At 55.7% G+C, this 68,791-nt stretch overlaps 3 protein-coding genes and 1 long non-coding RNA gene across 4 annotated transcripts; 3 read left to right on the top strand and 1 right to left on the bottom strand.

The window, feature by feature from the left end:
* Nucleotides 1-15,650: 15,650 nt before the first annotated feature.
* Nucleotides 15,651-18,206, top strand: DUSP2 (dual specificity phosphatase 2). The gene is made up of 4 exons (XM_040267573.1): nt 15,651-16,151; nt 16,265-16,383; nt 16,961-17,180; nt 17,310-18,206. The coding sequence occupies exons 1-4, from the start codon at nt 15,764-15,766 to the stop codon at nt 17,522-17,524; spliced, it is 942 nt and encodes a 313-aa protein (XP_040123507.1). The 5' UTR covers nt 15,651-15,763; the 3' UTR covers nt 17,525-18,206.
* Nucleotides 17,732-37,211, top strand: ASTL (astacin like metalloendopeptidase; the record flags this gene model as incomplete). Its single annotated transcript, XM_040267574.1, has 10 exons — nt 17,732-17,870; nt 22,722-22,760; nt 23,723-23,848; nt 25,872-25,933; nt 27,167-27,257; nt 28,243-28,360; nt 29,092-29,273; nt 31,775-31,856; nt 31,943-32,097; nt 35,988-37,211. Coding segments are annotated over 10 exons (1,266 nt in total), but the record flags the coding sequence as incomplete, so codon positions are not given.
* A 1,251-nt stretch (nt 37,212-38,462) lies between these two features.
* Nucleotides 38,463-43,971, bottom strand: LOC120883536. The gene is made up of 3 exons (XR_005725805.1): nt 43,829-43,971; nt 43,313-43,451; nt 38,463-38,629 (listed from the first exon to the last, which is right to left on the bottom strand). It is a non-coding gene; the product is annotated as an uncharacterized LOC120883536 (long non-coding RNA).
* Nucleotides 43,972-44,658: 687 nt separating this feature from the next.
* ADRA2B (adrenoceptor alpha 2B) lies at nt 44,659-48,290 on the top strand. Its single transcript, XM_040267572.1, has 2 exons — nt 44,659-46,462; nt 46,509-48,290. Exon 1 carries the CDS (start codon nt 45,093-45,095, stop codon nt 46,434-46,436), a length of 1,344 nt encoding a protein of 447 aa, XP_040123506.1. The 5' UTR covers nt 44,659-45,092; the 3' UTR covers nt 46,437-46,462; nt 46,509-48,290.
* The last annotated feature ends 20,501 nt before the right edge of the window (nt 48,291-68,791 follow it).

Genomic DNA, 68,791 nt, shown 5'->3' with positions numbered 1-68,791 from the left:
TTTTCCTGCCAGGGATTGAACCCAGGCCCCCTGCATTGGAAGCTTGGAGTCTTAACCATGGGACCACCAGAGAAGTCCTCCCCTCTCTGTTTTTAATTTTTCAAACTTTCTTCACTATTTTTGTACGTTTTTCTTTCAGATGAATATGAAAACCAGCTTGTCAGGTCCCATGAAAACATCTTGTGATTTTGATTGTGTTGTGATCATTCACAGATCAAGTCAGGTAGGATCCAATATTTTTATGTCAGATATGCCTGTTACAGGGCAGGATATGATTATCTGTATAATTAGCTTTATCACTTCCTTCATCCAAATTTTATAGCTGTCTTCATATAGGTCTTACACATTCCTGTTAGACTCAGTTCCAGGTATCCTACAGTTTTTTGTTAATATTTTACACGGCCAAATTCTATTACAATTTCTCGTTGGTTTGTCTGGTGTGTATAAAAATGATCGTTGTATGCTGATCATGTATCTGGTTACCTTATTGATTTCCCTTTTTGGTCCCAGTATCTGTGAGATGATTCTCTTAGGGTTTTCTGACAAGCTGTCATATTTTCTGCAAATAATGATGATTTATTCTCTTCTCTGGGCTTCCCAGGCGGCTCAGTGGTAAATAATCTGCCTACCAGTGCAGGAGACACAGGACATGGAGGTTGGGTCTCTGGGTTGGGAAGATCCCCTGGAGGAGGAGGAAATAACAACCCATTCCAGTATTCCTGCCTGAAAAATCCCAGAGACAGAGGAGCCTGGCTGGCCACAGTCCATGGGGTCACAAAGAGTCGGGCACGACTGAGAGAGTGAGCAGGCACACATGCATTCTCTTCTATATCTCTTTCTTTTTTGCCTTTTTTTTTTTTTTTTTTTTGCTTCATAGCATGCACAATCTTAGTTCCCTGACCAGTGATCGAACCCATGCCCCTTGCACTGGAAGCACGGAGCCTTAACCACTGGACCACCAGGGAAGTCCCCTACATCTCTTTCTTGCTCCATGGAGACATGGGTGCCCCCAAAACACGGCACCGTGCCCATTCTTGTGGGCTGCCTTTTCCTGCTCCTCCTTCACGGAGATGATCCCAAGTTTCACTGTTCCCTGTGAGGTTTGCTGGAGTTAAGAAGGCTTCTGTTTTTCTATTTGTATTGTTCTAAGAATTTTCTGTTACTTAGGACGAATGTTAAATGGTATCAGTTGTAAACATTTAATTTATTTACGCGTTTGTGGCCATGCTGGGCCTTCGTGGCTGCGCAGCTTTTCTCTAGCGTGTCAAGCAGGGGCTGCTGTCTCGCGGTGCACGGTTTCTCACGCTGCTGGTCTCCGACTCTGGAGCACTGGCTCCAGGGCACAGGGCTTCAGTGGTTGCGCCCCCAGGCCCTGGAGCACAGGCTCAGCCTCTCTGTGCCACGCAAGGGCCTCCCAGACCAGGGGTCAAACCTGGGTCTCTTGCCTTGACAGGCAGACTCTATCACAGGGAAGCCCGGTTCAGGTTTTCGACAAGTCTGCCGGGTGTGGTGTAGACTGGGGTGTTAGCTGAGCCCATGTCTGCGCAGGATGCAGAGCCCTCCCGGCGGTCAGGTGTGTCCAGGGGGCCACCTCCGGCCACTGGGGTATAGGCAGAAGTGACTGCAACTTCCCCGAAGAGAAGGGAGCCTGAGCAGAGGGAGCCCACTCTCCCGCACTCGGGAGCCTGCTGTTCCTTCATTATTTACATTGTTACACAGCGACAGCCCTTCATAGTTTCCAAATTGCTTTCTCGGATGGTGGCTCATTCAGTTCCCACAACAGCCAGACGAGAGCCCTTCCCCAGGAGGCGGCTGAGACTGGGGTGACGTGACTCACGGCGTCTGCCCAGCAGCGCGCCTTCAAGGGGCTGCCCCGCCGTGCTCTTTGAGAAGGGGAAGATACCCGTCCCATTGTTGCTGTAAGAGCAGTTTCTGTTTCATCCGTTGACTGGGGCTGTGGGGCCTGTTCCTAACCCTAACCCGAACCCTGGCTTTCCAGGTGGCTCAGTGGTAAAGAAACTGCCTGTCAGTGCAGGAGATGTCAGTTCGATCTCTGAGTCGGGAAGATCCCATGGAGAAGGAAATGGCAACCACTCAGTATTCTTTCCTGGAGTAGCCTGTGGACAGAGGAGCCTGGTGGGCTACAGCTCATGGGGTTCAGTGTGGAAGCAGGCCGGACCCCGAGCCCTGGCTGGCCTCGCCCCAGGCCTCTGGGGCAGCTGGCCCCAGCCTCGCTCTGTGCCCCGTGGACCCATGTGGCCCCTGCTCTCGGTGCTCCAGGGCCTACCACCTCCGTGGCTGCTTCTCCAACCCCTGGAGCTCTGGAGGATGGGGCGGTGGGAGGTGGGATTTCACTGAAGATGAGCCTGGCAGCCCCGTGACCCGCCTCTTGCCCCGCAGGACCCCAGCTTGGTCAGGTGTGGGAGGCCCCTGTGGGAGGCCCATGGGGCTCTGGGGTTGACCCGGGGGGCAGGGTGGGAGCGAGTGCTGTTCTGGGTGGCCTGAACAAAGCCATCCCCTCTGCCAGCCCCTGGCTGTGCACTTGGCCTTGTAGGACTTACTTCCCCTCTCTGGGCCCCTGTTTCCTCATGTGGTGAAAATCCCTGGGCTGAGGCCTGGACGAGGGAACGCAGGGAGAGGCAGGCGTGACTGTACACTTGGTGAGTTCCCGCCAACTCAGCCGGGCGGGAGTCTTTCCCTTCCCAGTGATCACTACTGGGCAGCCCCTCTGTAAGGGCGGTCTGGTGAGTCAGGTCACCAGCCTTGACCCTGGTCCTATTCCTGGCAGGGGCTGAGCGAGCAGGTGGGCTAGCAGCAGTTGAGCGGGTGGAGACTCCACTGGGCAGCACCTGGGGGGCTCTGTGGGGCTTGGTGCTCCCAAGAGGGAGTCAGTGCTCCACTAAGGCTCGCAGGGAGGCTTCCTGGAGGCAGAGGTGAGGTGAGCTCCTCTCTGAGCCAAAGTGGAGGGGGCTCCCCTGGAAGAGGGAATCTGGCCCCCTATTTGTAACCACACGTGAGGGGAGTGGCTGCTGACTTCAACCAAGATCAGAAGCTGCCAGGGGCCATGGAGGCAGGCAGCCCAGCAGGCCTGCCGCGCATCCCTGGGGAGCCTCTCCTGCAGGCGGTGTGTGTGGGGGGTGGGTCCGGGCCCAGACACACCTTGGCTGTTGGACAGGCAGGACCAGTGCACAGATCACAGGCACCTCACGGGGAAAGAAAGGGCTGTCTTTCCAGCTCGACCTTGAGCAGGCTAGAGAAAATCTCTGAGCCTCAGTTTTTTTCATCTGCAAAACAGGAAGAATGAGTAATTCCTATCTCTTAAAGTGATGTAAAACCAATGAAGATGTGACGGGATATGTCTAGCCCATGGGAGGTCCCAAAAAGTGTGAGTTTGGAAATTCTGCCAAGTGTTTTTTCATTTGTTTTTTTGTTTTGGCTGTACCATGTAGCATGCGGGATCTTAGTTCCCCGACCAGGAATCTAACCCAGGCTTCCTGCTGTGGAAGCGTGAATCCTAACACAGGGAATTTTCCACCAAGAGGTTCTTGCTTTCAGCCAGAATGAGGCAACACCTAGATCCCTTGGGCTGCTGAAACAGAGCCAAGGAAGCCCTTAGGGTCTCAAGTGGGGCCACAGGAGGAAGGCCCTGGCCTTACCCAGCGCTGGCCAAGCTTCCTGGGGAGTGTGGGACACCTTCTGGGTGGTTCCTGACTGGGCCCATCAGCAAAGTGGCCATTCTGGTCTGGAGTCCGAGGCCTGGGCAGACATGCCTGATGAGTGAAGAAGGTGCTGTGTATGTTCAGCCGCTTCAGTCGTGTCCGACTCTTTGCGACCCCCTGGACTGTAGCCCTCCAGGCTCCTCTGTCCATGGGATTTCCCAGGCAAGAATACTGGAGTGGGTTGCCCGTGCCCTCTCCTCCAGGGGATGCTCCCGACCCCAGGATGGAGTCCCGTCTGCTGTGTCTCGTGGCGTCGCCCTCAGCCCTGCCGAGGTTCCTCCCATGGGCCCCAGGCAAAGGCAGCACACCCTGCCCTGCCCTCCCGTGTCCCCAGTGCCCCTCCCTTGCCCTCAGCAACCAGACCAGCCATGATGAGGCTCCAGCTCCCTGGGGCCCAGCCTAGTGCCTGTTGTCTTTGGGGCTGCAGCCTGGGGGCCGTGGCCTTGTTCTGGCCTCCTGCCTGCCCCCCACCCACTGCCGGGTGACCTTGCAGCTTCAGCCAGCCCTGGTTGTCCCTTGTCTTCTCGGGGGAAACTGGGCCAGGGCCATCACTGCCGGCGCCTGGCCCAGCCTCCAGGGGCCTTTCCTGTCTCAGACTAGACTGGCATCACTGATTCAATGGACATGAGTTTGAGCAAACTCCGGGAGATAGTGAAGGGCAGAGAAGCCTGGCGTGCTGCAGTCCACGGGGTCGCCAAGAGTCAGACCCGGCTGAGTGACTGAATAGCAGCAGGACTGGAGGCCTGCCCCTGTGGCAGGGGCAGCTGAGGCCAACACTGCTCGCCCTGGCCTGGCTGTGTGAGAGTCAGGCTGGCAACAGCTGCAGTCCACGAAGGAGCAGGGGCGGCAGGGAGAGCCTTTCCTGGTTGGGATGCTCGAGAAGGGCCTGGTGAGGATGTGGCCTGGCCCTTGGGACAGTTCTGGCCCAGCCGCCCTCTCCCTGGAGTAGGGGGTTCTTAACTTGGAGCAGTGGGTGGGCTCCAAGGGATTGCGTCGGTAGGAATGACAGCAGAGCCCAGCTCCCAGTGAAGCGTCCTGGGGGCACCTAGCGTGGTGCCTGACAGCCAGGAGGGCCCTTACCTCCATATGTGCAAAATCATCTTGTTGGGCCACCTTGTTTAACCTCAAAGTGTGTGCATGCTCAGTTGTCAGTCATGTCCGACTCTTGGCCACCCCATGGATTGTAGCCTACCAGGCTCCTCTGTCCCCGGAATTTTTCAGGTAAGAATGGGTTGTCATTTCCTACTCCTGGGGATCTTCCCAACCCAGGGCTCCAGCCTGTGTCTCCTGCATTGGCAGGTAGGTTCTTTACCACTGAGCCACCTGGGAGGCCCAACCTCAAGGTGACATCCCTCTAAAGAACAGTGCTGATGACGGGGACCACCTTGCACCTCGTGCGTGTGTGTGTATGTATCTGGCATGTATGTGTGTGTGGCATGTGTGTATGTATATATGTATGTAGGTGGCGTGTGTGTATGTATGTGTATGTATGGCTCCAGAGGGCAGCGGTCAGACCCCAAGGAATGGCTCCTCTCCAACACATCACCAGTTGGAGAGCCAACATATTTCTGTGGCAGCACAGACAGGGTTGGGTGGTGATGCAGGGAGAGGACTGTCAGATCTGAACTGCCCAAGTGAGAACTGACCCTGGGGACTTGTGTCTAGACTGGACAGCGTTCCGTTATACAGTGTTATACAGAGTGGGGTGCAGGTTGTGCAGAGGTGAGGCTGGGGATGCAGTCGGGTGAGACAGTGCGGAGGGCCCTGGAGCCAGGGCAGGGCTGCAGGTCTGTGGACTGGCCCCGGGGGCCACTGGAGTGGGGTGGCTCATGGAGAGTTTTCTGGGGGCTGTCCTGGGGCTGGGGAGGCCACATCCCCGGGGCATGTGTAAGTGTCTGTGGTGATGGGCAGGGGCTTGGCTTTGAGCATGTGTGATGGTGTGTGACACCATATGTGTGAGGAGAGGGTGTGAGTGTGTGTCTCTGTGCATGGGTGTGCACCTGTGGATATCCAGGGCAACTCTCTGAGTCTCGATGGCTTCAGCTTTTTCAGGAGCTACCATCTTCAGGGCCAGCATAATTTGACCGTGGACCTTAAATCTCCCTATCCCATCCCAGCCCTTCCTCTCTGGCTTCTGTCTCCAGCCATCTGTGCTGCTCCAACCCCAGCCTCCACCCTAGGCTACTCCCTGGCCCCCAGCTCCTGTCCAGCTGGGGTGCTGCCAGCAGCTTCGCTTCTCTGTCTCCAGCTTTCAGAATGTCACTCTTCCAGTTGTCACACCGAGTCCTGGGGTGGGGAGGGACAGGGGGCGTGCACACAGCAGCCAGCCTCCCTCACTGGCTCCTGAGTCGCATCCGAGGAGCAGGTGTCCAGGCAGGGTGGGGCCAGGAAGAAGGGACAGAAAGCTTTGGCCTCCTCCTCCTCATTCTCTTAGCCGTCACCTCCTGTTCAGCCTAAACCCGAGAAGCCTCCTCCTCTGCTCCGTCCACAGTTCCTGCCATTCTCCCCACTCCTGACCCTGCATCCCGCCTCCACCTTCCCTACCACCCTGGGTCCAGGGTCCATTCCCCGTGCCCTGACCTCCCTGTAGCTACAAGCCATTCTCCACCCACAGCTGGAGGGACTTTGTTCTGGTGCCAATCAGATAGGTTAGTCCCCTTAATCAAGACCCTCCAAGAATTCTAACTGTCCTTTTAATCAAATCAGACCCACACAGGCTGACCAGACCCAAAAGGCTGCTGGACTCTGTCTTTCCTGCCATCTGCCCACCACCGGGGAAAGTATGAAAGTGTTAGTCGTTCAGTTGTGTCCGACTCTTTGCAACGCCATGGTCTGTAGCCTGCCAGGCTCCTCTGTTCATTCCCCAGGCAAGAATACTGGAATGGGTTGTCATTTCCTTCTCCAAGGGATCTTCCCAGAGATTGAACTCAGGTTTCCCATGCAGGCAGATTCTCCACCACCAAGGAAAACCTGCCACTCTTTTCTTTTTCTTTAACTTTGCATCAGTATGAGATGATGGATAGTACCAACTTATTGTGGTCATCATTTCATGATATACGTAAGTCAAGTCATAATGCTGTACGTTGAAAACAACAGCAACTCTGGAGGCTGCTAGCTTGTTCCACCCTAGGACCACCGTCCCTTTCCTCTCTCCCTACTCCTACTCGCTGACTTGGACTGACCTTCCTTGCCCCCTGCTCTGGCCAGCCCCTTCTCATCCCTGAAGTTATAGCTGCGAGGGCACTCTTCCCAGAGGCCTGCCCCAGCTCTATCTCATTCCCCTCTGGGGTGTCATCCACATCTCCTACCCTCGTATGACATCATCTCATTTTTTTCTCCCAATGTTACAATAACGTAACTGACATGCAGGGCTGTATACATTTACTGTATTCAGCATCATGATTTAACTTATATTCTTCATGAAACGAGGATCACAACAAATTTAGTGACCATCCATCATCTCATATAGATACAAAGTTAAAGAAATAGAAAAAAGTGTTTTTCTTTGTGATAAGAGCTTGGGATGTACTCTCTTAGCAACTTTGCACATATAACACGCAACAGTGTTAATTATATTTATCATGTCAGACCTTGTAACCTTAGTACTTATTTATCTGTCTTATAACTGCAAGTTTGTACTTTAAAAAAAAAAATTTTTTTTTTTTAAAAGCCACATAGCATGTGGGATCTCAGTTCCTTACCAGGAATCAAACCATGCTCCCTGCAGTGGAAGCACAGAGTTTTAACCACTGGACCACCAGGGAAGTCCCAGGAAATTTATACTTTTTGACTGCCTTCATCCAATCCCCTTCCAACTCCCCACTGTTGGTTAACCCCCAATCTGCTCTCCTCTCTTAGTCTGTTTATGTGTTTGTTTTGGAAATATAATTGACCTCCAGCACTGTGTTGGTTCCTGTTACACAACGTGGCGCTTCCTTATTTCCAGGCGTTTCAAAATGATCACCACAGACAGTGTGGCTACGCCATGTCACCCGACAGAGGAGTTACATAAATACTGACCGTGTTCCACACACTGAACATCTCACCCCCATGACTCAGCTATTCTGCAACGGAAAATGTGTCTCTTCATCTCCCTCACCTGTATTTCTCTTCCCCATCCCCATCCCTGTTATCTCATTTTAAACTTTACTCATCCAGGTTTTGTTTCCCCGCTGAAAGTTCGGCCCTATGAAGGCAGGAAACTTATCTGTCCTGTCTGTGGTCTGGCCCCAGCATCCAGAACGCAGCCTGGCTCTAGGTCCCCAGGGAGTGTTTGGATGCTAGCACCTGAGGAAAGCCGGGGGCCTGCTGTGAGCCCAGGGCCTCCCAGCTGTGCTGGCAGAGCTCGCTTTTTTTAGTGAAGAATGTCTCTTATTTAATTATTTTTTACTGAAGTTTAGTTGATTTTGGTGGGGGGGGGGGCGTGCTTTTTGGTATTAGCTCCCCAACCAGGGATCGAACCCATGCCCCTCCAGTGGAAGTGTGGAGTCTTAACCTTGGACCACCAGGGAAATCCCTGAAGTAGAATGTCGTTTTAATTACTGCTATACTGCAAAGGGACTCCGTCATACATATATGTGTATGTTCTTGTTTATATTCTTTTCCAGCACGGTTTGTCACGGGATGTTGAATCTAGCCCCTGTGCTATATGCTAGGACCGTGTTGTTTATCCATCCTGCATATGCCAGGCTGCACCCTCTAGTCCCCAGCTCCAGTGCAGTCCTCTCTCGACCCGGCTTCCTTCTCATGTGACGGAGCTCACCCCTGAACCCAGGTCATCTAGCTCCCCTCACGGGTTGCAGGGGGTTGGCCACTCCCACGCTGGCGTCTTTACGTCTAGACCCATCATCCTCTGCTCTGGGGACCTCAGGTCACCTCTTCTGCCCTGGAGCAGGGCAAGGGGGCGGGCGAGGGGTGCCGCAGGGCTCCATGCCGACGCTGACCTTTGTCCAGTGACAAGGGCTTTCACCTTCCTCTGCAGTCAGCTTCCTGCTTGAGGGCTGGCTGGGGGTCACAGGGGCAAGTCACCGCATCTGTGGAGACGCATCACGGGGCTCCCAGCGTGAGTGGTGCCCTGTGCTTCCCCGGCCTGTGTGTCACGCGTCCCCAAGCAGCTGAGCTGAGGAGACAGCACCCCTGGTCCTAAAAACAGCAAGGCCTCGCGAGAGAGCAGCCTGGATGGCCCGAGCCCCGCACAGAGATAGGAGGGCTTTGGGTGAGGGTGGGAGGCGGATGGGAAGAGTCTGAGCAGGTTGGGAGGACGTGGAACCCAGAGGCAGGAGGGACACATCACCGCCAGTTCAGCCCCCGGCGCCACCACCTACTAACTGTGACGGTCTGGGTCAGCCAGTTACCTCTTGCTACGTTGGTGTCCCCACTTGTTGGGGGGGGCTGTCGATCATTCCCGTCCCTTGGAGTGTTTGCAGTTTAAGTGCAATAACTCCTGTCAAGGTATTCGTATAAGGCCAGGCACAGGGCAAGCCTGTGTTCATTGTGTGATTGTCATGATTTAGGGAGATGAGAGCTAGCAGGAGGTGTGCCCTGGTGGGAGGGTGGAGGCAGACACAAGAGGATCGGAGGCAGGGGGCAGACAACAGACCCTGGAGGCAGAGCGGTCTAGTGGTTGAAGCCCAGGTTCCGATCCCAGAGCTCCTGTTGATGGTTAGTGTGGCCTACGTTCAAGCCACATAACCCCTTTAGGCCTCAGTTTTCCTGTCTGCAAAGTGAGGGAAATGGTGCTGCCCCCAAGCCCTAAGCTTGAAAAGTGAAAGTGTTAGTCGCTCAGTCGTGTCTGACTCTTTGAGACCCCATGGACTGTAGCCCACCAGGCTGCTCTGTCCATGGAATTCTCCAGGCAAGAAGACTGGAGTGGATTACCATTTCCTTCTCCAGGGGACCTTCCCGACCCAGGGATCGAACCTGGGTCTCCCTCATTGCAGACAAATTCTTTACCATCTGTGCCACCAGTGAAGCGCAAGCTTTAAGCATAGACGCAGCGATGCCTAGAAGATGCCTAGCACGGTGCTGGGTGTCGCTGTTGTTTAAAGTAGGTGCAGTGAGGCTGAGTTACCTGCCCAAGGCCACACAGCAAGCAAGCAGCCCAGCTGTGCTGGCGCCAAGGCTCCCTGATAGGCACCCCTGCTGCCATTGCTCAGCCACTGTTCCTGGTATTGCTGGTCTTCAAGGGAGAGGCCCAGCCTGGTGTTCGGTGGCGGTTGAGGTATCAGGAGGAAAGGAGAAAGGAGTAATCTCTGGGTCCTCTGGGCCTCAAAGGCCCTTTGCCGCCCCTCAGCCCGCATCCACCCCTGGCTTCGGGGGAGCCCCGGGAGCTCTCTTGCCACAGATGCTGTGACCGCAGTGTGGCCACATTTCTCAGAATCCCTCACCACTTGCCCAATAGTTACTACTAGTGACAGAGCTCTTCCCTAGCAACCTCCCGTCCCCCCTTGGCGACCTGGGCCCAAGCCAAGGACATCTCTGGCCAATAGGTGGGAACGGGGCCCATTTAATCACTGGTGGCCATGGGTTGGGGGCCAAGGGTGTGTTGGGAGTGGGTGAGTGCCAGGGGAAGAGAGTCTCCTCTGACTCCAAGCCCAGGCACATCCTGGGGTGCAGCTAAACCCAGGTCCCCTTGATGAACACGCCCATGGAGCAAGAAGGGACCCTAAGCCGCGGGGCCAGCTCTGACCTTGGCAATGGGTTTGGGTTTTCCAGATTCTCTTCTTCAGGGCCTGGCCACCTCTTCCCTTTGTGCCTCAGGCTCTTCTCTGGATGGGAGACCCTGGCAGGGGGGAGAAGCAGCCCCCACAGAAGTGCACCATGCCAGATCTGGAAGCGGCCTCACAGATGCTTTCCTTGGCAAAGACTCTGGCATCTCCTCCCTGCATCACCCTTTCTAATATCCTTGGGTACCATCTGTGTGCTTCCCAGGTGGTGCTAGTGGTAAAGAAGCTGCCTGCCAATGCAGGAGACATAAGAGATATAATTTTGCTTCCTGGATTGGGAAGATCCCCAGGAGGAGGGCATGGCAACCCACTCTAGTATTCTTGCCTGGAGAATTCTATGGACAGAGGAGCCTGGCAGGCTACAGTTCATGGGGTCAAAAATGAGTTGGACACAGCTGAAGCAACTTAGCACGCATGGGTACCATCTGTACCATTCAACTCCATTTTTACAAACCTAAAATTTATTTTTAAAGGAAACCATATCATTACTCTGTCATCATTATTCATGGTGTATAACCATGAATACAACATAGTCACAAAAATTAATGTTATTCAAACAATGAGGTCAGCTCCCTGAAGGCAGTGGTTTGTGACTTATTGCTATATCCCTAGCACCCAAAACAGTACCTGACATGTAACAGGTACCCAATGTATATTTTCTAAGTGAGGGACTGGTAAATGAATAAATATGGAAAAGAATGCATGACCTGGATGTGGATGCTTAGAGAAGGTCTGGAGCCTTTGTTAAAATGAGAAAAGCAAATATTTGAGAGGCATAAAAGGCACACCAGCCCCAAATGGAACTTGCTTCTTTTCTGAAAAGTTTTATTTTATTGAAGTATAGTGGCTTCCCAGGTGACTCAGTGGTAAAGAATCTACTTGCTAAGGCAGGAGACTTGGGTTTAATCCCTGGGTTGGGAAGATCCCCTGGAGAAGAAAATGGCAATCCACTCCAGTACTCTTGCCTGGAGAATCCCGTGGAGAGAGGAACCTGGTGGACTGCAGTTCCTGCGGTTGCAAAGCGTCAGACATGACTGAATAGACTTAGCACTTAGCACGGGTCTTAGTCTCAGCATGCGGACTCTTTGAGAAGCATGTGGGACCTAGTTCCCTGACCAGGGATTGAACATGGTCCCCTGCACTGGGAGTGCAGCCTCTTATCCACTGGACCAGCAGGAAAGTCCCTCCATTACAGGTTATTACAAGATATCGAATATAGTTCCCTGTGCTGTACAGTTGATGCTTTTGAACTGTGGTGTTGGAGAAGACTTGAGAGTCCCTTGGACTGCAAGGAGATCCAATCAGTCCATCCTAAAGGAGACCAGTCTTGAATATTCATTGAAAGGACTGATGCTGAAGCTGAAACTCCAATACTTTGGCCACCTGATGTGAAAAACTGACACATTGGAAAAGACCCTGATGCTGGGAAAGATTGAAGGCAGGAAGAGAAGAGGCCAACAGAGGATGAGATGGTTGGATGGCATCACCGACTCAATGGACATGAGTTTGAGCAAACTCAGGGAGTTGGTGATGGTCAGGGAGGCCTGGCATGCTGCAGTCCATGGGGTCGCAGAGTCAGACACAACCAAGCAACTGAACTAACTCTGCTGTATAGTAGGACGTTGCGGTTTATCTATCCTATATATACCAGTTTGCATCAGCTAGCCCCAAACTCCCAATCGATCCCTCCTCCCTCCCCATCCCCCTTGGCAACCACAAGCCTGTTTTCTAGGAGACTTTCTTCTTGATGCATCCATAGCGTCCACTGCCAAGACACATGCATGGGGCCAGATGCCAGCCCCCTCAGCCACCTGCCGGCTACTTCTGAGTTTGCCTTGCTGAGGGCTGGCTGCCCGTGGGGACTCTTTCCTCACCGGCCCCTCCTTGCCCTCCCCACTGCGCTAGACAGGCCCATCTTCACAGAGTGGGGAGCCACTGTCCTTGCCAGGCAGGAGCCTGTGGGGGTGGCCCCCACGCCGCTCAGGCAGGGGCCTGGCACCGGAAGCCTGACATCACCGTGACTCACAGGCTCGCTCTGGTGTGCTGGGGGTGGCTGTCACTTGTCACTCTCACCTTCATACCTGCCCTGGCCTAAGGGTTGTAGTCACACCATTCATTTCTTCCTCTCTCCCCAGGTGCACCTACTAGGGGTGTGGGTTTGGCAGGACAAAGGAAAACACCACCACCACAAAACGCAAAAACACAATGAAGACACAGGGCTTTGTGCGCCTATGGAAGGGAACCTCTCTGCATAGCAGGGGTGGGGGCGGGGGAGCTAGGTTGATGTACTGGTCTGGGCAGGGGAAGATGGGGAACCCCAAAGGCAGGAGGCTAGTGACACATAAAGAGCCGTCAAAATAGATGGTTACAAACAAGAATGACACAGGATCCTCACTTGTTCCAGTTGGGGATTTTAATCAAAGAAAAGCTGAGTCCCAAACCTCCTTGATAGTGTCTGCTCTGTAACAGCCAGGCCAGGAAAACAGCCCCCCAAAACCTCTGGGTATGGCACCTCCCGTACCCCCCATCTCTGGCCCCTGCTGTCCCCTTACCACCTAGTGGAGGGGGCCGGGGCCTTCCCTCCAGGACCTGTAGTCTGTGGGGGGCCAGTGTGGCCGAGACCCCTCTTCACACTGTTCTCCACCCACGCATCCAGAGCCCCGCCTCCTCTCTGCCAGGCATGGTGGTCCTTGAGGGGGTGGCAGATGGGGGAGAGCCATCCGGGGGCCATGACTCACCCAGGGTGGGGGGATCTTTAGTCAGAGCAGAAGTGGGGGTGGGACGTGGGTTCCATCCTTTTCCTGATCTCTTCCCACCCTGAGCTTGGGCTGTCACCCCTATTGGGGTGGGGGTTTCCCTAGTTTGGGACTAGAAGAAAGGGGCCAAGTCGAGCCCTTCCTTCGTGGCTAAGTCAGGCCTACTTGAATCTGTGTTCCAGAGCTGAAAAGAGGACAGCCCCAAAGACAGAGGCATTGGGGGTGGGAACATGCGTATAGTTACCTCTGGCAGAAGTCACTGGTTCTGACCAGAGGGCTGGGCAGGGTCCCGCAAAGCTTCACCAACAGGCTCCCACTCCCGAGTCCATGTGGGGCCTCCCGGCATGGCTGGCGCCCTGGCGGGGAGGATGCTCAGCCCGGCACAGGAGTCCTGGAGCCCCTATGTGGCTGGCCTGAATTTCACTTCTGAGCCAGAAGCCCAGCTGGCCAGTCCCGTCGGCTTCTTCGCCTGGAGCTGGAAGTCCGTGGCTCCCAGCAGAGCAGGTGACGCCAGCCCACGGGTCAGCAAGATGGGGCCTGACTACCCTTCTCTGTGCTCTGTAATTTGCCCCCAGAGTCAGCCATTAAGTCATTCACCAGGCTGATGCCAAGGATAAGCGCCCATATCAGCTGCTGGGATCTGTGGCCCAGACTCCTTGGCTCTGTTGTGGGCTTTGCCACCTCAGCCTCCGGACTGGCCTGGGAGGGAGGGACGGAGCACTGAGGGTGTCTGGGCCGTGGCACAGCCTCGGAGCCTTTGGACCAGTGTGGGTGAGCAGTTGGTCTATTATAAGCTCCCATTTTACAGGTGGGAACACTGAGGCCTGAGAAGGTGACCTGCCCCAGGAATCTTTGGAGTCCTTGAGGCTCCTCTCCACCGCATCCCCCTGCCTCGCAGCACACAAGCTGCCAGTTCTGTCTCCAGCATCACAGAACACATGTGATGAGTGCACAGACACATCAACACACCACTGGGAAGAGCTGAGTTAACCAGCCAAGTGGAGGGCCTGGGGGAACACAACGGGGCCAGGCAGCAGTCCTCCAAGACAGTTTAGACCTAGGGGTCTCCAGCAGTATTGGAAGGCTCTCACACAGGCCCTGAGTGGGAGCCTGGTGAGTGGGTTCAGAAATCCCATGCGGCTGGGTTGGGGGTGGGGGCCGCTCCCACTCCAGAGCACTGTCCCCACACACTTAAATGTCTCTTCTGCGGAGTTCAGCTGCCAACGTTGCTGGCCCCAGTCCAGGGGCCCAGACCCCCACACACACCTGAGGCTCACCACATCCACCCAAGGGCTGGCAGATGAGGTGGGGGTGGGCAGGATGTGGACTAAAGAGCTCCTGGCCCTGCTCAAGTCCAGTGCTGGGTCCCTGCTGCCGGCCTCTGGAGGGCTCTGAGGGGGAGTGATGGGGCGGGGGAGGCAGATTCAGGTAGCTCTTCTCCCTCTTCCCCTTGGAGAGGCTCCTGAAATTCCCACAAGGCCCAGGGACAGCCCAGCAGCGTCAGCTGAGTTCCCCTTCAGGGCCCGCCTGCAACTTGGGGAAGTGCTTCACCCTGGGCCCTGGGGTTTCCCTGAGTTCCACGGGAGAAAAACTCACTCCACTAATAACTGGAAGGTCATCACAGGTCCCCTGCCCGCCCCATGCCACAGCTCAGGGGTCCTCCTCAGGCCAGTGCACTGGGTCTTGGGCTCAGAGGATGACCTTTTGGCCTCACTTGGCCTCAGAGCAGCAGCAGTGCTGGTCTCAGCCATGAAATGGGTGGGGGTATGGGGGTGGGAGTATAAAGCTCCTCCTGCAAAGGGTCTCTATGAAGAAGAGAAAAGGTACAACAAAGCATGGCTCCCCAGCCACCAATGTGGAAACCATCCTCAGTAACAGCGTGCTTAGTGCCTCAGCAGTGACCCCATGGACTGCAGCCCGCCAGGCTCCTCTGTCCATACCATTTCCAGGCAAGAATACTAGAGTGGGTTGCCATTCCCTTCTCCTGGGGATCTTCCTGACCCAGGGGCTGAACCTGTGTCTCTTGTGTCTCCTGCATTGCAGGTGGTTTCTGTACCTGCTGAGCCATCACAGAAGTCAGGTTTTGTAGTAACAGATTCCTAGGAGTGGGGAGGCTCTGGGAAGGAAAGGGAACAGGGAGATGGGAGAAGCCAGTCAAGGGGCATCAAAGCCCTGAGTGAGGTCCAGGGGTGGGAGCTCTCAGAAAGAGCCCTGGGGCGCCGAGGTGGGAGGGGGTATTTGGGCAAACACCTTCCCTGCAGAGCTGGTGCCCCGGCTTCCTCTACCAGCGCATCCCTCCCCGAGCCTGCCCCAGTCCCCGGCCCGCCCCGCCTGCGCACCGCGTGAGACCGCGGGGGCGGCACCGGCGCCTTCCTGCTTTGCCCTTGTTTGGCGACCCGGGAGGCCGGCCCACGGCTACTTAAACCGCGGCGCTGGAGAGGGTGCCAGAACAGACGGCTGGGGCAGTGTGGCCGCCGCGAGAGCCCGGGGAGCGCGCGCAGGGAGAGGGGCAAGGAGAGGAAGAGGAGCGGGAAGAGGGGAAAGGAGGCTTCCAAGGGCCAACATGGGGCTGGAGGCGGCGCGAGAGCTGGACTGCCCGGCGCTGGGCGCGCTGCTGCGGGAGCCCTGGGAGGCTGAGCGCACGCTGGTGCTCGACTGCCGCCCCTTCCTGGCCTTCTGCCGCCGCCACGTGCGCACCGCGCGCCCTGTCCCCTGGAACGCGCTGCTGCGCCGCCGCGTGCGGGGCCCGCCCGCCGCCGCCCTCGCCTGCCTGCTGCCAGACCGCGCGCTGCGGGCGCGCCTGGCTCGCGGGGAGCTGGCGCGGGCCGTGGTGCTGGACGAGGGCAGCGCCTCGGTGGCGGACCTCCCGCCTGACGGCCCGGCCCACGCGCTGCTCGCCGCGCTCTTGCACGAGACCCGCGCGGGCCCCACCGCCGTGTGCTTCCTGCCAGGTGAGCGCAGGCCTGGCGCCCACATGCCCCGCTCGCGTCCCCTGCCCGCGGACGTCAGGCGTCCGACCCCAGGCAGGCCTTCCCGGCTAACCGTGTCTTGGTCCTCCCTGCAGGAGGCTTCGATCGCTTTCAAGCCTGCTGCCCCGATCTGTGCTCTGAGTCCCCGGTCCCGGCGATGACGCCTGACAAGGACAACAACCGCTCCGACTCCAGGGCTCCCTCTTATGACCAGGTGAGTTGAGATAAGGGCCCGCTGTCAGTGTCCCGCCCACCCCACGGGGCAGGGTAGTCTGCCATTTGTGGACGCAGGGGTGTGCCCATGTCCACAGTCACCTAATCACCATGTCCACACACAGTCACCAGTGTGTGTGTGTCTTTGGCCTCAAACGTCCACGTCCACAGTCCCGTAGGGTGTGTGTGTGTGTGTGTGTTGTGTGTATGTATGTATGTATGTGTGTGTGTCTTTGGCCTCAAACGTCCACGTCCACAGTCCGTCTCATAGGAGCTGTGTGTGTGTGTGTCTCCGCTCTCAAATGGTACCACGACTTTGGTGTGCCTGGGCGGGGGTTGCTGGTATGCACCACTGTGAGTCTGTGTATGTCCTGTGAGCAGTGTAATTGGGGGGTTTGGGGGGAAGAGTGTATCTGTGGGTGTGTACCTCTGTGTTCTGAGTCTGATCCCTGACCAGTGACCCCTAGCTAAGAGCTCCTGTGGCCCAGGCCAATCTGCCCTATCCCTGTCCACCCAGAAGGCTTGAAGCCCTGTGGGCCAGGGCTGAGGCCTCACCACCGCCCCTCTTGCCTACCCAGGGCGGCCCCGTGGAGATCTTGCCCTACCTGTACCTGGGCAGCTGCAGCCACTCATCAGACCTGCAGGGGCTGCGGGCTTGCGGCATCACGGCCGTGCTCAACGTCTCGGCCAGCTGCCCCAACCACTTTGAGGGCCTCCTGCGCTACAAGAGCATCCCCGTGGAGGACAATCAGATGGTGGAGATCAGCGCCTGGTTCCCGGAGGCCATTGGCTTCATTGGTAAGAGGCGGGCCACAGCCCTGGGCTGCGGGGGCTCCAGGGGAGGAGGCAGGGCACCTATCTCCTTCTCTGCCCACCTTCCCGTCACCGTCTGACCTCGCTTCTCCCCTCTCCCTGCTTCCCTGGCAGACTCAGTGAAGAACAGTGGGGGCCGCGTGCTGGTGCACTGCCAGGCGGGCATCTCGCGCTCCGCCACCATCTGCCTGGCGTACCTGATACAGAGTCGCCGCGTGCGGCTGGATGAGGCCTTTGACTTTGTGAAGCAACGCCGGGGAGTCATTTCCCCCAACTTCAGTTTCATGGGGCAGCTGCTGCAGTTTGAGACTCAGGTGCTCTGTCACTGAGGCCGGGCCCCCCCATGCTGACTCCACTAGGGTGGAGGTGCGGAAAGCTGTCTGATTCCTGGGGACAGCTGGGGCCCCAGTTCCCCACTGTGCCTCCCACCTTAGGGACAGCTGCCCCTTTGGAGTTTGAGAGGCCTCCAGGTGGGGGCACTGGAAACACGGTGATGCTGGACTTTCTCACCTGGTGCTCCTCTGCTAGAGGGTTGAGGGCCAGCCCTCATCCTCATCCTGGAAGGAGATTGGAGGGCGTGTCTGCCTCCTTCCTCCCTTGTCCTCTGGCAGAAACTAACTGGACTCTACACCCTCGACTCCCACTGGTCCCACCACCCCGTTGGAGGTCTTGGCAGCCTGAGGGCTTTAAGGAACAAGCTGTGACAACCAGGGCCCCTTTCTAGGGGGTGGTCCGCCCCAGGGCCTGGAGCCTGAGCCCTGTGCCGGGGCTCAGGGAAGTGACGCCGATGCTGTGTCTGAACTTCTTGCTTGCGTGTGTGCGCAGGAGCGTTTCACGCCTGTGTTGGCGCTGGAAAGTTATTTGTGTTCAACTGACATTTAACACTCCCTCCTCCACTTCCTCCCAGCCCTGTGGGCAGCGGGGAGGGTGGGGGGGTTTGGAAACTTAGCACTTTATATTTATACGGAACATTGAGGATGCGTCAATAAAATATTGTTTTGTTTAAGAAACAACTTAAGCGTCTGGTCTCAAGTCAACGCCTGAGAAAGTGTAAAAAGCTGTTTATTAGGCAGACCTCACCTTCCGTTGTGTGGCTGAGTCTGGGAAATGGAAGGAGGAAGGTGCAGGGGTGACCTCACCTGCTGGCCCGGTCCTTCCCACTGTTGGTGCTCTTTTCCAGGCAGAGCCGAAAGTGGGGATTTCTGGAAGGCTGGCTCCAGCCTTATTCCAGTTATCAGCGTTGATCTTAGGAGAAGACTGTGTACCATTGAGAGCTGGACCCAGCTCTGCCCTGGTCAGACCTCACTTCCTTTTTGAAGCATGTGTGTGTGTGTGTGTGTGTGTGTGTGTGTGTGTATGCAGCCATGTGTGTGGTTCTCCCTATGGACGCGGCTGTCTGTTGGTGGCCTGCACGCCTGGCGGCGTGTGTCTGCGTGTGCCTATCGTGGGCCCCCCTGGGCCATGTGCAACATGTGCTTGTACCGGGGTGGTGCTGCCCTCACTTCCTTCTTTTTTTTAGTTCATCAAATTGCATACTTCAAAAAATCATTACTTTATTTGACTGTGCTGGGTCCCAGCTGTGGCACTCGGGACCACGGACCCCCCACTGCGTTATGTGGGATCCCTAGTGCAGCATGCGTGCGTGCGTGCGTGGTAAGTTGCCTCAGTTGTGTCTGACCGCATGGACTGTAGCCCGCCAGGCTCCTCTGTCCATGGGATTCTTCAGGCAACAATGCTGGAGCGGGTGGCCATGCCCTCCTCCAGGGGATCTTCCCGACCCAGGGATGGAACCCACGTCTCTTGCGTCCCCTGCACTGGGAGGTGGTCCCTTTTACTACTAGGGCCACCTGGGGAGCCCCAGCTGTGACATGCGAGATCTTAAGTTCAGCCTGTGAACTCACAGTTGTAGCAGGATGGAACCTGGGCCCCCTGCATTGGGATCGCAGAGTCTTAGCCTCTGGGCCACCAGGGAAGTCCCTCAGCATTAACTCCACATCCCTAGGCTGGGTCCCCCAGCCTCAGAATGCCTGTAGCGACCAGGGCTCGCTCCTGTCCCTGGAAAGCATGTGGCCTGATGTCTGGGGGGAGGACAGGTGGCCTGGGGTGGGCTTCACTGCTCTCCACACCGGCCAACTAGCATGTCTTCACTCAGCGTGAATTGTGTGCCCAGAGTGGACTGCCTGTCTGGGGAGACACGAGACCTGGGCCCAGCCAGCAGCAGAGGGTGCTGGAAAGGGGGTGCCGTGGTTTTCCAGAGAGCAGGGGTGCCGAGGCCCTGGGGGACAGCTCAGTGAACAGCGGTCCTGTGTCAGCCTCCAAGCTGATCCTCCAAGGCCTCAGGGTGTCATCTGGCTAACTCTATTTTGTCCTTCCAAACTCAGCACAGGGCTACCTCTGCGGTATGCTGGGTCTTACTGCGGGCGTTCTGACTGTCCAGCAGGATACACCCGAGGAGGGCAGTGTAGTTTGACAGTTAGGGGCCCGATATGGCTTACCTCTCTGTAGTTTAGTTTCCCGGTCTGTAAAATGGGGTTTTGTCATTGGCCCCCGCCGAGTAGGGTGGTACTGAGAACTAGTGAGTCAATTCAAGTAAAGGCTTAGCTCAGCACCTGTACACAGTAGGTGCTCAGGAAACGTTAGCTTCTGAAGACCCGGGAAGGGAAGGTATTCAGGTGTGTAGTTGTGCACCTCAGCCAGCCTGGATGCTCAGGAGGGCAGGGCCTGCGGTCTGCTCAGCCCTGTGCTCAGACCGAATGAACACGGCCCTCCAACTGCCCCCTGCTGCCCCCCAACCCGCCGTGCCCCACCCCCACCCCGCGGGGTCCCCCCAGGGGCACTGTGCCCTCTGCTCTAGGGTGGGGGAGCTGCTCCCCAGTGAGGACTGAGCAGAGCTGGGGCTTGTTCTCAGGGACTTTGCAGGCCCTGAGCGGGTCTGTTTGGTTCTGTCTACACAACCCCCACTCCCAGCTCGGGGTGGATGGAGGAGCATCTGGGGCAGCAGGAGAGGGGGCTGAGGCCCCTGCTTACGCTGCTGTCACCCAGCTCCATCCCACCCTCTCTCCACCTCACCCCCACCCCCTGCACCCTCCTCTCCCTGTTCTTAAGTCTGCCTTTCAAGCAAACTGCGTTCCTTTCCCTCCTTTTCTTTTATTTGAAGGGACTTTGCAAATAAGGATCTTTTAAAAAGTAGTTATTGTTTTTGGCTGTGCCGAGTCTTCATTGCTGTGCAGGCTTCTCTTCGGCTGCAGTTGCCGTGCGGGCTTCTCGTTGTGGCGGCTTCTCTTGCTGAGGAGCACAGGCTCGAGGGTGAGCGGGCTCCTGTAGCTGTGGCAGGTGGGCTCGGGCGTTGTGGCTCCCGGGCTCTCGACAGGTTTAGTTGCTCAGTAGCAAGTGGGATCTTCCCGGACCAGGGATCGAATGCGGACCAGGGATCGAATGCGTCTCCTGCAGGCGGATTCCTTACTGCTGAGCCATCGGAGAAGCCTCTCCCTTCTTTCCTTTGCCTTCTTTTCTCCCTCCCTTCCTTCCTTTAACTTGTGAAAAAATGTTCAATCCTGGTAAAAATATGTAACAAAATGTACCATCTTTACTATTTTTAAGTGCGCACTTTAATTACGTTAAGAGTGTTCATTCACATTATTATGAAACAGATGTCCAGAACTTTTTCGTCTTGCAAGACTGAAACGCTGTACCCATTAAACAATTCCCCGTTCCCTGCTCCTTCAGCTGCTGGCAACCACCGTCCTACCATCTGCCTCTGAGTCTGACTCCTCCAGAAACACCCTGTAAGGGGAACCATGCACCATTTGTCCTGTTGTGAGCGGCTTATTTCACTTAGCTAAACTACGAATCTTTTCTTTTACGGTTATGGTTATTTTACCAAGCACTCATCCGAAGCAGTCAGCTCCATCCCTGCACCGTTAGCCACGGACAGAGGAGCCTGGTGGGCTGCAGTCCATAGGGTCGCACAGAGTCAGACATGACTGAAGTGACGTCCCATGGACACACAATGTTAACACCCTGCCTGGGCAGTTGGGGTGCCTGTCTTCATCATGTTCTCCCCATGATTTCTTTTTAAAGATTTTTTGGATGTGGACCATTTTTAAAACCTTTCCTGAATTTGTTACAATACTGCTTCGGTTTTACGTTTTATTTCTTTGGATAGGAGGCATGTGAGATCTTAGTTCCTTGACCAGAGCTTGAACCCATAACCTCCGCATTGGAAGATGACGTCTGAACCACTGGACTGCCACAAAAGTCCCTCTGCCCATAGTTCTGACTCCTATTTTCTGAGAAGCGCTGGATTCCAGGCAGGGCAGGATGCCAAGCCGCCTCGGCTCTGTCACTCAGTTTACTGGGCATTGTGGGGAGGATGTCCCCAAACCCTTCACCTCCAGGATTTAAATCCAGGCTGTCCCTCGGTAAGCAAGCTCTGAGGATGAGGCTTCTGAGAGGCCAGGGGGGTATGGAGGAGGGGAATATGGGGAAGGAGCTTTAGTTCGTGAACCCATGAAATGGAGATAAACGCTGATGTGCAAGGCTATTGAGAGGGTGACAGGCAGTGTCCTTGTGAGGGCCTAGCTATCCAGAAGTTCCACTTCTCCACAAATTAGGCTCCTCTGGGGGTGCTGTTGACCCCAGTGTTCAGTTCGAGTTTCATTTCTCCCTGCTTGTGTGCTTGTTTACTATTCTGCACGTCTATGGGTTTTCTCAGGCAAGAATACTGGAGAGGCTTGCTGTTGCCTTCTCCAGGGGATCTTCCCAACTCAGGGATCAAACCCAGGTCTCTTGAACTGGCAGGAGGATTCTTTAATAAAAGCTTATAAAAACGTAGTGATTCTTCCTCCTTCCACAGTCAGACTGGGGGTGCCTCAGGATCTCAGGGAGTGCTCCCCATGTCTGAGCACAGGACAGGGGCAGGAAAGGGGTCTGCCCAGACTGGAGGGTGAAGCTCCGCCCTGTGCTGGCTGCCCTCACCTTTCTGCAGTGTTTCTCTGCCCCCTGGTGGTGGGAGGGAACCTGAGAAGAGGTACACCCCCAGTGGGACACCTGCAGGCTGCCTCGTGCCTGCTTCTTCCAGTGGTCCCTGGCCTTTCTGGCTCCAGAGAGCCGTTTCGTGGAAGACAACTCTCCCATGGATTGGGGTGGGGGGGCAGTTTCGGGATGATTCAAGCATGTTACGTTCATTGTGCACTTTATTACTGCCCCATCAGCTCCACCTCAGATCGTCGGGCATCAGAGCCCAGAGGCTGGGGATCCCTCCTAGCCCATTTAGCCAGGCCAGGGTCCAGAAGGCTGGGAGGGGGAGTGCAGGTAGAAGAGGACAGGGCTGCAGCTGGGAGCTGTTGGGCGGGGCTCCAGGTGGAACTGGCTGGGGAGGGCCTGCAGGTGGGGGCTGGCGAAGATGCTATTTAAGGAAGGCGGTGGTCCTAAGCCTGCGATCAGGCTGCTTCATCTCGTGGGAATCGGAGCCCTTGCTAGCTGAGGGGCCACGGGGGCCCACTGCAGGCAGCATGAGTATGGAAGGCCTCTGGCCATGGGTCCTGATTCTGGTCTGTCTGCCTGGTAAGTGGGTTGCCTCACTCTCCTATCCCCCTCACTTTGGCTCCAGCCTGTGGAGCCCATGTGGGGAGTGGCCAGAGGGCGTAGCTGCAGCTTGCAGGGATGTAAGCTGACCAGCATGGCTCGGAGAATGGGCTTCCAGGGATGCTCCTAGAAGTCAGGTCCCAGGGGGACCTCCCGAAGATGCTGGGGGGCAGAGGCCCTGCCTGGCAGGAGACAGCAGGACTGACACCTCCAGACATTCATGCCCTGCCCTCCGTGCCAGGCTTGCCCGGCCCACTTCCCGAGGCCTGGGCTGAGGAGGGGGCTGGGGGCAGGGTCTGAAGCTAAGCCACACCATGGCCTCAGTGTTGGAGCCTGAGGCCCCTCCCTGCTCCTTCCTTTGCCCTCCCTCCCCTGCCTCATACTTGCCCAGACACTCGGAGCCCAGGGCTGCCTTTTGAAGCCCAGTCTTGGTCCTCCTAGTGGGTTGCCATTTCCTCCTCCAGGGGATCTTCCTGGTCCAGGGATGGAACTCAAGTCCCCCGCATTGCAAGCGGATTCTTTACTGTCTGGGCTTCTCCAGTGCCTCAGGCAGTAGAGAATCTGCCCACAATGTGGGAGACCCAGGTTCGATCCCTGGGCCAGGAAGATCCTTTGGAGAAGGGAATGGCAACCCATTCCAGTATTCTTGCCTGGAGAATCCCATGGACTGTAGCCCGCCAGGCTACATGTCCATGGGATCAGAAAGAGTCGGACACGACTCAGCATCTAACACTTGTCCCCCTAGGGAAGTTCCTTCTGCAAGGTTGTCCAGGCCTCAGGGCCAGGTGGGCTCCCAGAACTGACTCCTCCTGGAGGCCTGCCTCCCCCAGGCCTGCCTGAAGGGCCTGGGTCCTGAGGTCTGACAGCCCACTCCCCCCCCCACCCCCCGCGTCCTGTTATCTTGTGTAACCATTGTGCATACGTACCTGCGTCTGGGCCAGGCGTCATCCTAGGAGCACCCGCAGCCTCTCACTGCGGTGGAGCCTGTGGGACCAGATTCTCAGAAGACTTCACCCCTGAGGAGACCCAGACATCTTGGGACAAGGACATCCCTGCAATAAACCAAGGTGAGGACACTGTCTTCTCGTGGGGTGAGGAGTATGAAGTTGTCCAAGCAGCCTATGAAAACCATGCTGGACACTCAGATGAGTAGAAAAAGCTGAGAGGAGATGTGCCAGCTTGCTAAGTGGGCCATGGGAAACTTCTTAAGTCTATTTTTCTGTGTCTTCTCTACTGGGGTGTTACTTTTATGAGAAGGGGGAAAAGCAGAGGTTTTAAAATGTGACGATCCCCTTCCCTGGTAGCTCAGATGGTAAAGAATCTGCCTGCAATGCAGGAGACCCTGGTTTGATCCCTGGGTCAGGAGGATCCCCTGGAGAAGGGCAACCCACTCCAGTATTCTTGCCTGAATACAGAAGAGCCTGGCAGGCTACAGTCCCTGGAATTGCAGAGAGTCAGATGTGACTGAGCAATTGAGTGCACACGCTTGGCTTTTATCAGGCCGAGTCTGGTGTGAGTGGAATTATTAGTGGCTGTTAGGAAACATGCCTTCCACCTGGTGTGGGATTATCTGCAGGTGTGAGACGCTGCGGGTCTCAGAAGTGTGAGTCTCAGGCCTCCCTGCCTGGGGATTTCTGCTGAAGAATGAGAACACACAGAAAACCTGGTGCAAAGTGCATAGAAATAAAGACGGGGACTTCAGAGCACAGCGGGAGGGGGTCGGAGGGAGAGCTTGTCTTGGGAGCTGTGAACCTGCTGGATGTGCCTCGCCCCTTCCTGCTCTGTGAGAAGCTGGAGCAGGGTGGCTGACCATCTTGGGGTCACTAATTGGAACTGGCCAACTCCAGATCAGCCCGAGGCTGCGCTGGCACTGATTCTCAGCGGCTGTGGAGGAGTAGGGCTGCTGGTGGCCCGAGGACTCCCCATGAGCCTAGCCTAGTGACAGTCGGGAGGCCCTTTACCGGGAGGCACACCCCCTCCCCAGCTGCTGGGGATGCTCCTCAGACCTCGTAGCCCGAGGCCCTCGTCCAGGGATGCCGGGGAAAGTGCTTCCTCCCTTGCCTGGGGCGGCCCTCCCACAGGGACATGCACAGGCAGGTGTCTGGCCCCCTGCCTCAAGGCGGGATAAGTCTCGGTCTGAAGGTCCTGGGAGGTCAGCCTGGGCGGCCCTCCTGCTGAACCCAGCCCTCCCCCTGGTGCTCCAGCTTCAGTCACTTGCAGATGGCCCCCTGGTTCAGGCTCTGCTCTGGGGAGCCCAGCTTCTACGATGCACAGGGGTCTGAGCAAACCCGAGGAGACAGTGAAGGACATGGAAATCTGGCTGCTGCAGTCCGTGGGGCTGCACAGTTGGACATAACTGAGCGACTGACCAAAACAGCCTAACCTTCAGGACGCAAGGCACTCTTCTAAGACTCCTGTTGGGGCTGGTGTCCTAGAAGGGAGGCTGTGCAGGGAGGGGCTGCCCACTGTGCAGGGGATGGGGTGGGGGGGGGTGGGCGCCGTGGGAGGGGAGGGCGGAGCCGTAGCCCCCCTGCCATGATGGTGAGGGTCTGGAGTGCCACATGGATGGGTCGGGGTGAGTGGAGCAGGAGGGCCAGGGTGTGTGCTGGAAGCATGGCTCGGGCTGGAGCAGAGGGTGGAGATAGCTGGAAGAAATGGCAACTTCTGGGAGCAGAGGGTGTCAGATGCAGGAGGCAGGAGCTGGGTTTTTTTTTCTCTTGGCTGTGCTGCATGGCATTCAGGGTCTTAGTTCCCTAACCAGGGATTGAACCTGTGTCCCCTGCTGTGAAGGTGTGGAGTCTAACCACTAAACCGCCAGAGAATTCCCTGGGACTGGATGGTGTGTGTGTGTGGTCCCAGGAGAAACGTACTGTCTGAGCGGGAAGGGTGTGATCAGGCTGAGAAGTGCTGCACGTGCTTGTAGATGGGGACTCAGGGGTGTGTGTGACTTGCCTGGGGTCACACAGCCTCAGGGCCCCAGGAAGGGTGGGCCCTGGAGTTGCTTGGCTGGAGGTCTCTGCTAGGCATGTCCTAGAGTCTGTTGTGGGGGTTGGGGCATGGACCCATGCACGTGTGTCCCTTTCTTCTCAGGGCTGATTCCAGAAAAGTCCCCAGAGAGCAGCTTCCTCCTTGAGGGGGACATCCTCCGGCCGGTGAGTGTGAGCGTACACACGCACGCACGCGCACACATGCACACACACACACACACCAGCCTGGCAGAGGGTGTGACATCTGGAATGGTGGCAGTCAGTCTGGGAGGGCTTCCTGCAGGAGGGGTTTTGGAACGTCAAGCCCCAGCTTGCTACCCTGCCCCAGGGAGGTGCTCAGGGAGTACTGGGACGAAGGAAGAGGCGAGCACAGGTTGGCAGAGTGGCTGGTGGGGATATGGGGAGGTGTCTGTGGTGAACATCGGGGGCAGCAGTGATGGTCTGAGGAAGACAGAATGAGGAATAACACACAAACCATCTTGCCTAGGGATGAGGGGCGGGGTCAGAAAGGGAGAAGGCTGGCTGGGTTCAGGGCCTTCTTTTAGGAGGCTGGGGATGGCAGAAGGTCTTGAATAGGACAGTGACTTGGCAAGAGCAAGACTATGATGCTGGTCTGAGGCTGTCCACTGATGGCTCAGCTTGAGCTGGGCAGAAGAGCTGAAGGCCAGCCCAGGGCAGGGCAGGGCCCCTGTTCCCAGTCACCTAGTGAATACACACGGTAAAAGCAGGATCCAGTAAAACCTTTGGTAGCCTCTGCAGGAAATATTTTGTCTGGGTTTCTCTTTTTTTAAAAAAAATTAATTTATTTTTAAATGAAACAAAGATGAAAATGATAAAAGGTACAACTCACAAAAAAGATAGACATCATAAACCATTAGATACCTTAACAAAGAAACAAAGATACATAAAGCAAAAGTCAGAAGAAATATGAGGGGAAGAGAACAATATATGATCATAGTAAGACATATTAACATTTCTGAGAATATCTTATCAAGTGCAGAAAAAATTAGGATCTTGAATGATATCATTAATAATTTAAATATAATAGGTTTGTATTTAATTTTATTAATCATATCCTACACAAATTGTTTAAAATTTTGTATCTCATATGTTGTTATCAGATGTCCACAGGACATTTAGAAAAACTGGCAAAAAGATAAACATTACTGCGTTTCATGGGTTTCTCTCCCTGATAGAGGAAGTGGCAACTTCTTTCTCTAGAACAAAGGGTTGTGCTGCGCGTTACACAGCTGGCCACCAACCTCCCTGTTTCTGTCCCTTCTCTGATGAGCAGCCACCCTCACTGAGCACATCTTGAGGGCTCCTGGGGCCTGAGGGGTGGCAGCCTCGGGGCGGGAAGCTTGGCCGGCTGCTCCCCAAGCTGCCCTCTCTCCTCAGAGTCCCTTCCGGCTGTTCTCGGCGACCAGCAGCAAGTGGCCCAAGAACGGCGGCGTTGTGGAGGTCCCCTTCCTGCTCTCCAGCAAGTACGGTGAGTCGGCCCCAAGCCCTGGAGCCACGGGCCTTCCTCCCTGTGCAGCGAGGCTCCTCTTCATTTTGTTTTTTTAGTGACATACAGCAGACTTTATTTTTCATCTGTATGTATTTGTACTGGCTGTGCTGGGTCTTCACTGCTGCACGGGCTTTCTCTGACTGCAGTGAGCAGGGGCTGCTCGTTAGATGGGTACACAGGCTCCTCATTGCGGCGGCTTCTCCTGTTGCAGAGCATGGGCTCTAGGGCGAGCCGGCTCCAGCAGCTACAGTTCATGGGCTCCAGACCCCAGGCTCAGCAGTTGTGGCTCATGGGCTTGGTTGCTCTGCGGCATGTGGGGTCTTTCCAGAACAGGGATCGAACATGTCTCCTGCATTAGCAGGCGGATTCTTTACCACTGAGCCACCAGGGAAGTCCCCTCTATGGGCTTTAATTCCCCTTTGTGCTTCTTCCACCATCACCCAAAGAACCCTTCTATCAGAAGCCCTCTGTCTCATGGGCCCCTGAGCTGGGATGCTAAAGTCCTGGAGGAGCTGATGGGGAAGCCACACCTAGGGACAGTCTGATCCATTTCAAGACCAGACGGCCCAGAAGACAGTGACCAGCCCAAGGTCACACAGCCAGGCTGCACCTGGAGCCCTGCTTTTTCCTCCCCACACCATCATGCTGCCCTTTCTTCCTATCTATCATCCACCCATCCACCCACCCATTCAGCCACCCCTCCACCCATCCTTACTTGTCTTTTGGCCATGTTGTGAGGCATGTGGCATCCTGGTTCCCTGACTAGGGGTTGAACCCATGCTCCCTGCACTTGGAACATGGAATCTTAACCTCTGGGCCACCAGGGAAGCCCCACGCTGACGTTGCTTGACGTTCCACACTGGAGAAGGATCTAAGGCTCAGCTCCTTCCCCACGTGCAGACAGCTGGGGGAGAGCAGTGGAGGGAGCCTGGCTGGGGCTTTAGGCGACATGTCTCTTCCCCAGATAAGCCCAGCCGCCAAGTCATCCTGGAGGCATTTGCTGAGTTTGAACGCTTCACCTGCATCAGGTTTGTTGCCTACGATGGCCAGAGGGACTTCATTTCCATCATCCCCATGACTGGGTAAGTGCTTCTTGGTGTGTGTGCGAGTGTGCCTATGTGTGCGTGGTGAGAGCCTCAGCTGTCTTGAGTTCAGCCTGAAATTAACAAAACTGTTGTCTAAAACCTGTGTCTGGGCCTGTCTTCCTGGGTCTAGAGTCCCCCTGCCCATCTGAGTGGTCTGCTCCGCATGAGCTAGACCTACAAATACTTAGGGCAAATGCTCAGGAGAGATGGGCAAGGAGGTGCTCAATCTCCCGGGAAACTACGTGAACTGGGGAGCGAGTGCAGGTGTCATGGGGCAGACCTGGCCTCGGATCCAGGTTCCATGGTGCAGGAGCCAGGTGACTCTGGCAAGTCCCTTAACTTCTGAGCCCCTTCTGTCTTCTCTCTGAAATGCAGGTGATGGTAATACTGCTCTCCTAGCTTGCTAGGGCCCTAAGAGAATGTGCACGAGAGCTTTGACTCGGGGCTCCCCATGTGGAGACATTCATGTAATCGGCTGCTTCCATCATCCATGTTAACATCAGTTCTCACCAACTCCTTACAGTGCAGGCTGGAAACAGGGTTCCAGCACACCCTGTTCAGAGGGCCAGGCAGTGGGGGGGACTTGGGAACAGCAAGCTTGGGGCTACAGCCCAGGACGGGGACTCGCTCTGGGTGCTCTTATCCAAGGTCTTGGGAGAAGGGGCAAGGGGCCTGGGTTTGCCGATTCTCCTGGCCGGTGCCCACCCAGCGCTTTCGTGGCCCTGCAGGTGCTTCTCAAGCATTGGCCGCAGTGGAGGGATGCAGGTGGTGTCTCTAGGGCCCAGCTGTCTCCAGAGGGGCCCGGGCATCGTCCTGCACGAGCTTATGCACGTGCTGGGCTTCTGGCATGAGCACTCGCGGGCCGACCGGGACCGCTACATCCGTGTGAACTGGAATGAGATCCTCCCAGGTAAGCCAGGTCGTGAATGGTGGGGGAGGTGGAGGAGAGGTTGTCCTGTCAGAAGAAGGTGGCAGGCATGGCCTGTGCCCAAGGAATTGCCTGGCTATTTGGGAAAGGTTGTCCATCTTCCCCACAACCTGCCTGTCTCCCATGGGGAAGGTGGGATTCCTGCTTTCCTCCAAGACATGGAGGATAACCCAGATGCTGCTGCTCTGGGCCCTGAGGCTTCAGTGCCACCCACAGTTACCCTGAACTAGGGCATTAATTTGCCCTGTCTCGTCTCTCTTCACTGCCACTGGCAGTTACCTAAGGATGGAGTTGATGGCCTTATGACTCTTGCTCACTTATACTCAACCAGCAGCCCTGCGTGCCTTAGACACTGCTCTTGAGACTCAGGGCAGGGGCTGTGCTCCAGTTGAGGAGCTGAGCCAAGACAGATATCTCAGAGGTAGTGGGCTACGTGTGTGTGCCAAGTACCCGACACAGGAGGTAGAGGGCAACCCTGTAGAGGCTGTGAGATGGCTGCTGACGGGCCTCTGGGATAAAGGATAGGGAGACCAGGTCCTGAAAAGTGGCAGTGGGAAAGCTGAGGCTGGTCTGGAGAGTGGGTCACTGCACTGGATGCCAGGGAGCTGCAGCTATGAGCTGGGCAAGGTGCCAAGGATCTGACTCCAGCAACGGTGAGGCCCTGTCCTTTGGCAGAGGGGGAAAGCCTGATATAGGAGGTGAGGAGTTGAGACAATTGATTCACGAGGGAGGAGAGCAGAGGAGGTGAGTGATTTGGGTTTGGGGGTATGGATGCCCCTCATGCCAAGAATGGGATGGGAAAATGGGCAGCGCCTCTTAGTGGGATGGGGGATAGAGACTGAGATCAGAGACTAGTCTAGAGGTGGGGAGGCCATAGTGACACCATGCTATAAAAACAGACTACAGTCCTTTCAGTGCTTATGGAGGGACTTCCCAGGATGTCCAGTGGTTAGGATTTCGTGCTTCCATTCTAGGGAGCATGTCACTGCGCAGTGAAAACAAAAAAAAAGCTCAAGGGCCCATGGAATCCTTGTAAAGGTTTATGATAGCCACAAAAACTTCAAATTTGAAAAAGTAGAGTTAATACAAACATTTTGATCATGATGTAAAAAGTAGAAGCTAGTAACAAAGCGAAAAATGTTATCCAGTTGAAAATTACAATTTAGAAAACAACAAACCTTTTTTTAAGCTACGGAGTTGAAGAAATTGCGGGAATTCTTAGAGCATGAAACTTAGAACCAAGGGTTCATACCTAAAGCAATACACAGGGGAAATATGTAGACTGAAATACTTAGATCAACAAAAATAGAGGACAAACTTGGCATTTCAATTCAAGTTAAGAAAAAAGGGAATTAGTGAAGGGAAAAGCAGAAATTAACGAGTTAGAAAACAAAACGGCACCAATAAATGAAAAAGCTGTTTTTTCTTTTAACAATAAAATTAAACATCAGCTACCCTAATGGAAAAAAATTGCTAAAGAATGAAGAAAAATGAGAATGTTTGTACTTAGTTAATATGTAAAGAACAAACTGCTAAAATAGACAAACTAGTAATATCAATTAACTGTGGAGGTGGGAACTCAAGGGGGATGGAGTGGGAAGCATTCTGTATCTTATTTTCTGAGTTTTGAGTCAGATGAATATGTTGTCTACTCAAAATTATGTTTAATAACTTAAAGGATTTTAAAAGGAAAAAGTAAGCACTCTACTGGGTAGGTATTTCCAGGCAGGGATGGGACATAAAGGTGTTAGATTACCATTTTAGTGGTGAGGAGGCTGCTGGTAACCATGGGTGAGTGTAAAGGCAGCCGGCTGGGCCTGGGGTCTTTAGGGGAGCAAAGATGGGGGGTAAAACCGTTCTTTCAGAGGCTCACTGAAGGGCAGGAGAAGAGTTGAGGGAGGGAACCTTGTTGCTCCCAGGCCTGGAGGGGCCAAGGGACAGGAAGAAGCAAATGTTCTGGCCAATGGGAAAAGGCTGAACTCCACACCTGGGGTTGGGGGTGGGGCAGGTGGCTTTGCTTCTGGGGGTGGGGTATACCCCTGGTAGATGGTGGGCTCACAGGTCTCCAAGCCTGGGGTGGGGAGGAGCAGCAGAGTGGGGAGTAGGCACTTGATCTCGCCGGTAGTGGGCATCCAAGGCTCTGAGCAGCGTGGGACTTCTTGAAAGCTGTAGACTGTATTAGTATAAAGATAGTTTCACACAGGGCGAGCCTGAGAGAAGAGACGGGGGAGAGAAGTCTTAGGAGGTGATGGCGGGCCAGCCACCAAGTCCCTGTGCTTGTATTAATACATCAGCTGGTGCAGATCTGGAACCCTCCCAGGGCACCGAGGAGATGGGGATCAGAAACGGGGGTGGTGGGGTGAGGAGATGCACTCTGGGTGTGGTGTTGGGCCCCCTCAGGTGGGCTGGACACTTCCAGGAACCCCCTGCCGCCTTCCCCTCCTCCCCTGGCCCTCTTCCCCACCACCGAGTACTTTCCTCAGGGTTTGAAATGAACTTCATCAAATCTCGGAGCAGCAACATGCTGGTGCCCTATGACTACTCTTCGGTGATGCACTATGGGAGGTAAGCACCCCTTTTCTGGCTTTCTTCCCTCACTGTCCTGCCAGCCCAGCCAGTCTGGACTCAGGCCCTTGCCTCCTGGGTTTCAGGCTTGCCTTCAGCCGGCGCGGGCTGCCCACCATTACTCCACTCTGGGCCCCCAGTGTCCACATTGGCCAGCGATGGAATCTAAGCAACTCGGACATTGCACGGGTTCGCAGGTTTTATGACTGCAGCCCAAGTGGCCACGAGGCCAGTGGGAAAGGTGAGTGACAGGGAGTAGAGCGATTTGAGGAGCTGCAAGAAGGTTGAGGTGGTATTAGTGAGGGTCGAGATCTAGGAGGGGAGTCTGTAGAGGTGAGCAGGGGCAGACCAGGGGCTCACCATTCAGATGCAGAAAAAGCACTTGAAAAAAAATTAACACTCAGCTATGATTAAAAACTGCTAGCAAATAGGAATAGAGGTCACTTTCTTAACCTTAACATACTTACAAAAAAAAGGACCCAAAATCATTTTAAATGTCAAAACATTTAAGACTAAGATAAGTTTTTCCACTGTTGTCTCATCTATTCAGCAATGTAGTAAGTCTTAGCCCTTGTGGTACAACAAAAAATGAAGTCTTGAGGTTTGAGAAGGAAGAAGTGGTCACTATTCATAAGATGACAATCTGCATTGAAAGGAATCTACAAAAAAATTACTAGAACTAATAAGAATTTTTAAAGGTGAATATAATCAGTATACAAAAGTCAGTTGTATTGTAATGCAGCATCAATTTATTAAAATACATTTTAAGCCTTTAAAAAGATGCAGCTGGTCCAGGGCAGGGGTGAGAGTGCAGAATCAGGCAGTGGCTGTGCAAAGGAGAAGCAGGAGGCGTGATGAGGATCGACAGGAAAGAGAACTGAGATGGCTCCGTGTACCGTGTTGACTATAGTTCCCTGTGCTATATGCCAGGCCCACTGATTTTTAGCTGAGCACATGGCTGGCTGGGATAAAGTCTACATTTGTCAGTCTCCCTTGCATTTGGGCATGACCAGGTGACTGCCTTCTAGCTTGTGAGATAGCCGTCAGTCGGCAACTGTTATTTCGTCTTGTGAAGAAACATTTTTCTGAAGTTGGTTGCCCTGGTGACCATTTCTCGGCACCATTACCTCATTAGTAATTGGGGAAATGCAAATAAAGACCACAGTACCCTTTTTTATCCCTTATAAGTTGGCAGACATTTAGAAGTCAGATACTGCCAGATACAAATAAGATGATGAAGCAGTGATGACATTCATACTCTGCTGATAGGAGTATAAATGCTGCGCCATTTTGGAAAACAATTTGGTAGCTTGTAAAGCTGAAGTGCGGATGCCCCATGACTCAGAATCTACTCCTTAGTATCTTCGCACATGTGTACTCCCCATCCATCGTAGGCAGTCTCTACATTCTGTCTCTCTAGGTTTGCCTACTCTGGGCAAGTCATATAAACAGAATCACACAAGATGGTCTTTTGTGACTGGCTTCTTTCATATGCTTTCAAGGTTCATCCATGGTATAGCATATCAGTACCGCTGATCCTTGAACAGTCTGAGGGTTAGTGGTGCTGATCCTCTGTGCAACAGACCCTCTGACTGCCTACAACTCCAGTCAGTCCTCCACATCCAAGGATTCAGCTGACTGCGTGGCGCTGTAATACATTTGCTGAGAAAAGTCACGTATCGGTGCACTCGTGCAGTTCAAACCTGTGTTGTTCAAGGGTCAACTGTACATTTTTACTGCTGAATGATATGCCACATTTTGTTTATCCATTATCAACGGATCTTTGGGCCATTTCTAGTCTAGTGAGACAATAAACATTCGTGTACAAGATTTTATGTGGACATGTATTTTCTTTTCTTTTGGCTATATACTTAGGAGTGAAATTTCTGGGTTCTTTGGTAATTCCATACTTTACTGCTAAATTGTTTTCCAAATTGGGTGTACTCTTCATTTCTGCCCTTGTCACCACGTTTGGTTATAACTGTGCCCAAGTGGGTGTGAAGTGGTATTTTGTTGTAGCTTTGATTTGCATTTCCTGAATGGCTATGAACGCCTCTTTATGTGCTTATAGGTCTTTTGTATATGTTTGGAAAAATGTTCAAATCTTTTGCCTGTTTTTTTGGTTGGGTTGTCTTTTACTGGTAAACTGTGGGAGTTCTTTATATATTCTGAATACATGTCCCTTATAGGATATATCATTTAGAAATATTTTCTCACATTTTATGGGTTGTTTAACTTTCTAGATGGTGTTCTTTGGTTATAAACATTTAAAAACTTGATGCGAAGTCCAACTTATATTTTCTTTGATCACTGTGCTCTTGGTGTCATATCTAAGAAGGATTTGCCTAACTCAAGGTCATGTAGATTTAATCCAATGTATTTTGCATGTACATCAGGCTTCCCTGGTGACTCAGATGGTAAAGAACCTGCCTGTGATATGGGAGACCTGGGTTCAATTGCTGGTTTGGAAAGATCTCCTGGAGAAGGACATGGCAACCCACTCCAGTATACTTGCTGGAAAATTCCATGGACAGATGAGCCTGGTGGGCTACAGTCCGTGGGGTTTCAAAGAGTTGGACATGTGCTGTACTTAATAATTCAGTCGTTTTGCATGTAATTATGCAGCTCCAGCACCATTTTGCAGACTTATTTCCTATGATATCAAATATTAGAAAGATTTAAAAAAATAAACAATAAGACAATGGCAAGAGTTTTGTGGGTAACTATTTGAGAGGTTTGACTAGCTTTAAGAACAGAATTGAGAGGTGGCTAGAAGTGGTCATGAGTCAATGGAAACTGCATCAAGATAGTGGATATACAAGCAAGTTAGGGTATGGAAATAATGACCCCATGGAGAAGGGGGAAAGGATTCATGGGGCAGAAGAATATCTAGAATACTCGAGAAGGAGCTGTTCTCCTTGGGAGCTGAGGCACTTTCTTGGACCTAGTGGCAAGGAAGAAGACGGAAGCAGATTCCAGTTGGTGTGTGGTCTTGATGTGCTATGAGGGGCTTCAGTCCCAGGCTTTGATGGCAAAGGAGTGAGGTGAGAGGCTGGGAGAAGAGGCTGTGTGGGGAGGGAAAGGTGTGGAGTGGCTGACTGGGGCGCAGGAGAGGAAACCTCTGAGAGACACTCGGTGGTGCTGGGCAGCTGACGGAGGTGGCCTAGGTTAGTCGCTTCGTCCTCTAGGACTGGGGTGCTGTGGGCAGTTCTGCCAGAGTGGGGGGGCCTGGGGATGCCTCAGGGAGTGACTGCAGTGAGGTTTAGGGGACCCATGCCAGGTGCGGAGGGTGTTTTGGAAGTGAGGAGGCTATGGAGCAAGAGGATGGGCTTTGGTGGCTCAGCGGGCCTGGAGGGTCATGGTACTGAGGCAAGTGGGCTGGAAGCAGAGGAGGCAGAGGTCAGAGTAGGGGCTTCTGGGGCCCAGGACTTCAGGGAGCCTGGTTTCTGCAGGTCCAGGCAGGGAGCAGCCTGGGAAGTCGCTGGTTGAAGCGTGTTGGCTCAGATGGGCCAGTGTTCATAGATGGAAGATACGGCCTCAAGGATCAAAGCAGTGCTTAGAGGGTGTGGCTGGCCAGCCAGATAACTTGGGCCCAAAATGAAGAGTCTTAGGAAATAGCCGGTGGCAGCCAGCTGTGGTCTGGGAGTGGTGGTGAAGGGCCAACAGGACCCACCCCACTGAGCTCTTGGGCCTGACAGTCACGTGTGTCCTGCTGACACCCTGGGTTAGGACGTAGCTACAAGTGTAGGAGAAGTTCTGGAAAAGGCTTTGGATACAGATAAGAGATGAGGTATTGCTGTGTAGAGTGGCCCCGGGTGGTTTGTGCTGAGGGTTGCAGTGCTTGGTCAGGGGGTTGGCCATCAGCGAAGCCAGGGTATGGTGGGAGGTCACTGAGGGTCCCAGTGGCTGACCGTCTGACGGTGACCTCTGGGGCCACGTGGGGAGGGGATGGCATGGCTCCGAGCTTCTTGTCTCTCGGGGAAGCTGGGAATCAGGGTTTCAAAGGTGTTGGGCAGTGGCATGGCAGGAACATGGTGGGTTCTAGGTCTCTGTGAACAAGGCTGAAGGGCGCTCTGGCTCTCTCACTGTCCTTCTGTGACTCTGGGACATAACCGGTCTTTCCTGCTCTAGGGCTCCAGACCCCTGCGAGGGGTAGAAGCCCCACCCCTGGCTCGAGGTCGCAGCTGCAGCAGCTTCTGAAGGCATTGTTGGAGGAATCCAGTAGATCTGACCCCAGAGGCTTCGGGGCGGAAGACCAACATGCTGCTGCCAGGTCTGAAGAGAGCCTTCATGCATGGAAGCCCCCGACCCTGAGGAATTCTGAAGTGGAGGCCTCTGCCGACCCTGCCCCGTCAGCCCCCAGCTTCCTCCCTGAGTCCAAGGCCTGGGGCAGTCTTTCCTGACATTGCCCTGGTGCCATCCCAGCAGCACCAAGTGCCCCATCTCTAGAAGAAGACCAATCTGCATCCATCTAGGCTCTTCTGGGGAACCCTGCTCTGCCAGGGGCCCATGTACCCAGAAATTGCTTTATGAGGACACCCAGAAGTCAAGCCTGTGGCTTCCGTCCCTTTTGTTCCTCTGGGCAGCACCCCTGCCTTCCAGCTTCTCTGGACCTCCATCTGAGGCTTGGGCCCCTCTCTCTGCTCCTTCCTTCCCGGTCACATTTCCCCGAGGGCTCCTAGGACAGAGAGCCCCTCTAGGTCAGTCAGGGGGAGTGCCGACTCTGCTGGCTCTCATCTCCTGCCTCAGCCCCCAGGGAGGATGGGAGGTGACTTCTCGGCGGCTCCAGGGACAGGGACCTGGAGGGCTGGGCCTCCCTGAAGGCCCCGGGAGCCCCTCTGAGGTTGAGGCGGAGCCCCCTGCAGGGACTAACGGTACCTTCACTGCTCCCTCAGGCCGCCCCGTGCTTGGGACCCTGGGTGCAGCCCCTCTCCCGGCTGTCTGGGTGCTGGGAACCTGGGAACGCAGCCCTGCACTCCAGGAGGCTTCCAGAACCCCACTCCCTCCCTTGCCTCCCGGGGAGAGGAAGACGTGGGGGCCCAGGTGTGGGGAAATTTGCTGCGGGAAACTCAGCAAGAACACGAGGGTCTGAAGTCAGGACTCAAAGCTGCCGTCACCTGCGCTGCTCTCCCCAGGAACTTGGCCTCTACTCAGACCCCGCCCCCCAGACCTGGCCCGAGAAGGCCCTGGAAGGTGGGAAGGGGCTGTGGGGCCACCCTGATTGTCTTCCTTCAGCCGATCCGAACTCCTCTCCTTCAGCTGCTGGCCTCCCTGGTGAGGGCTGTTAAGGGTCAAGAAAGTCTCTAGGGATGGCAGTGAGCGAGCTGGACCCCCGCACCCCCACCCCGTGCAGGTCTAGGGTCCTGCTTTGGGTGGGAGGGCAGCAGGAGCCCCTGCCTGTCCAAGTGAGGCCAGGTCCCCCTGATGTCTTGGGAAAAGTAGAAATAAAGTTGGGAACTTGCTCCAGGAGTCTGGTGCTGGGCTGTGCTGACTACCTCATACCCGGTGCCTTGACCTCTCCTGACGGCCCTGGGAGGGGCCCTCTAGGCGCTGAGACCCACATTTCACAGGCAGGAACAGACTCGGGGAAGCAAACTGGTGTGTCCAAGGAAATAGGGCTGAGCAGCAGGGCTGAGATGCGCCCTCTGCCATCCTCTTCTCTGTGTCAGGGGACCTGGAGCCTCTGCCCTCGGTCTATCTGGGGTTTCAGTCCTGAGTCAAGGGTTTTCTGAGACTGTGCAAGGGCCTGAGCTCAGGTGTGAATGTCAGGGAAGGACTGTGGTATGGGGATGCTATCCCTTGTCTTGCTCCCAGGCCTGGGAGGTGGGTGCCACAGTTTACAGGAGAGAAGAAGGGCTCTGGCCATGCTTCTAGCAGGGTGACTGCTCCCCTGGAAGATTCCCAAGAAAAGACTTTGGGCCAACCCTAGGCTAGAGATGCTACGTGTGCCTGTTTATCAGCATGGCTGCCTCATGACCTGTGGGTCTCTGAGTAGCGAGCCAGGCCGCTGACACCAGGCTGGGGTTTCCTGATGGACAGGTGGGTCAGAGGAGGTGATGTGCTCTACACTGCGAGGCCTGCTCAGCTTGCAGAGGCTGCTGTCATGAGCCTCCGTTAACAGGCGGCTTTTGATCTTGGATGCTGGGTTCTCTGCACAGGGCGGTGGGGCTGGTTGATCCTGATGCCTCACGGGGAAGACTGCTTACTCTCTGTTGGCAGTGATCAGGGACAAGGCTGTCCTTGTCCTGTCCTCCCCAAGAAGACTCCTGTTAGTAGAGTCCGGGCCCTAGGCTAGCTCTGGGCCCAGGCCCGTCCCCTGAGTCACACACTGTCCTGATGATCCAGTCATGGTCTGCTCCCTGGAGCCCCAGCATGGAGGGTGTGACATGTGTGGGACCCTGGGGCGTCAACCAGAGCCCAGGGCGCTAGCCGCCACCTCTCACGGCCTGCGACTTGTTCGCCAATCCCCGACCACACAGCTCTGTGGGCTCATTCGTTGGTTTATTCACTCACCCGACACACATCTGCTGTATTTGGGGGCCAGGCAGGCTCCGTTATAGGCACTGGGAATAACATAGGGAACAAGGCAGGTTTTCTATTCTTATGGAGTTTATTCGGGGGTGGGGAGAGGAATGGACAGTAAACAGGCAAATAAAGCGTCTGGGATTGATAAGTGATGGAAGAGGGGAGCATTTATGGATGGCATTTCACCTGAATGGTAGGACGCTGCTATCCTGGGGCTATCTGGGGAAAGAACAGCCAGTACAAAGGCCCTGAGGCAGGAAGAAGCAAGGTGTGTCAGGCCAGCGTGTGTGGAGAGAGGGGTGTGTGGGGGCGGTAAGGAGGAGGCAGGCAAGGGCCTGGTCAGTCATGGAGGGATGGTTTATTCCAAGAGCAGCAGGGGCCCCCTGCTGGGAGTTTCTAAGGAGAGGTGTGACAAGACCTGATCTAAAATTTTAAAGAGTCATTCAGGGGCTTCTCTAGTGTCTCAGTGGTAAAGAATCCACCAGCCAACACAGGAGACACAGCTTCGATCCCTGGTCCTGGAAGATCCCACAAGCCGCAGAGCAACTAAGCATGTGCGCCACGACTGAGCCGTGCTCTGCGACAAGAGAAACCACTGCAGGGGGAAGCCCAAGCACCGCAACTAGAGAAGGCCCACATGCAACAGCAAAGACTCAGAGCAGCCAAAAATAAACATAATTATATTAAAAACGTTATTTGGGTGGGCCTTGAAAAGTGAGTTGGAATCGGGCAGAACAGCTGGTAGCCCCTGCAGTTGTGTGAGCGAGAGTGGCGGGATGATGGGAAAGGGCGAAAGTGGGTGCTCTGGGAGTGTGTTTTGGAGGTTGAAATAAGCACGCCTGCGGTTGGATGAGCAGGGGATGAAGGCATCTCAGCCTTGAGAACTGAGGGGAGAGAGTTCAGGCGAAATAGGTGTTTTAAGTCAGGGGCTGTGCTGTGCTTAGTCATTCAGTCATGTCTTTGCAACCCTATCGACTGTAGCCCGCCAGGCTCCTCTGTCCATGAAATTCTTCAGGCAAGAAATACTGGAATGGGTTGCCATGCCCTCCTCCTGGGGAATCTTCCCAACCCAGGGATCGAACCCTGGTCTCCCACATCGCAAGTGGATTCTTTACCAGCTGAGCCACCAGGTAAGTTGGTGGCTACTGGATGTCAAATGGGTGGGTCAAGAAGTGTGTGGGCTTTGTGAGCCTGAAGTTCAGGGCAGGGGACGTCCTTTGGAGAGTGATTAGCACCCAGGTGGGTACCAGGGGCTGGATGAAATTCCCCAAGAAGAGTTCAGGTGCAGAAGGAAAGGATCCCAGGACTGAACCAGTGCTGAATTGCCCCCTGCAGTTTCTCAGTCTTGGCCCTAGCAGCATTTTCTGACTGATGAGTCTTTGCTGGGGAGAGGGGGCCATGCTGGACCTCGTAAGGTGTTTTGATAGCATCTTTGGCCACTACCCGCAAGATGCCAGTAGCAACCTCCTGCCTCCTGTGGTGAGAGTCAAAAATGCCTCCAGACGTTGCCCAGCATCCCTGGGAAGGGGCAAAAACCAGTCTTAGTGGGAATCTCTGATCTGGGGTTTGGGAGAGGGAAAGGAAGCTGGGGAGGAGTGGCCTGTTAGGAGGGAGCAGGGCCTGTGGAGTGGCCCTGGGGAAGGGTCCGTCCTATAAAATGTGGCTGAGAAACTGCGTGGGAGCAGGACACAGACGCGAGCCTGGCCCTTGGTGATGGAGAGGCATGAATGACGCCCAGGAGTGGACTCAGTGGAGGGTGAGGGGAACGTGAGGGGCCAGAGACAGTGACCAGGCAGACAAGACCAGGCTGCAGGGGCTTCCCAGGTGATCCTGTGGTGAAGAACCAGCCTGCCAGTGCAGGAGAGGTAAGGGACCTGAGTTCAATCCCTGGGTCAGGAAGATCCCCTGGAGGAGGGCATGGCAACCCACTCCAGTATCCATCCCACGGACAGAGGGGCCTGGTGGGCTATAGTCCATGGGGTCGCAAAAGAGTCGGACACGACCAAAGTGACTTAGCGCACACACGCATGCACGCAGAGGGTGTGGAGGGCTTCCTAAGAAGGGGGCTGGCCCTTAGAGTGGAGGGAGTGACAGCTGGTGAAGGGATAATCAACAGAGCAGAGCCCCGGGGGACACGAGAGGACTCGAGGTCCAGGGTGTCTGCAGAGGACCTGCCCCAGGAGGCGAGACGCGGCTCGGAGGCAGGTGTGTGGGGAACGCGTGCCTGCGGGTTGGCTTCCCTTTTCTCTTAAGTAGAGGGCAAAGCCACAGCTTGCGAGGAGGGCGCAGGCAGGAAGAGGAGCAGGAGACGGATGCCGATTCTTGGGGAAGGGAGCACACTGGGAACGTCTGGAGATCTGTGGTCGCGAATTCAAAGCGAAGCCAGCTGACGAAGTGAGCGCTTTGCTCTGGAAAAAGCAGCCACTTTTTCCAAGGCAGGGTGGATGATTTAGGTTTGACCACGGTTGGGGTTTTGTCGGGTGAGGTACGATGTGGGGAGAGAGGATGACCGACTGACACCACAGAGGGCATGGCTCAGGGGTCTGGGGAGGTGGGGAGGCTGGGTGGTACAGGGTGTCTGGGGGTAAGGTCCCTGGGGATTTGAGAGGCTGGGCCTTCTGGGGAAAGCTGGGGGTGGGTGCAGCCTGGTTGGGGATCGTCCCCATGGGCTCTCGGGGCAGGAAGTGCAGCGGTGGAGACAGTGGGGCCAGTCTTGCTTTTCGGACCTGGAGAAGTGGTTCCAGGGCTTTCAGCTAACTCGGTGCCTCTCCTGCCGTGCTCTCACGGCCAGGGTAGGACAACTGTCTCCCCTTTCTTGGAAAAGATGCTACTAGGTCACCTTTCCACCACGGCCCCTCTTTTCAAGGACATTCCTGGGGGTTCCTTCATTTGGGCACCACCTGTCTGAAAAAAGCTTATGTGTATTTCATCTGCTGATGTCTACTGCCGTTACCCTTCACTTTTCAACAATCTTGGCCAGGTACTGCGGACCGAGGAGGGATATCTGCCCTGATGAAAGAGGTGGTACATCAGACCCCATTGCGGTATAGCCTCTGGGCGTGAAAGTGGCACCAAGGGAGGAGAAGTGGTGATGGGTGAACGGTCCTTGAGAAGAGAGTAGGGCTCCACCAAGCACAGAAAGAGGGTGAGGAGGGTGTTTCTGGCAGAGCAAACAGTCCCTGGAAAGGACTGGAGATGTGGTCGCTCAGGGCACATCCAGGGACCAGCATGTAGACTGGTGTGGGATGGAGGGTGGGCCAGAGCCTGTCACTGCCTCCGCCACCCCCTCACATGTGGCTGGGAGTAATGGCAGCAGCTGCTGCTGGCTGGTTGCAGGTCTGGGACAGCTCTGCCAGCCCTGGTGGAGCAGGATGATCCTGGTAGGTCAGAGCTAGTTTGGGAAGGGCTGGAGGAAGCCCTACTGCTGCCTGAGGCTCTGATTCACAAAGGGCTCGGCAGAGCAGGCAGCTGGGGAAGGGGTGTGTGTGTGGGAGAAGGAGATGGCAGAGAGCAGTGGGGAGTTGAGTTACGTAACAGCCCCCACTGCCCCGAGAGCCAGCCACTGGTCTTGGGGCTGGGTGGGGCTGGGGGATGGCAGTGGGTGACACAGAGCCTGGGTGTTGGCTGAACCTCGTGGGTTCCTGTGGGTTCTTTCTGGCTGTGCTCAACCAAGGGTGGTACCCAGCAGGGCCCAGGGACAGGTGGATGTGCAGCTTCCCTCAACAGGGAAGGCCCGGCTGAGAATCAGCATGGGGAGGGTGGGCAGGGTGGGATTGAGGAGCCCTGGCCTCAGTTCTGCAGAGCCCTGGAGGCCTGGCCTTTCAAGGAAAACAGACCAGCAGACAAAAGGCTGCTGTGAGTTGCAGTGTCTGGGGAGATACCTACTGGCCCCCAAGCCTGACAGTGGTTGGAGAGGATGAGAAGTAGTCCTTCCCGAAGCCTATCTGGGCTACCAGAGTGCCCAAATTCCCTGCCGTGGGACAGAGAGCATGGGGCAGGGCACCACGGGGATAGGCAGGAATTTGCTCAAGCGGCTGATTCCCAGGCTCCAATGGCCACCTGCCTGTCCATCCTCAGCGAAGGGTCTGATGACTCCTCCCCATCCCTGGCAACCCTGGCATGGAAGCCCAGCAAGTGGAAGAATGCATTCACGACACCTGTCTTTGGAGGGGACCAGGGAGGCTGGCTGCCTCTCCAACCGAGCCTAGGCAGCACCCTCCCCACCAGGCTGTGGGCACTGGCATCTAACAGAGAGGCTGGCAGGAGGCAGGGAGAGCCCAGGATCAAGGGAGAGCCCCCTCAGTCTTACCCTGTGTTGGAGGCTAGGGGCGGGTACCACCTTTCCTGAGCCTGGCTGGGGGTGAGACACTGTGGGCACCTTGAGGCCACACTCCCTGCTCCCATCAAGATGGAGCAGGCATGCTGGATCAAGGCCATGTCCGTCAGAGGAGCCCTACTTTCAGATGCAGATTGATGCTGATTTATAGGGAGGATGCCATGTATTTCTATGGGCTAGAAATACGAGGGCTGGGTCTAGGCTGGGGTTATAGCATTAAAGGCTCAGGAAACAGTGAAAAAATGCCCTTGAAGCTCCCCAGGCTGGCACTGCAGTGGCCACAGGGAGTGTGGGTAGGAGGAGGGTGCATGGCGAGCCCTTGTCCTTTGAAGCACTTTGAGGCCAGAAGGCAGTCAGGGTGGGTATGTGCTTAATTGGGCTTCCCTGGTGGCTCAGATGGTGAAGAATCTGCCTGCAGTGCAGGAGACCTGTGTTCCATCCCTGGGTCGGGAAGATCCTCTGGAGAAGGGAATGGCAATCCATTCCAGTCTTGCCTGGGAAATCCCATGGACAGAGGAGCCTGGCAGGCTACAGCCCATGGGGTCACAGAGTCAGACAGGACTGAGTGTGTGGTTAATTGGAAGTTTCTTCTTACCTCAGCTGTACTTTCCAGGGCTACTTCAAGAGGGGTGTGTAGCATGCATGGGGCAGGCGCCATCAGCAAGACTGGAGCAGGGAGGGGGGTCACTGCACAGCTCTTTCCTTGCAAGCTGCCCCTGAAACCTACATTTTCTCTGAAATGAAAGTTACTTGCTCAGTCATGTCTGACTCTTTGCAACCTCATGGACTGTAGCCCGCCAATTCCTCTGTCCATAGAATTCTCCAGGCAAGAACACGAGTGGGTTGCCATGCCCTCCTCCAGGGGATCTTCCTGACCCGGAGATGGAATCTTGGGTCTTCTGCATTGGAGGCAGATTCCCTACTGTCTGAGAAATTGTGTCAAAAGACCCCGCCTTTGACTAGATCTCCTCACTCTGCACCAGGCGACATCCTCTTCCTGCTGGTCATGAGGTCGGAGTTTGCAATTGCCCAACACCGCCCCTCAACCCCCTTCCCCCGCCTGAGTCTCAGGTGTTGCCGAGACTTGATTCCAAGGCCAGTTTTTTCTTACCTCTTTGCCCTTAATAGGGGAAACTGAGGCATGTGCAGGAGAAACAGGAAAGCTGAAGTCGGCAATCCCAGGCTCTGAGCACTTGCTTGACCCTCGGCTTGGGAGCCATCTCAGCGACCCCAAGACGCGGTGAGGGTTCGGGTCCTCGGTGGCCGAGGACAAGCTCGCAGGCGGGCGGCGGCAGGGGGCGCTCGCTACCTTGTCACGCGCGCCTCCTCGGGGTCCGCAGGCCCGACGGAGTCCAGTCGGGGCGGGAAAGCATTTGGGGAAGGGTCTGTCCGCTCGCTTCATGCCCTCCGCTCGGCTTCTGGCCTCTCGGGCTCCGGGGAGCGCCTGTGGTTCATCATGCGCCAGAGCCCCGACACACCCACCCACCCTCTCCTTGGGGCTCTTGGGCGGCGGGGAGGAGAAATCTGCTTGCGGCCACCCCCCAGACCCGAGGGCTCGGCCCTAGCCGCGCAATCCGCAGCAGACACATCCCGCCTGGTGCCCGCGGACCCTCCAGCGCCGCGTCCCGGCTCCTTTGGTGCACCGATCCTTCCGCTTCTGCCAGCATCCTTCCCTCGGTCCAGAAGATCCCAGACGCCGGGCCTCTCTGACCTGCCGCAGAGGGGAGGCTGGGAGGAAAAGCGTAGGGGCGCCAGAGCGGAGGCCGGGGGCGCGGGGAGGCTGCGGCCCGCGCGCCCCCCAGCGAGGCGCACCTTCCACCCTCCCTGGGTCCCCCCCGCCGCCCGCCCCGCCTCCCTTCCTCCTCCCGCTCCCGCCTCCAGTCTCCTCCCTCCTCCAGCCGCGCTTGCTCTCCTCCCCACTCCCCGGCCGCGGCGTGCTGCCTGCAGACGCGGCTCCGGGTTACAGGAGCTCCGGGCGCGGGTCTGCCTCCGCGCCTCCTCCGAACCGGCTGCGCACCCCCTGCCCGGCCGGCCGGGCCCCGCGCCCCAGCGTGAGTCCAGCAGCCTCCCCGCGTCAGGGCGCAACTTTCCCCTGGTTCCCGGCGGGGCGGGGACCTCGGAGGGACAACTTGGTAAACTTCTCTGGGGCGGACGGCAGGGGCGCGGGCGCCGGTACACCAGGATGTAGGAGGGCCGTGGCCGGCCCCGGGGCGTCCCCCCGACCCCCCTTTCGGCCTGGCCATGGGGCTCCAGCGCCTTTAGCACCGCCAGGGGGGCGACCCCCTCGTCCAGCCGGCCTGGGTGGGACAGCGCCGTCGGCGGCTGTGCGCGCGCCGGGGTGAGCAGCGCCCGCTCTGGCCGCGTCCGGCCCCGCCATGGACCACCAGGAGCCCTACTCGGTGCAGGCCACTGCGGCCATCGCGGCGGTCACCACCTTCCTCATCCTTTTCACCATCTTCGGCAACGCGCTGGTCATCTTGGCGGTGCTGACCAGCCGCTCGCTGCGCGCCCCGCAGAACCTGTTCCTAGTGTCGCTGGCCGCCGCCGACATCCTGGTAGCCACGCTCATCATCCCTTTCTCGCTGGCCAACGAGCTGCTGGGCTACTGGTACTTCTGGCGCACCTGGTGCGAGGTGTACCTGGCGCTCGACGTGCTCTTCTGCACTTCCTCCATCGTGCACCTGTGTGCCATCAGCCTGGACCGCTACTGGGCGGTGAGCCGGGCCCTGGAGTACAACTCCAAGCGCACCCCCCGCCGCATCAAGTTCATCATCCTCATCGTATGGCTCATCGCAGCGGTCATCTCGCTGCCACCCCTCATCTACAAGGGCGACCAGGGTCCCCAGCCCCTGGCCCGCCCTCAGTGCAAGCTCAACCAAGAGGCCTGGTACATTCTGGCCTCCAGCATTGGATCTTTCTTTGCACCCTGCCTTATCATGATCCTGGTCTACCTGCGTATCTACCTGATCGCCAAGCGCAGCCACTGCAGAGGCCCCCGGGCCAAAGGGGGGCCTGGGGAGAGGCAGTCTAAGCAGCCACACCCTGTCCCTGGGGAAGTTTCAGACTCAGCCAAACTGCCAACCTTGGCCTCTCAACTGGCCACTCCTGGAGAGGCCAATGGATGCTCCCAACCTCACCCAGGGGAGAAGGGTGAGGGGCAGACCCCTGAAGCCCCTGGCACTCCTGCCTTGCCTCCCAGCTGGCCTGCCATCCCCAAGTCAGGGCAGGGTCAGAAGGAAGGGGTTTGCGGTTCATCTCCGGAGGAGGAGGCAGAAGAGGAGGGAGAAGAGGCTTGTGAGCCGCAGGCCTTGCCGGCGTCTCCTGCCTCAGCTTGCAGCCCGCCCCTGCAGCAGCCACAGGGTTTCCGGGTGCTGGCAACCCTGCGTGGCCAGGTGCTCCTGGGCAGGGGCACAGGCGCTGCAGGGGCGCAGTGGTGGCGGCGGCGGACGCAGCTGAGCCGGGAGAAGAGGTTCACCGTCGTGCTGGCCGTGGTCATCGGCGTCTTCGTGCTCTGCTGGTTCCCTTTCTTCTTCAGCTACAGCCTGGGTGCCATCTGCCCGCAGCACTGCAAGGTGCCCCACGGCCTCTTCCAGTTCTTCTTTTGGATCGGCTACTGCAATAGCTCGCTGAACCCCGTCATCTACACCATCTTCAACCAGGACTTTCGCCGTGCCTTCCGGAGGATCCTGTGCCGCCAGTGGACCCAGACGGCCTGGTGAGCCTGCCAGCCTGCTGCCTGTGTGGGGTGGTGCCAGGTGGTGCCAGGGTCACCCTGCTTCACCCTGTTTTAGGTGGCCACCTCCCTGGGCTTTCTGGTCCCTTCCTGGTCCTGAAGCCTCATCCTGGGGACTCCCTGGGAAGGTCAGGGGGTCTATTTGAAGGCTCCCCTTGCGGGCTATACACACACACACATACACACACACACACACTTGCTGGCTTGGCTGTGGGGGCCATCTTCTCCACCCACTGCCTTTGCAAGGGCAGATGGACGAGGCTTGGCCCATCTTGAACGTAGCTGAATGTTCTGGGCTCCCCTCCCAGAACCACAGACCCCTGCCAACCACTGGTGGGCTTCCCTCCCCTGAGAATCCGGTGTCTTCTGGTTGACCACTTGCGGTGTTTTATTTCTTTCTCCCCTTCCCCTGGAAAACAGCAGGAAGCCAGCCTTCCACTTTTTCCAGGAGGGCCTGCTGCTGAGGAAGCAGCAGAAATGATGACAGGCATTCGCTGGGTGCCCAGGTCCCAGTGAGGCACTGGGTGCGGGTTTAAGGGCTGGCACTATTTCTGGGCCCTTTTTTGCCTTCGTCTTGCTTTTAGGTCTGTGACTCCTTTAAAGACCAGAGTCTCGTATTGTTTTCCTCACTCGGCGCCCCTCTGGAAGGCGGGTGGGTGTGTGGATGCCTCAGTGGGGTGGTCTGGAGGCCTGGTCTCCTCCTCGACGGGAGAGCCCTGATCACTAGCGTTCACCCCCTGCAAAAACTGGGGTGACAATAGCTTGCCGCCTACTTGCCGCTGGGAGATGAAAGGCTTGGCTGAAAGCGTTGAACTCCATGGGGTAACGCACTAGAGAACCAGAAAATGTGATTATTCGGTGATATAAAAATCCCCCCTTTCCCATTCACCACTGCCTGTCTTCCTGTAGACTTGTGTTCTGTCCCTGGGGTGTGAATTCCTACCCCAAACTGGAAGTGGGGAGTGGCAGACAGAACCACGGTTTCAGTTCAAGGATTTCTTTGAGAATGTGTTCTTATGCCTGCAAAGATTTGAGTTATTATGCTGCATGACAACTTCTCAACATTTCACCTGCAACACCAGGAGGGTTTTCATTGGATTGGAGCCCCCTCCCCCACAATGGGGGAGCAATCTTTTGTCATCAAGCTGGTGAATGTTTCCCCAAGATCTCGAAAGATACCCACTGCAAGGGAATGGGGTGAGATGAGAGTGTGTTGGGGCTGGAGCAGGTGGGTAGGGGCCCTGTGGACTCCTAGGGGGGCTCCCACTGGAGTCCCCAGGCTGGGCTCCAAGCCCTACGTGGGCCCCTGTAATGCAGAGCTGACCCTGCCCCTGGTGGGTGCCGTCTGCCCATCTCAGACCCAGCCGTGTTGCTCCACCCCACTGAGGGGGCTCCAGGGGCCTTTCCCTCTTGGTTCCCTCTCCCATCCCTCCTGGAACAACTGGGAGCACTGGGAGGATGTTTCCCAGCCTTCCCCATGGCTTCACCATTAGGCCAGTGGCTGGGCTGAGCAGCACAGGCACTGATGGGCCTGGCTGGATTTGGAGGGATGTGGGGGAATTTTCTGGGGTGGAGAGAACGGAGGGGACCAGAGTTGCTCCTGGGGCAGGAGGCCATCCAGCTCATTCCCTGGTCTCAGTGTGAGGCTGGGCCTGGCCTGGGGGCAGAGCCAGGGAGGCTGGGCCCGGGGAGGGGCTGACTTGCGTCATCTGCTGGCTAGTCTCACGTGTGCCCCCGCGGGACCCCTGCGGTTGTTGCCGGTGTCCCCTTGTGATATGCAGGTTTTTATTTTTTTTTAAAGTCTGAGCTATTTTATCAATAAAGGATATTTTGTAATAAGCAAGCTGTGTCCTCATTGCCCAAAGACTACCGATAGTAGTTCTTTCTCAGCTACCTGTGTAGCAGGTTCTGGCACAGGCGCCCTCCCAGGGTCAGTTGCCTTTTCCTCCTCTAGGTGTGGCTGGCTGGGCCCCACCCACCTGCCGGAGTTTGTCCACTCAGCTTCCCTTATTCATCATTACAAGTCAGTGGGGGTGAGAGTCGCCAGGGGAGGCTGAGACTGGCTGCCTGGGAAGGAAGGGAGGGAAAGCTTCCAGAGGGGGTAACCTTTGGGCAGGGCCTTGGGTGAAGGGCAGGAGTACACCAAGAAGGAAGACAGGAAGGTGTTTTGGGCAGGAGACCAGCACAGGGGGGCCGACAGAGGTGGTTAGGCACCACCCACACAGAATGGGAGGAACACGAGGAGGGAGGGAGGGAAAGAAGGTCACTCAGAGGAATGTTTTAAGCTGCTGCCTTCACCCTATGCCTAAGGAAAGACTGAAGGCAAAAGGAGAAGAGGGTGGCAGAGGATGAGATTGGATGCCATCACTGACTCAATGGACATGAATTTAAGCAAACTGGGAGGCAGTGAAAGACAGGGAAGCCTGGCGTGCTACAGTCCCCGGGGTCACAAAGAGTTGGGCATGACAGAAACTGAAAAATAAGAACAATGACTTCAGGGAGGGGCAGGAGTTGGGACGGACCTGCTTTACGTCAGGCTCTCCGGCACGAAGATTCAGAGCTGGAAGGCCTGCAGTTGGCTCCTGTCAGTCTCCCCACTTTCCAGGTGAAGCATCTGAGGCCCCAAGTTACTCCATGAGTTGGGTCAGGAGTTGAGTCCAGCAGGCTTCCTGTTGCCTCAGAGAAGGCAGTCTCTGGGACCTGAACTAGGTTGGCCAGGTTCTGTTGGCAGGGGAGGCCAGGAAGCAGGCTGATTGTATTAATAGTAGCAGTTGGCAGAGGGTAGGGGTACCAATGGCAGACCCCAGGGAAGGATGAGGCCTGGGAGGGGAGGACCCAGATCTGGCGGGAGGAGGCTTTCACACTTCAGTGGGACCATGGCTTCTGCCGGCGGAGGAGGGGGCAACAACCCAAGACTCTAATGCATTCATCATCACTGGTGGACGTCAATGGGGCTTCAAGGGAGACTTTACAAGGAAGCCACACCCTGCCTTGAAGAGCCCCCATCACCTCACACCAGCCTGTATACCCACCCCTAAAAGCCTCAGCTAGATGAGGGCAGATCAAGGTAGCTCATGTTTGTGTGCATGCTAAGTTGCTTTAATTGTGTCTGACTCTGTGTGACCCTATGGACTGTAGCCCACCAGGCTCCTCTGTCCACGGAATTCTCCAGGCAAGAGTACTGGAGTGGGTTGCCAGGCCCTCCTCCAGGGATCTTCCCAACCCAGGGATCAAAGCTGCGTCTCTGATGTCTCCTGGATTGGAAGGCAGGTTCTTTATCATGGGTGCCACAAGGTAGCTCACCTCTTCCCATTTACTGAGCTCATGGCTTTTCTGGTGTCTTTGTCTGATCAACTCGTTTCATCCTTATGCTCATCCTATAAGGTAGGTATCAGCCCATCTTATTCTGGGGAAACTGAGTCTTAGAAAGGCAGGATGGCTTGCCTGAGGTCATCCAGGCCCAAGCTCTTTCTACTGGACCACACTGTTCCTTGCTGTTCTGGAAGAAGATCTGGCCTAGTCTCTGGAAACGATAGCAGAAAAAGACCGCTGCTAGAGCCGGACTGCTGGCAGTCCAATATGGATATATTGTCTTGTTTAATCCTCACAATGGCCATTTTACAGAAGAGGAAACTGGAAGTCAAGGTCACCCAGCTGCTGCTGAGTGTCAGGGGATGCTGAGGCTGCATCTGGCTCGAATCAGTTAGTGGTGGTGCTGTGACCCACTGCTCACGTCTGTCACTGCCAGGGAATGAATGAGTGATAGTGTGTGTCACAGCTTTTCCGTTCCTGACAGCTCAGTCCAATCCCAAAGAGATGGAAGCCCAGAGAGAGATGACTGGGTTGGAGCCTTCACCCTCATCCCCCAGCACCATAGTCACACAGCGGGAGAGCCAGGCGTTGAACCCAGGCGGTCTGACTCTGTGCCCACCACACCACAGCTTCATACTGAGGGGTTGCGTCCAGACACAGGAATAAAAGGTCCACATTCAGGACACGTCTGCTGACAGTCCTGTCTGACAGGCCCTGTGCTAGACTTGTGCAGCTGGAGCTGGGTCCCAGGACCCCTGGCTCCCACCCTGGTCCTCTCCTCCTCTCACACCCTGTTCCTGCTGTTCTGTGTGAGCAGCACCTACTTTTGATTTCACCCTGAGCCCTCAGATTTCATCTGAGGGTTAGTGGCTCAATGAGCTGAGCTCAGACCAGCAGAGATATGGGGGTGGGGTGCAGCCCTTCTCCTCCCAGGAGCACTCTTGGTGAATGCCCTGGAGGTGAGGGAGGGGACAGCAGGCAAGCGGGTGAGCCACCTTGGCCGGGCACTTCCACCTTCTGGAAGCCCCTTTCCTTAGGATGTCCCTGGGACTCCTCCCTTCGTGGTCCAGTGGTTAAGACTCCGCACTCCTCATGCAGGGGTCCAGGTTCCAGCCCTGGACAGTGACCCACATGCTGCAACTCAGAGTTTGCATGCTGCAACCAAAGACCCCGCATGCCTCGAAAAAGATCAAAGATCAAAGATCCCATTGCGGCCAAGACTTAGTGCAGCCAAATGAATACATTAAAAAGAAAAATTTCTCTGACCAAAGGGAGACACCGAAAGAGAAGACAGAGAAGACACAGGGTGGGAGGGCTTAGGAAGACCCCTCCCTTCATCTGCATCCACTCTGTGGGAATCTGGGTCCTTAGGGCACAAGGAATAACCTTGAAACAGAGGTTAGACACAGCCCCTGCCTCAGGCCAGCTACTGAGAAATCCAGGGTGCTGGGAATTCCTCGTCGAAGCATTGTTGCAGGAAGCACTTCAGATCCACCAGCTTAGAAGGTACCCATGGCAGGAGGGCGCTGCTGCCCTGCCAGCAAGACTGTAGGTGGAGGGAGGCTCATGGGTCCATCAGGCCCTTGCCCCTCCCCGTCCTCCGTCTGATCTCTGCGTGGGTTTTGGTGGAGGGGGTGGGTCTTCCGGGAAGGAAACATGTGACGTGCTAATGAGGTTGCTTCCGCCTCAGGAGGCATCTGCCCAGCTGGGGTCGACACCAGGCCCCTTCATGCCCCCTGCGCAGGCTGGGAGTTCTGCACAGAGGCTCTGGTTGCTGTGGGGGGCAGGACTGTCATGGGATTTCCATGCCAGTGAAAATCCCAGGGAGGAGGTGGTCCAGAGGCCAGGGTCATACCCTGCTTCTGCTGTCATCTCTCCATCTGCTCCTGGGCGGGGCTGGGTCCCTCTCGGGGCCTTGATGAACCTGTTTGCCCATGAGGGATCACCCCTAGCTTGAGGATTCACCTCTGCCCCACTCCCACCCCAGCTCCCAGGAAAGTCCAGACATAGAGATTCCTGGAGTTAATCAGTTGCTCTTAGAGTCGACATCCTGGGCAGATTAGGACAGTTTTCCTCATCTTTGTACCTCGGTGCAGATGCAGACCGGCTCTGGAATCAGTTTACGGCCCTCTGAGCTGGGCAGTGGTGAGAGGAGTAGTGATTGCTGTGAGTCACTAGGGCCAGTGTCTGGCGTGTCATCTGAGATTGGAGAGATTGATGCACCCATTTTACAGCCAAGGAAACTGAGGCCGAGGAAGGTTGAGGACCTTCTTTGAGATCACCCAGAGCAGGACACAAATCCACCCAATCTAACCTCAACTGCGGCGCTCACTGGCCTAGTGCCCACCTCCTCAAGACCGGGGAGCAGACCCTGCAGCCCCCAGCCCAGCAAAGCCCCTGCCTTGTGTAAGTTGGAGGGTCTCACCTGCAGAGACCCCATAGCTTTGGGGGGAGCCTCCCTGCTGCTGGCACTGGGCTGGGAGTGGGAGGTCCCCACCCTTCCAGGCTCTGCTGGCTGTTGGCAGGGGAGCAGGGAGCACTCAGCTAAAATTAGATTCTTCGAGCTCCTGCATCCGCATCCGCTCCTTCTTCCGTCCGGCAGTGGCGTGTGGGGATGGTGGTTGTCAGAAGGCCAGGGCTTGAGGAGTCTTGGAAGTCAGCTTGCACCCTCCCCAGGGCTCACTGCCTCTGATCTTCTCACACCCTCGCCTGGCCTTTGGCCAAAGGCTCTTGCCTTTGGCTTGATCTTGTGACCCTTTACTGATAACAGTGATCTCAAAGGGAGAGGCACGCCCCTGGCGATACCCACCCTCTACCCCTGGGGATCTGCCCTGCTCCTTCCTCTTTCTCCCCTCTTTTCCCTTCTCTGGCTCTTCCCACTTCTGGGCCCTCAGGGGTTTTCTCCACCTTTCCTCAGTCTCCCCTCTGTCTGATGCTGACCCTCTGACTCCTGCCTTGCCTTTGCGGATGGGCCTGGCTCTTCCTGGGGCTCGCAGGCTCCATGGACCATCGTGATGGCAAGGGGACCAGAATGCAATTGGGGACCAAAAACAGAGCCTCCCTCCCTGGTGAGTCGGAGCTATTTCTGGCTATTTCTGCAGCCCTCTGGGGCCCCTGGGCTCCCCCGCAGGCAGAGGAGGTGCTGGGCCCCAACCAAGTGTGCAAAGGTCCCGACCACTTGAGTTCCCTGGGGAGGGGGCATGCCCCTTCTGGAGTTGGGCGGGGTGGGGGAGTTGGGGGTGGGGTGGGGAACTCTCCAATCTTAGTGCAGCCAGGGCTCGGATGCAATGCCAGTACCTCCAAATGGCAGGGGACCTGGGCTGCTTCAAGAGGGAAAAGGGCTGGGCCACACAGGCTGTGGGGAGCCTGGCTGTCCCTGAGTCTTCCCTGTTCCCACCCCAGCCCAGCTGCAGCTGGGAGGGAGGGAGCGTGGGAGGCTGGCTGATCCTGTCACTTGGAGTCCCTGGACACTCGGGCCAGCGAGGGTTAAAGCTGGTCCTCCCTGTCCCAGGGCAGGAGGAGGGTGGGCGGGGTGATCACAGACAGCAGGCTCCCTGGGCGCCCCTTGTCCTCAGCTGCTCATGGGACAAGGCTGTCCGAGCCACAAATCCCAGCTGTGGCCTCTCCACCCCCTGCTGGAGTTAAGGTGGGCACAGGGCTGGCAGCCCTCAGAAGGATTTCCTCGGCTGGTTTGGAGGCAACGGCCAGGTCCAGAGGCTTGCCCCAACCAGGCTGCCAAATGGCTGTGTGACATTGGGCAAATCCCTTCACCTCTCTGGGCTTCAAATGCTTCCTCGTCTGGTGGAGTCAGACTAGAGCATGGTTCAGCTGATGCTCAGGGGCACAGGGCACAGAGAGGAGAGGGGACTGAGTCAGCGGCCTCTCGCCCCCACCTCACCCCTGTCTATCGTTCAGGAAGCAGCTCTCCCACCCCCCTGCCACCAGGCTTCCTCCTCTGCTGGCATTTAGGGCCACCATCTCCTCCCCAGCCGAGGCTCAAGTAATGACCTTCAGTCACTTCCCCTGGCCTGCTTGTGACACCAGCGTTCCAGGGAAATCTAGGTGGCATGAACCTCAGAAGGGCCATCTTGAAGGACGCTCCCCCGAGGCAGGCTGGGGGCTGGTGGGACAAGGGAGGCGTGGGCATGAGCCTGGGGGTGGCAGCAGCGAGCCCGCGCCTGACACCATGTCTAAAGTAAGGCTCAGAGGGGGCTTGAGTTGGGGGTTGGGGCTCACAGAGGAGGAAGTGAGCCCAGGTCCTCCAGCAGGGGTAGGCAAGGGATGGGGCTCCCGGGGAAAACAGGCTCCCATGGGGTCATGGCCCAGAATGATACAAGGACAAGATACGGTTCTTAAGTAAGCCCTGCCGTGGGCACACGTGCCTGCAGGCCTCCTGGGCGAGGGCAGGGACTCACCTTCCTTGATGCCCATTCCTCGCCTAACAGCACAGTGCGGCACGGAGACGGCGCACAGAAACTTTTGCTTTCCCAGTAATTTGGGACAGCCTTGGCCTTGGTCACCTAAGGTTGAGAACCCTGTGCTCCGGGAATGCATCTCTGATTGGATGTTTAATTTTTCTGCTTTGATTTGTTATGTTTTTCCCATAGTTTCCTAGAGAAATTCTCTTGGAAGATTCCATCCTGGGCTTGGCTGAGTTACAGGCAGAGAACCGTCCTGTGGAGCTGGGGAAGCACTGGGACATCCTGGGAGGTGGTGGCAGGGCCCTGTCCCAGAGTGGGGACAAGCCAGCCTGGCAGGGCAGAGGGCACAGGCAGGGAGGGGGCACAGGCAGGGAGAGGGCACAGGCAGGGAGGAGGCACAGGCAGGGAGGGGGCCTCCCGGGTGACCCCAGGGGCAGCAGGGCAGAGGGACACAGGCAGGGAGAGGGCCTGCCCAAGTGACCCCAGGGGCAGCAGGGCAGAGGGGTACAGGCAGGGAGAGGGCCTGCCTGGGTTATCCCAGGGCAGCATGAAAGCAGCGCTTAGATTTGCAGTCAAACCTGGCTCCATCCTCTGCTGGTTATGTGGCCTCAGACAAAGTGTAAAACCTCTCTGAGCATCAGTTGCCTCATTTTTTTAATGGGATAATGTTAACTTCCTTAAGATGGGAAGGTGTGTTGAGATGAAGAGATGATACATAAAATGTCCTGCTAGAGAGCAGGAGTGCAGAGTGGGCACTGTGAATGGCAGAGTCGTTATGATAACCCCTCTGGAAGCCCGGGTCTTCTCCAAGGTGAGCTGGCTGAAGCTGCTGTTCCCCAAGTGTGCCCTGACTCACTGTTCAGTGGCCTGATAGAAAGAGGGTGGACTCTGCCCTGGAAAATGGCCTTATCCTGCTCATGGAATCTCCTCTACCCACCTTCCCTCACCCCATGCTTCCATGAGCTTCTGCCAGGCTTTCTCTAGTGTGTAGCTAGGAGGGAAATGTTCTCAGGCAAATGTCAAATACAGCACACCACACCTGTGCCTACAGCCTTACTACTATGCCCATGACAGACATTAGTAACAGAGACCAGCACTCTATGAGCTGAGGCTAAAGGGGGGTGCCAGGAAGGCATAATCAAACGACTGCAGCTAATGTACAAGAGAAAACCTATTTGTCTCTCAGGTTTAGGGGGAGTCCTGACCTTGTCCTCTGTAGGCGTGGGAAAAGGGCTGTCAGCGTGATGTGAGGGGAGCCACTGGGATGAGAAAGGGAGCCATCTTTGGAGACGTCTAGGGTCCTGGCATTGCTGCTGCAATCGGGGCACCCAGAGATCAGATGTCAGATCCCAGGAGGACCCCAGAGATTCTGAGAAAACTGTATATGGAAACACAGTTTCCAGCAGAGAGGGGATCTGGGAGCAGATTTCCAGGACTGAGGCTAAACATCATGGCAGGAATTGGGTGAGAATGGGACTTTTCCTGGGCTTTCACACTTTTCTTTTTTGCTGTCCCATGTGGCTTGTGGGATCGAAGTTCCCCCACCAGGGATTGAATGGGGTCCCTCAGCAATGAAAGCTCAGAGTCCTAAACACTGGACTTCCAAGGAATTCTCTGGACTTCACACTGTGACCTGGGCTGGAGCAGAGCAGTAGGAGTGGGAAAGGGATGCTGGGGCGCCTTGGAGGTCTTATTCTCTCAGAAGTGTGCAAAGCGAGGTAAGGATGGTTCAAGAGCCACTCAGTCCCCACAGCTGAATGGCCTGTTATGCTGCTTGTGAGTTTGAGCATCTGGTTTGAACAGACTTGTTGCTCCCTCTGCTCCAGGAGAGGAATTTGAGTTTCATCTCCCTTCACTTGTACAGTGCTCCACAGCAGCGGGGCCCATCCATCCCTGACCATTACTACTCACTGCACCTACCCCGCTTCTTTCTCAACCAAGCACTTACCTCCCTTCCCTGCTATAAGTTTTTTCCTCAGCACTTATCTCCAGCTATCATACTAGCGATTCAACCTACCTATCAGCTCCTTACCATTGTCCTCTCCTGGACTGTAAGCTCTGAGAGGGCTGGGATATTTATCTGCTTTGCTCACTGTGCAGCCCAGGGCTGACAGTGCCTGGCAAAGAGCAAAAACATAAGGGATTGCAGTCAGCTGCCCCGACGCCAGTCCCTAGGGCACTAATGTGTCCCTGGGGATGTGGTGAGGTGGAGGAAGTCACAGCTATTTGAACTCCTCCCAGGGAGGGAGGAATAGTAGGCAGACGTGGGCTGTTGGCCGAATCATCTTTGGGGAGCCCAGAGGGTGGGCTGTGAGTCCCCCCCACTGCACAGCTTTAGCTTGGCAGAGTGGAGCGTGGAAGTTTCGGGTGGAAGGGAATAGCTGGGATGATGGAGGTGGGCAGTGGTGGCCCCCAGGGATGTCTGCTGCCCCCATGCCCATCTTGGCTGCCTTCTTGGGATGGCTGGCTGGTCCGGGATAAGCAGTTTGGAGGGCCCTGTGCTGAACCTGCCTGGACATCTGGGTCCCCTCCTGTCTTGCCCTTTCAGTGTGCCAAGCTCTGTGACCCATTCAAAGGGCTACAGAGAGAGCCAACACTGAGGAGGTAGTCCGAGCGCAGGTTGGAAAAGAATTTCCAGACCCAGAGCATTTCAGAAGGGAGTGAGTTTATTACAAACAAAGAGCAGAGATAATGTGGGTGCTGCGAACACAGCTTACCGACCTCCGGACAGATCAGGGAGAGCAGATGAGATACTGTTAGAACAGCGGGCCGGCTCAAGGGAGAGCCTGTTTTTCGTGAGCTAGTAACCGATTTCTATAGCCTCAAGGCAAAGAAAATGCCTACGGAATGGTAGCGTTAAGCGATTGGCTGGGACGCTATAAGATAAGTACCAGGGTGGGCATTTTTGCCTAATTGGGGGTGAGGAAGTTAGCTAGTGACAATCAGGGGGGCTTTTAGCAATGGTTACAAAGGGGCTCAGACAATTTCAGAGGTGACCTTGACTTGGAGCTCCCGTCTGTGGCCTTGGGCTAGGATTCCACTAGCACCAGCCTGAACCCTGGTGCTGAGTTGTGCCGTGTGGAGGAGGGGCTTCCAGCACAAAGTCACAGAGCACTGAGGGATGGAGCGCAGCAGGGCTGGGGCTGGCTGGGGGCAGGAAGCTGGAGCAGGCCTGCTGGAGGTCACAGGCAGCAGAGGACTGGTGGCTGGAGTCTCAGGCGGGAGAGGGTGGAGGGGAGGACTGTGAGCCTTACTGTGGCTCTGGCGTGCTCTCCCCCACGTTCTGAGATGCCTTCTGGCCCCAGGCTGCCTCTCCCTAGGGGCAGGGGGCAGGGCAGGGTGAGGTCTGGGGCCAGCAGCCCTGCTCCAGAGGCAGCAGACTAAAAATAAATCGGGATGTCAGGGTCTCCTGGCTCCAGGAAGTGGGGAAGAGATGAGTGTCAGGAGGAGGGAGAGGGAGGAGGACAGGGGCCGAGTCACAGCCGCAGCTGGAGGCCTCCCATGAACTGGTTTGTTTATTTTCTTCTCTGGTCTAGAGTCTCTCAGGCCACAGCTCCCTCCCAGGGTCTGGGTGAGGGGCTCTGGTCTCTGCGGACTTGTGGGTGTCCCCGGATCCCTGGCTACCAGCCCAGCATCTCATTTCCCATGCATTCCTTTGAGACCCTGTCACTGGAGACTCCAGTTGTAAAGAACCTACCTGCCAATGCAGGAGACAAATGAGACCGGGTGTTCGATCCCTGAGTTGGAAAGATCCCCTGGAGGAGGGCATGGCAACCCACTCCAGTGTTCTTGCCTGGAGAATCCCATGGAGAGAGGAAACTTCTGGGCCACAGTCCATGGGGTCGCAAAGAGTCAGGCACGACTCAAGTGACTTGGCATGCAAGCATGCAGTGGAGAGCAGGAGTTGGGACCATGTAGTTGGAGGAGAAGGGGACCAGGTTACCAAGCCCCCGTTTGGAGGAAGAGCATGATCCCAGGAGCATTAGTCTCCTCTCTGCCCTCCATCCCAGGTGCAGAAACTGGGTCCTGCGGTTTCAGGACTTGTCCCACGGCTGGTGGTGCCTAGATCTGCGGTCAGAGCCCCGTCTCCCGAACTCACGTCACGGCTCTCTGTGGGGCTGAGGGGCTTCAGCTCAGACCTGGCCCAGCCATGACCCACATGCCCTCTGAGGAAGGGCAGGCAGTGGGGAGGGGCCTGTGGGGTGTATGGAATTGTGAGAGGAGGCTGGCACCAGCCACGCCGCAAGTCATCAGGGTTCACGTGACACCCTACCCATCAGGCTTCCATACCCTCAAGGGCTTGGCTTGTCAGTGACACGTACTCCCCTGTGCCCTGCACTCTGTAGGTTGGGGGCAGCTTTGCAGATGCCTAGGGGTTCCCTGGTGAGCCCAGAGCCTTCTGCCCCTCGGCTCGGGGTGAGGCCAGTGCAGAGCTCACCGTTCATTATGGATGCAGAGCTCATCTGAGCCACATGGATGCAGCCCCTCATGTCCTGACCTCTGGCCTGGGGCAGGGGGCTCAGAAGACGCAGCCCCCACCTCCGGCTCTTCCCAGAGCTCCTGGCCTCTCCCTTGGCGCGCCCGCTCCCCTAGTCTTCCCTGTGACCAGGGCACCCCCTCCCACCCTTCTCTCTCATCCCCACTCGGAAGCGCCTCCACTGGACTGAAACCTGGCAATGCAGAGATCACGTGCCCGGGCAGCTCCGCGTTGGGCCACTCTTGTTATTCTGGGGGCCTTTGGCTGTTCACCTATCCCCCACCCACCTCATCACAGTGTGAGGGGGCCGTGAGCCCCTCGGGAGGGCTGGTTCAGGCCCTGTGCCACTGGCAGCCGCAGGGGCCAGCCTGCATGGAGAGGAGGCGCTGAGGGGAGGCCCAGACTGACAGGCGGCTTCCAGGAGGGGCCCCGTGCAGGGACATCAGCCCCTTGATTCTACCTCCTCTTCCTCTTCTTTCCCTTTGTTTTGTTAAGTGAGTTGATAAATTCTCTAGAAAGTCTTAAAATCCTCAGCCCCGCCCCACCAACTGTAGTCCATTCCATTAGTGAGCTCTCTTACACACACACACACACATGCAAATATATGCATGCACACACGCACACACATGCACACACACACACCACACATGCAAACACATGCGCACACACGCGCGTGCACGTGCATGCACACACGCACACCCACACATGCAAATACATGCACACACACATGCACACACGTGCAGACACAGACACACACACATGATCCTCCCATCCCTCCGCTAGCTCCACACCCCAGTGATAAGCGCTTTGGGAGCCCCCAGCCCCTTAGCTTTCTCCCCTTCCAGCTGGATCAGGTCTTGGCCCTGGTGAGCCTTTCCGGGTTCTGTGGCAGTTTCAGGGAGATGCTGGAGTCCTGAACTGCCCTCAGAGTGGGCCAGGACAGTGTTAAGAGGGCCCTGCTCTCACCCTGACGCCAGGCAGGCCGAGCTCTGAAGGCCTGTGAAAGGCCAGAACCTCATCCTCCCAGAGACTGGGATTACTAACAAACGTGCCCTCCCACAGAGGCCAAGCGTGTACTTCCTGGCTGCCCGCTCACTCAGGCACGCCACATGGCCCAGCACCCCTTGGCCTGGTGGCCTTGAAGTAGAGGTCGGTCTGCCGGCTCTGTGGGTGTGAGGCCAACAGCCCGGTGGATGGAAACAGAGCAGCTGTGGACACTCGGGCCTCGAAATGGGGGCTGCCCGCGATGGCGGGGAATCAGATGGGAGCCTTGGCCTCTGAATTCCCCAAGCCCCTAGACTCAGGACCCCCAGAAAACAGAGCCCAGGCCATCACCCTGCAGAACCCCCTAAATTCCTGAAATCCTATGGAGTCCAGAGAGCTGCTTTGCCACCTGCTCCCTGATAGCTCAGTTGATAAAGAATTCACCTGCAATGCAGGAGACCCTGGTTCGATTCCTGGGTCAGGAAGATCTCCTGGAGAAGGGGTAGGCTACCCACTCCAGCATTCTTGGGCTTCCCTTGTGGCTCAGCTGGTAAAGAATCCGGCTGCAATGAGGGAGACCTGGGTTTGATCCCTGGGTTGGGAAGATCCCCTGGAGAAGGGAAAGGCTACCCAATCCAGTATTCCAGCCTGGAGAATTCCATGGGCTGTATAGTCCATGGGGTTGCAAAGAGTCAGACACGACTGAGCGACTTTCACTTTCACTTTCTGGTCAACCAGGCCTGGAGCAGCCCAGGAGTGCGGCATCATCACAGGCTGGGGCTGGCATCTGCTCCTGACCAAGTGGGGTCCTTGGGGAAGCCACTTCTCTCAGCCTGTTTTCTCTAAAATAGAGTTATTCTGAGACGAAATGGGATGGTGTCTGTAGAGAACCAGTGCATTCAATATCTTGTCCCTCGCTTTCTTCTCATCCACAAATGCTGTCTCGGACCTTCTCCAGCGGGGGCTGGAGGGTGACATGTTCACCGATGGTCCATCTCTAGGCCTGCCCAGGTCCTGGGAATCATCCCAGAGTGTCCTTCAGATACCAGCTTATTTGCTGTGTGACCCCAGAAAAGTTACTCAACTTCTCTGACTCTTGTACTGCCATTTCTAAAATGAAGCCCACGCTGTGCCTTGCTCAGAGGGGTTGTGGAGAGTTAAGCTGCGTTGATGCTGCTGCAGAAACTGTGCCTGAGTTTGCTGTCAGGCTAGGAGGGAGGGAGAGGAGGCAGGGCCTGGGGATGGAGGTGTGGTTCAGAATTTTGCCCTGGGAAGACTCTTGGACTTTAAAGATCCTGGCTCAGCTGAGGCTGGGATGAGGGTCTGGGATGGGATAGGGGCTGATGGGGGCCTGGGGCTACCTCCAAGACACCTCTTCCCTGGGCTGCAGCACCAGCCCGGGCTGTTTCCTCTTCCGTCTGTTATTCACCACTAATTGCCCTAAATGCTACATTTGTTGTCATGACAACATATCCATCTTTAGGTAAAGCCCTGTCTGCAGGGGAGTCAGGCTACCTCCAGCCCCTCCTCAGAGTCCCCCAGCTGGCCCTCTCCCTCTCAGCGCCCTCCTTCTATTTGGGCCTTTTGAAGTGGTCACTCCTGGTCTCCACATTTGCAGGATTCCTCTGTGCCTCTATCCTCTCTATCTCATGTTGGGTCTCATTCCTCCTCCTCCCTTCCCTCGTTCTTTCTCATCTCTCCTCCTTTCTCCCCTTCTCTTTGCTTTTCCCTGGATCCCGAGTCTCTTAATTCCCCTCTGTCTCTGTCTCCCTCCTCCTCTCCCACTCTTGGGTACAGCAGGATAGCATGAAGTGGCTGGAATGGGTCTGCTGTGCGGGGGCCTCAGGTAGCCCGTGGGGGCTCCCTGGTCTGTAGCGAGGTGAGCCCAGGGTATGCAGACCCCCAGAGCCTCCAGTCCGTTTGGTGTGTGGTCAGGAAGGCCTCCAACGGCTCCTGCAGAACCATGGGCCCAAGGGGCTGTCTTTCCTCCTTCACCCCCACCCCCTGCCTTGGGCCTGTTCCTCTCTGATTTCTCTCCCAGGGGCCTCACACACTTACTGAATGTTCACTACATGCTCAGCACCATCCTTAGGGCACCCACCCAAGAAGACTTGCAAGAGTTCCAGGAGGTAAGTGGTTTTCTTCCCTTTTACAGGCCAGGAAATGAAAGGTCAGAGGTTAAGCAACTTGTTTGACGCCACACAACTGGTCAGTAGAGGAGACAGGAGCTGAAGTTCCATTCCAGAGCTGATGCTCTTAACCACGGCGCTCTGAGAGGGGTCCTTGTCGCTGAGCGCTCACTAGATGTTGGACACTATGCATTGAGCAGCATTTGGAACTCCTTTAGCTCTTGCAACCCTGCAAGTTGGGAAAACGAGCATCTATTTTACCAGTGAGAAGCTTGGGACACAGAGAGGTCAAGCACCTTTCTTAAGGTCACAGCTGTCAGGAGTGGGGAGCAGTATTTGAACCCGGGCCTTTCTGCCTCGAGACCTTGGGCTCTTACCTCTGAGAGCTCTTGTTGCCCTCTTCCTCTGCTGTGGGGAGGGGGCCACAGCAGAGAGAGGACTGCATCTGAGGGACAAGGGCACAGGGCTGCACATGCACCAGCTCCCTCTGCCTCCTCCCTGACCCCGAGGACAGCCCCACCCCAGGCCCACCCAGGGGTGTTTTTTGGGAATCAGAGGAGGAAGCTGTATGGTGACCGGCGACCATGGTGTCTTCTTCTTTGTGGGGTTCCATGTAAGTGGGGAGAAAGTTCCAGGTCACCAGGAGAGGCCCCTGATCCCGTAGCTCCTTGTGGGCCTCCAGGGCAGCTAGATCACAGCATGAGCAGCCCAAGCCTCCCAGGGCCCCAACCCCCAGGGTCTTTGGGGTCAGGAGGGCCACGTAGGAGTGAGGGAGACTAAGCTGTCACAGCCTGTGGGGCCCCAGCCTCAGAACACGCTCTCCTGGCCCAGGCCGGCCAGGAACATCCACGCCCTTCTTGCCCTGCTACTCTGGTCCCTAGAGAGCAACTTGGGCTTGGAACACACTGTCCCCGAGCAGCGCGGCTGTCGGGATGATGGAGAGGCGGGTTATTTTTAACAGCTGAGACTCATGGGTGGACAGGGCCTCTTCTAGGCCAGGGGAAGAGGCTTCGAGGGAGGGCGGGGACCAGAACTCCAGGTCCCCCCCTTCCTGTCCCCTCCCTCCTGCTCCATCCTCCTGGCTCCTAGGCCTAAGAGCTCACAGAGTTTTCAGCAGGCCCGGGGCTTGGTGGGATGGTTGGGTAGAGAGTGGCTGCCACCTGGCTGTCAACCCCAAGGAGGGCCTGGCAAGGCGGGAGCCCCAGAAGTGCCTTTCCCTCCTCAATGCCCCTCTCCCTCGCCTCTGGCCCTGCCTTGTCTTTCCTTCCCCACACCCCCACCCCCCACCAAAGATTTATTTATTTCTTTACTTTTTGGCTGCACTGCGTTTTTGTTGCTGCGAGCGGGCTTTCTCTAGTTGTGGCAAGTGGGGGCTGCTCTTTTTGGCGCTGGGCGAGCTTCTCATTGTGGTAACTGCTCTTGTTGCGGAGCACAGGCTTGAGAGTGCGGGCCCAGGACCTGTGGCTCACAGGCTCAGTTGCTCCTCAGCACGTGTGATCTTCCCGGACCAGGGATGGAACTCACGTCCCCTGCATAGGCAGGGGGATTCTCAACCACTGGGCCACTGAGGAAGCCCTCCTGCCTGCCTTTTCTGCACCTCTGAGGAAAGATGCTCATTCTTCAGAATCCAGAGGCTCTTCTCAGCTCCAGCTAGAACACACAGCGTGATGAAGCGTGGGCCTTGTCTGTTCCCAATTTCCTTAGACGCCTCAGGGGTTGCTCCACCGGTCCTAACATGCTGTTTACAGATCCCACAACGAGCCAGGTCCATGCTAAGCACTGGCCTGCCTGCTTTTCTCTCGAGGAGGATGGAGAAGCTTTACCAACCCCCATGTGGATGCCAGATTCTTCAGGTCTTGGAATGACCCTCCCAGCCCTCTCGTGTGACTTTCAAGGATCCTGTGGGATCAGGATGCCTTGTGGGAGCAATCTACAGCTGGTGTGAGCCCGGGGCTGGGAGACCAGGACCTCACTTCTGTCCTGCTTTCCTGCCACGTGAGCAGGACGCATCCTTCCCCCTCTCTGGGCCTGGGGCTCATCATCCAAACACTCCTTCTGTTTTTTAAAAGTTTATTTTAATTAATTAATTAATTTGGCCAGGCTGGGTCTTAGTTGTGGCATATGGCATCTAGTTCTCTGGCCAAGGATCGAACCCAGGCCTGCTGCTTTGGGAACTCGGAGTCTTAGGCACTGGGGCCACCAGAAAGTCCTATGTATAGATTTTAGAGAAGCTGCCAAACTGTTTCCTAAAGCAGCTATTTCCTAAAGCCAAATTGTTTTCTAAAGCAGTCTTGCCAGCAATGGGTGAACGTTCCAATTTCTCTGCAGCCTCAACAACACATTATATTGTTTAATTTAATTTAATTTTTTTTTAATTCTGAGGACTTCCCTGGCAGTCCAGTGGTTGGGATTCTGTGATTCCACTGCAGGGGACATGGGTTCAATCCTTGGTCGGGGAACTAAGATCCCACATGACATGGAGCACAGCCAAAAAAAAAAAAACAAACCAGTCTGGCCTCTTTAGTGGATGTGAAGTGGTATCTCATTGCAGTTTTGTTTTGCATCTCTCTAATGACTAGTGCATTTGAACTGTGGTGTTGGAGAAGACTCTTGAGAGTCCCTTGGACTACAAGGAGATCCAGCCAGTCCATTCTGAAGGAGATCAGCCCTGGGATTTCTTTGGAAGGAATGATGCTAAAGCTGAAACTCCAGTACTTTGGCCACCTCATGCGAACAGTTGACTCATTGGAAAAGACTCTGATGCTGGGAGGGATTGGGGGCAGGAGGAGGAGGGGACGACCGAGGATGAGATGGCTGGATGGCATCACAGACTCAATGGACGTGCGTCTGAGTGAACTCCAGGAGATGGTGATGGACAGGGAGGCCTGGTGTGCTGCAATTCATGGGGTCACAAAGAGTTGGACACGACTGAGCGACTAAACTGAACTGAACTGAATGACTAGTGACACTGAGCATCTTTTAATATGCTTTTTGCCCATTTATGTATCTCCTTTGAAGAAACATCTATTCAAGTCCTTTGCCCACTTTTAAGTGGGATTATCTTTTTATTATTGAATGGTAAAAATACTTTATATATTCTACAAACCAGATCTTTTCAGATCTCTAAGTATCTGATTTGCAAATACTTTTCCCCAATCTGTAGGCTTTATTTTCACTTTCTTGATCATGTCCTTTGATGTTCAAAACTTTTAAAACTTTGATGAAGCCAAATTTATCTATTTTCTTCTTTTTTATGCACATTAAAAAATGTATGTCTTTTAAAAAAATTTAAGTGTTTATTTTTGGCTGTGCTGGGCCGTCATCACTAGGGCTTGTCTCTAGCTGTGCAGAGCAGGGGCGACTCTCTATGTGTGGTGTGCGGGCTTCTCACTGCTGTATGGTTGGCATTGTGCGGCTTCTCTTGCTGCAGAGCATGGGCGCAGGGGCTTCCGTAGTTGGGGTTCCTGGGCTCTAGACCACACACTCAGTAGCTGTGGTGCACAGGCTTGATTGCTCCATGGCATGTGGGATCTTCCCGGATCAGGGGTCAAACCTGTGTCCCCCTCATTGGCAGGTGAATTCTTTACCACTGAGCCACCAGGGAAGCACCTACTTTTTTCGTTTTTTGTTTGTGCTTTTGACGTCATATCTTAGAATCCATTGCCAAATCCAAGGTCATGAGGATTTACTCCTATGTTTTGTTCCAAGGGTTTTATAGTTTTAGTGCTTATGTTCAGATACTTGATCCTTTAGGGGTTAATCTTTGCCTATGCTGTGAGGGAAGGGACCATCTTCATTCTCTGGCATGTGGATACCCAGTTGTCCCAACACCATTTATCAAAAACACTATTCTTGAGGAGTCCCCTGGTGGCCTCGTGGTTAAGATTCTGGGCTTTCACTGCTGTGGCCTAGGTTCAATCTCTGATCAGGGTACTGATAGCCTGCAAGCTGCATGGTGTGGCCAAAAAACACAAAACAACAAAAGCTATTCTTTCCTCATTGAGTGCTCTTGGCATCCTTTTTGAAAGGATGTAGATACATGGGTTTTTTGCTGGACCCCGGTTCTATCTTATTAGTCTGTATGTTTAGCCTATCTGGATTATAAGTGTATTTTGTTCCCTGAAGAAGTTAGGTTTGTCTTCCTCACACTTGCTGTTCCCTTTGCCTGGAATACACTTCTGTTCAGTTGTTTTAAAAACATTTATTTATTTATTTATTCACACTTGTTTTTGGCTGTGCTGGGTCTTCACTGCTGCTTGGGCTTTCTCTAGTCTCAGAGTGGGGGCTCTTCTCTAGGTGCTGTGTGCAGCTTCTCATTGCTGTGGCTTCTCTTGTTGCGGAGCACGGGCTCCAAGGTGCCCAGGCTTCAGTAGTTGCTGTGTGCAAGTCTGGTTTCCCTGAACCATGTGGGATCTTAGTTCCCTGACCAGGGATTGAACCCGTGTCCCCTGCATTGGCAGGCAGATTCCTAACCATTGCACCACTAGGGAAGTCCCTCCTTTCAGTTTCACATGACTCCTTTTTATCCTTAAGACCTTCTGCAAATGTCTTATTATAGAAGCCTCTGCTTGTCACTCTCCACCACATCCTCTGTTTTATTTTCTTCATAGTACTTATCTTGCTTGAATCTGTAAACTCCATAAAAGCAGAGTCTTCTGTCCTAGTTATTGGGCAGAAGGTGCCCGCACTTAAACAGCCCCTTAAAATATCACTAAATGGACATGTCACTGTTCCCTGGCCTGGAACGCCCTTCCAGCATGGATTCAAATGCTCCTTGTCTTTTAAGTTCCCATCTCAATGCCACCTCCTCCTTGGAGCCTTCCCAGTTTCTCTGCACTGTTGAGGAAAAGCTGCATAGGTGGGCTTCCTGTATTTGATTGAAAGCTCACTGAGGGCAGGGCCCTGCCTCTACATCCCCCATCTGCCCCCCATAGCTGGAACAGAGTGAGCCCTTGCCACGGACAGGCTCTGGTCCTAACCCAGGTCTGAGTACAGGGGGCTGGGGTGAAGGCAGATTTGGGTGAGGGACTTACCAATGGGTAACACTTAAGCTGAGAGACAAAGTCAAAGATGGTTTCCCAGTGCTTAGCATCAGCATCTGGTATGACCATTATTTTCAGGGGACCCGGTGTGGAGCTCAACAATGAGTTCAGTCTTCCACTAGCTGACTTTGAGGCCAAGTGGATGGACAGAAGTGCCCAGAGACAACCAGGGTCCTGGGCAATCAGATTAGGAGGTGGCAGAGCCAGTTTCCAAGGACTATGAGTCTAGGTGTGGCCTGTGAGGTGAATACGGGATACTCACAACCCTGTAAGTTAGACTATGTTAGATACACACCAGGAAGCTCAGAGAGGTGAAGCAACCTGCTCGGGGACACACAGCTCCCAAATTGGAAAGATGGAAGCTCCAAAGGCTGCCTGCGCCAGAGCACTAGCGCCATGGGAGTCCCTTCTGCCCAGGAGCCGCCCTGGCCCTCTGTGCCGTGCGTGCAGCAGCTGGAGGCAGAGAAGAGGCAGGATGAGGCTCACGAGACTCTCGTATGGGGGAGGTGGTGAAGCCACACTTCGGGCGCCTGCAGAAGCTGTTTGTGAAGGGACTGGAATGTCAGTCATGTTCGTGTAGACACGGGCTCCAAGATGTGACCTTGTCAGCCTTCGTGGCTGGAGTGAGGCGAGATCCTGGCTGAGACAGCCCAGGGCCTCTCTTTGGCCCTTCCATACCCTTCTCTGTGCTCTTCTCCAGCCCCTCCCTGCCAGCCTTCTCCATCCATTCTTCCCCGGGCCGGAGGGGTGGAGGAGAGGGCCCCAGAGCCCACTTGCAGGTGAACCTCTCGGCTACCAGCCTTCCCTGCTGCCCTTTGGACATCCTCTCTTGCTGATTCTGCCAGGAGAAGGCAGCTGTCCGGCTTCCCAGGGTGTGTGTGTCTGTGTGTTGTGTGTGTGGTTATAACACCCTGGTGCTAGAGGGACCAGTCCACCATGGGAGGCTCCCTTAGGAGGCTAGCTTTTTGGAAGTTATTCCTGCCATCCCTTTCCTCTGGCTTGGTGGGATGGAGCCCTGAGTCCACCCATCAGGCTGGTTCTTCCCCCCCCCCCCCCCCCCCCCACCTGAGCAACAGGCTCTGTTCACGACCCAGCTGCAACAGAGAGGAGCCAGAGCTCTCCTCCCCAGGGAAAGGACGGGTGGGGGGCTGGAGCGGGAGCGCAGTGGGAGAGGGGGACAGAGAGTAGAGGCAGGGCAGGCGGGGAGGGCTAGCAGTGCTTCCTCTTGCCCCTGTTGCTTTGAGACCTCAGGCAAGCTCCTTCCCCTCTCTGGGCAGCAGCCCCTCCTCCTGGGATTAGGGAGGCCCAGTGCTCACAAGGTCCTTCTTGAAGATGAGGTCAGATAACACAAGTCAAGCACTGGGGTTTGGCGGGGGTGGCGGGGTTGTGGTGGTGACTTCAGTTAGCTGGGAGGGAGGTGGAAAGATTGAGGGCAGGAGGAGAAGGGGTGACAGAGGATGAGATGGTTGGGTGGCATCACCGACTTGATGGGCATGAGTTTGAGCAAGCTCTGGGAGATGGTGAAGGACAGGGAAGCCTGGCGTGCTGCAGTCCGTGGGGCCATAAAGAGTCAGACGTGACTGAGCGACTGTGAGACTGAAGAACAGGTGTTCAGTGGATGGGGTGAGGGGAAGAGCCAGCAGTTGTGATCAGGGTCAGGGGCTGGGGAAAACCCCACAGGAGATCCTGCCACCTCCCCTTGCATAACCTGTGTCTAGAGTCTAGAGGGGTGGGAGGAGGGAGCGGATGTTACCAGGCAGTGGAGGCGGGGGAGGGGGTGTTACAAGAGCTGGTAGTCACCAGGTGGCCCATATACATCAGAAAACACCTATCTCTATCCCCAGTCACTCACAAGCCAAGATCCAAGGCTAGATGACCCACCTGCCCCACCCACGCTTTCCTGGGGGAGGCCCCCCAGTCTCTTCAATGGCCCCGCCACACCCACACCATCTCCCACTGCGAGGCCCTGGCCTAAT

Source organism: Oryx dammah, unplaced genomic scaffold (genome assembly GCF_014754425.2).
Source record: "Oryx dammah isolate SB20612 unplaced genomic scaffold, SCBI_Odam_1.1 HiC_scaffold_25, whole genome shotgun sequence".
In the NCBI taxonomy this organism is placed as follows: domain Eukaryota; kingdom Metazoa; phylum Chordata; class Mammalia; order Artiodactyla; family Bovidae; genus Oryx; species Oryx dammah.
Note: the sequence above shows the minus strand (reverse complement) of the source record. Positions and strands in the feature narration are given on the sequence as shown.

Excerpts from the sequence above, each read along its gene's own strand:
- DUSP2 (XM_040267573.1), top strand. The coding sequence starts at position 15,764 with ATGGGGCTGGAGGCGGCGCGAGAGCTGGACTGCCCGGCGCTGGGCGCG. Across the intron at positions 16,152-16,264 it reads CGCCGTGTGCTTCCTGCCAG|GAGGCTTCGATCGCTTTCAA; the intron begins GTGAGCGCAGGC and ends TCCTCCCTGCAG. Across the intron at positions 17,181-17,309 it reads GGAGGCCATTGGCTTCATTG|ACTCAGTGAAGAACAGTGGG; the intron begins GTAAGAGGCGGG and ends CTTCCCTGGCAG.
- ADRA2B (XM_040267572.1), top strand. The coding sequence starts at position 45,093 with ATGGACCACCAGGAGCCCTACTCGGTGCAGGCCACTGCGGCCATCGCG.